At 32.6% G+C, this 72089-nt stretch overlaps 4 protein-coding genes across 4 annotated transcripts; 3 read left to right on the top strand and 1 right to left on the bottom strand.

The window, feature by feature from the left end:
* Positions 1 to 12645: 12645 nt before the first annotated feature.
* On the top strand, positions 12646 to 14364 carry LOC126842152 (nucleolar transcription factor 1-A-like). The gene has a single exon (XM_050579040.1). It carries the CDS (start codon positions 12646 to 12648, stop codon positions 14362 to 14364), a length of 1719 nt encoding a protein of 572 aa, XP_050434997.1.
* Positions 14365 to 31123: 16759 nt separating this feature from the next.
* On the top strand, positions 31124 to 34494 carry LOC126842151 (uncharacterized). Its single transcript, XM_050579039.1, has 5 exons — positions 31124 to 31202; positions 31560 to 31701; positions 31804 to 32027; positions 32571 to 34285; positions 34354 to 34494. Exons 1-5 carry the CDS (start codon positions 31124 to 31126, stop codon positions 34492 to 34494), a joined length of 2301 nt encoding a protein of 766 aa, XP_050434996.1.
* A 353-nt stretch (positions 34495 to 34847) lies between these two features.
* Positions 34848 to 35724, top strand: LOC126842150 (uncharacterized). The gene is made up of 4 exons (XM_050579037.1): positions 34848 to 34863; positions 34961 to 35289; positions 35392 to 35564; positions 35631 to 35724. The coding sequence occupies exons 1-4, from the start codon at positions 34848 to 34850 to the stop codon at positions 35722 to 35724; spliced, it is 612 nt and encodes a 203-aa protein (XP_050434994.1).
* Positions 35725 to 36326: 602 nt separating this feature from the next.
* Positions 36327 to 37530, bottom strand: LOC126842149 (uncharacterized). The gene is made up of 2 exons (XM_050579036.1): positions 36576 to 37530; positions 36327 to 36382 (listed from the first exon to the last, which is right to left on the bottom strand). The coding sequence occupies exons 1-2, from the start codon at positions 37528 to 37530 to the stop codon at positions 36327 to 36329; spliced, it is 1011 nt and encodes a 336-aa protein (XP_050434993.1).
* Between the last annotated feature and the right edge of the window lie 34559 nt (positions 37531 to 72089).

Raw genomic sequence — 72089 nt, 5'->3', positions numbered from 1 at the left:
GGCGAGTTATCATCAATTTTTAAAAAAATATACAAATAAATAATAATAAGTTGCCAAAATCAATTCAAATAGTAATTACATTTTTTATTGATTTAATTTAGTCACATTATTTAGTCTAAACACATTAAAACAAACATTACATTTTACACTTTTAATATATGAAGCAAAAGTTTAACGCTAAAAATAATAAAATATCATTATTTTATAATAATATGCAAATTAATTGAGACACACGTTTTCCGAAAAGTGAGTAAAAGAACCGATTACATTAAAGTCCATATCACAAAAATCTTTTTTTAAATCTTTATTAAATATAAAGAAACACAATTGACTCTCAAGTACTAAAACTGACTTCCATTCGTCGTAATTAAATGATTCGTCAAGTGTACAGTTCTCCCATATCAACATCTCGAACATATCCTTAAAATATTGTTTCCTAAATTTATAGGTAGAAAAGTTACTTTCGTCAAATTTAAAATTAATTGAATTGACATTTTTCAGTATAGTCAAAACATGATTTTCAAGTTCTCTGTTTTTTTCCACATTGGCTAAAGTATATGCAGACGAAGGCGATTGGAACATTTTGGCAATAAATTTTAAATCTTCGTCTTCCATTAAATTCAAAAACCTCACAATTTCATTTAAATACTTACGCATCGGTTCATTATACTTCTTTATCTTTCTAACAGCATACCATTGCAGCCACCATTTTTCGTAGAACTTGGCTTCATACGCAGTTGGCATTTTTCGGTTTGAAAATGGTAGGAATATAGCGATTTCAAGTACGTATTTCCACGAGTTATGTAAAATAACATATTTCATAACGTTCATGAAAATCCCGTGACATTTAGCAACGTCATTGGTCATTGCCTCGAAAGATTCGACGCTAAAATTTTTAGAACAAGTTTCCTTTATTAGACAGTATATACGGTCTTGTTCCGATTGTTCGGTGATTCCTGCAAAGTCATTCAATAAATGGCTTAAAACAAGGAAGTCATCAGTTGCGGGTCTCAAAAGCAAATGATCGATTTTGAAATAAGATTTACAATTGTCGATTCTCATACTTTTAGTTAACTTATGGATTCTCTTGTGAATAGTTGTCTTGAATTCGTCCACAGCGTTTTCGATTGACTTCCGCGTTATTGTAGGTTCAACGCGAATTTCTTCCAGAGATTTAAAATATTCAGAAGCAACTTGTCGGTCGTTATACCCGTTATTATTATCTTTAATATTGCAATTTAGGTCAGTGAATCGTGCAAGTCGGCTGGTAACTGTTCCGTGCTCTTGCAATAATCGGATTCGTGTCTTTTCTTCGTTTAATATACGATTTTTGTTTAATGAGTTCAAACTGCTCGAATACATGTACACGAGCCATAAAGGATCCACGGAATCCATCTTGCCGAAATTGTATAAAACGTTTAACATGTCGACCACTTTGTGTTCGAATAAAAACACGGATTCTGTGCAGTCCTGTTCTGTTAGTTCCTTTAACGCATCCTTACCTTCGGCGGTCAATAGAGGCCTGATTAAATTCATATAATGACTACAGTTGAACACAAAACTACACATGAGTTGTCTGTAAACATCATCAATCGCTGTGGCCACCATCCATTTCGGACTTCCCCGTAGTTTAGCAAAACTTTTTCTCAATTTTTCGTGAGAGTATCCCGTATCTATTTTGAGCAATTTTTCATAGTGAGCATCCGTTTGTTCTTTTGCATATTTTTGACGAACACACGAATCGCCGTATTGCCAAAAACCCGCCGTTAATACAATCAGCAACAGCAATAGCCGTGAAAGCGACATGACCTAGTTTGAAATTTAAACAGTATTACACGTACAGTATAAAAAAAACTCTTTAACTAGACGTCAAACAGTAGTACTAGTTTTTGCATTACTGAGTTGTGTATTTTAGGAAAAAATTGTATTTTATTTTCCTAGGGAAAACGAACGCACAACAACATATTTTTTTCGATGTTTATTGGTTGTTGCTGAGTCTTCTTACAATATACTGCTATTTAAAATATTTTAGCACTTCTTTATATAATATTTTACGGGTTGTGCAAAGAAACTTATGTACAAAGAAATGGTTTTCGACGGTTGTATCACTTTAATCTACAAAATATATTTTATCAAAAAAATTCATAACTGTTTTAAATTGCGGAACGAAAAGTCTCTGACGACCGTGGGTTGGTAACTTCGCCTCGTGTGTGGTGCGAGAGATACAGTTTATTTATCACCTTTCGCGATATTGAGTTTATTATAACATTATATTGCAGAAGACTAAATCGTGTATCTACTGAAATCGTCGTTTATCCTGTTTCGAAAAGTTAGAAAGTATTGAATTGAGGTGCTATATTTACAAAATATAAGCATCAAAGTGTTTAATAATAATTCCTGTAGACCTGCGACCTCTCCGTCCCCTATTTGCTTTGATTCCATTATGCCTATACTCTACTTCACTAGTCCTCTCGGATAAAATCACTCAAAGTTAAAAATAATAACTTTTAAATGAGTAGTATTGTTCAGAGTTAGTTAATAGTGCGGTCAAGTCGTCAGGACGGTTGTGTCGTTCGTGTGATTTCCTCGGCTCCCAATTGCGGTAGAGCCTCAAATCGAACTTGGACAGAATCGATACAATACCCTGAAGAGAAACAGATCACATACAAGTCTCGGGGCATAGTGCGGATAAGGTTACCCAGGTCATGTCAGGCATTCTGTAGTATAGTAGGCTTACCTATTCTCCAGCAGTATACTTTAGTATAATTATGTCAACTATATAAAATAAAATTGTATTAATCCAAAAGTATATATGTGTATGTAATATGACTCATTGTACGCACACGATAATACTTGCACCCGAAAAATATCATGTAATAAGCAAATTATACCAATAAAACAAAACACATATACTACGCTTAGTTGGCCAATCACAAAATCAAAAAATGACGTTTATAGCTCCCTCCACAAACACTGGACGAAAGCCTCCAATTCTTGCCCTTATTACTAATTGTAATAAGACAATAGTAGCCAGTTGCTATAATTTATTTGTTTTATTATAATTTAATTATCTTAAGATAGTCCGGTTATAGTTATCCTGGTTCACTATATTTCTTGGGAAGCGAATGCAGCCCAGGAATCCAACGTCATTGATTTGCCAATGAGTTGGGTGTTCTCGATAAGAATTGGATATTTTAAGTAATTAAATAATAATTATTAAGTGTTTAGTATACCTTTCTTATTAAGATCGGTAGCCTTGGAATTGTAAAGTCAAATATACTTAACTTCCAAACGAGCTTTGAGTAGTCCCTCGACTAGTGTTCAGACAGTCTAAGAGAGGCTAACCAAAGTTTAGGAGTATAAAATTCAAACATTAGTTTGATCTAAGTAAAAATTATCCTACGCTGAGTCAGCCGTAGATATATTACACTTAAATACACGTGTTGGAAAGTGAAAGAGCCAGAAAAGAAGCGGCGGAAAGGCGCAGGAAAGCTTGTCTTCCAAAAGCATCGACTAGCACAACGAACAGCAATATAAGAGGAGCCGTGCGGAGGAGTTGGTCCGGCAGGTCAACGTCAATGTTCCACTCAAGGAGGTGTGGAAACAAATGGACCAACTATCAGCAGACGACAGCTCAAGAAAAGGTTGTTTAAAGAAGGACAGAAGACACTTAAATTGAATAAGACACAGGCACACTACAATTATTAGACATCTTAATTTAAAATTTAAAAAAAAAATGCTAGCAATGTTAAATTTTATTTTTTTTTCGTCTCAAATTTAAGAATTATTTAGTAGTAGTTAATACTATTAGTTGATAGTTGTAGTAAATCAGACAGCGGTGCGGTTTAGCCGAGACATGATGCGCAGGGAGACCTGCCGTGAGGGACTAACGCACTAGAGATGGCGCTCGCGTAACAAGGCGGTCCGATCATCGTATGGGCGGGGCAGTTTTTTAAATTATTATAAATATTAAACTATCTGTATTAATCAGATATGATTATGGATTATTAGTGTGAAATTATTTGAAGAGGATAGGATATCGTGGAACACCTTCGACATTAACGCGTCTGGGATACGGGAGTACAATGACAGCAATAGCCCTGGTCTCGAGACCAACGATTGGATACAGTAATCATGTGGTAAATTAACTTAATATTTAATTGGTTTAACCTCTGCACAATTATTGTACTAGGAGGATTTTTTTTTTATCTGATGAATTGCGTTACACTGTTCGTATATGACAGGGCGCAGTAATCATAATTTTCAGAGTGTGTTAACAGTGATTCGCAAGAGCACATTTACTGAATAACTAGGTTAGGTGCATGTACTCGGCTAGACACGTTTGTCCTAGAACATTATTGTTGATAAAAATGTATCATTAGTAAATATTCAATAAAAATTAAAATAGTGTTAAGACAATATTGTAATCTTTTTATTGTAATCGTTCTATTAAAACAACAACGTGAATAGTAATATTAATATGACTTATTGATTGTATATGTTTAATGAAAAATAAAATATCTACATTTATACATCACAGAAACCTCTTATTATTTATTATATAACTAAGGTTAAAAACTAATCTCGAGCCTACCGGAAAACCAACAGAGATTGGTTTTAATAAATAAATTATTATAATATAATATGATTTTAAATATTGGGATATTTAAATTTAAATTGTATTTATGTTATATATTACTATACATATTAACCTATTTAATATTTTGTGATCGTTATTAATATGGCAAATTATTTTATTTCTTAAACTAAAACATTTATTATTATATATTATTTAATACATTATTAATTATATATTCTATGACCAGTTAATTTTTAAAACTAATTTTGTTTAATTAAGTAGTAATATGTTTAAATAAATTACATAAATTAAATAAAAACGGAATTTAAAAGTTATTTAAATAAATAAATTATAATAATATTATCATAAGATTGTAGGACTATTTTTGTTGTACTTTTTTTTTTCTAACAAATACCGAAAATGACTTTTTTATTTACAATTTTCCTTGATTTTTTCATTCAAATCTATGATTTTTCATCGACTCTATGTATATTGCGATAGATTATTAAAACAAATTGTGATATGAAACAACACAAGAGCTATTATCATAAACTTTTTTTTACCTGTTGAAGTCATAGAATAAAGTAAATTATACGACTTCTTCGATTTTAACAATGTGAAGCAATAACTTACAATTTTGTAATTAATATCTCTATTTTAAATATATTGTATTTACATTAGTATTATTAACGTGTAGGTGGTACATCCTAAGCATTCTATATGTTTTGAATCTAGATTAAAAATACTACAATAAAATAACCTGTAGTTGTTCGTTACATATTTGTGAAAATATAAAATTATAAACTCTCCATTCTGTATTGTGATTTTCAATTACTGTATAATTACATTTTTATACATGAAATTAATGTTATATGTTTTTGAATTTTTGTAACGGAATTTTCAGAACAAATATTACGGTACTGTGGTTTCAGTCGGTTTTCAAAATTATTCGCCATCAACGGTAACACGTTGTTGTTGTTATCGACAAGCCTAGGACTTCCTACTGTAGCTACACTAACGAGTAAGTAAAAAAAAAATCGTTGATAAAAAATTGAATTTAGATATACATGTGAATTACATTAGCTATGTGCAAAGTCCCTTACATAACAAGTTATAAACATTAGCCCAGTGGCGTATTTTAGAGTTCATCTCAGATGGAAGTGTACCCACTTCCATACTATATAATATATACATACCTCCGAAAATATATGTGTATATATTTCTGGTACTTACCACCGTAGTTGTCGAAGTATAGCATCGAGTGGCGAAGCTTCAGATCCACATTTACTCCCATTTCATAAGTCCTAGTCAATTGTATATTAACGTCGATTTGTTAGATTTTTTTGCGTGCTTACAACGGTTGTATGTTTTGCAACACAAACGACCCGATGTGTCCAACACTTGGTTTTTTTTAGGCGAAAACATAAATCAAGCAAATTAATAAGCCCGCATCGGACGGTATGTCTTTCAACATACCCGATCAAGTACTGACAGCTTTTTTCAAGTTTTTATTTTGTAATTATAATTTATTAAAAAAATTACTTAGCATAATACGTTAAATTTTTTCGTATTTTTACTTGTGCCAAAATTGAAATTTAACCACAAATAATTTTTTTTAAATCCAGATAATTCTCATTTCCCTAACTACTATCTAGTGAAACCACAGTCAAGACCAGGGTAGTACTTCTCCGCATCACGTGGTCCAGCCATTGAAATGTTTCTAAATTATGCTAATTTTAGTGATATATATTTTTCGGCGTATCTATTCGACGGATTTCAATTTTTATTTTGTTTATGAGAAGCTCACTGTTTTCTCTACCGGGAGCTAAAATAAATTTATATAATGTACCTTCTTTGTGTAATAATACAAATTAAAAGAGATGGATCCTTTTACGATGGACGTGCGATCTACACTAATCTTCGAACTCGAATTGCCATTCCTGAAAAATTACTTAATTTACTTAATAAGTAAATCAATCTTTCCCTTAAAGGAAAGACATTATAGACCATGAATATGTCCTATGGTCAGCTGATTCTCTTTGTTTTTAGATTAGATAAATACCTCTCCTCTTTCTACTCTTCACTCTCCTCTCTACTTATCCCCTCCCCTTACTTCTACTGTCTTATTATCTTATACTATCGTCATGATATCACGATTCTACGCAAACTTTGGATTGATCACCATCTAAAAAAATACACCTGAATGAACAACATTGGCATTGATTCAGGTGACTTTATTTATGTGTGGTTTTTTTCTTTATTCTTCGAAGATAATGCGGCATGCATAATTGAGAAAATCCAAATAAAAAATGTTTGCCCAGGAGCTGGTAGTTTTATATTTTTCCACAATATTACGTTAAATTAATCCTTATATAGTTATACAAATTGGTACAATGTAGATTTTTATGTAATGATAAAAATTAAAAGAGATAGGTTTTGATCACAAATGAAGTTGACAATAGGTGCTGACAACATAAGAAGACTATGGAGAATAAAAAATAAGGAAAAATGGATGGTGTGTAATGACATATTATTGTTATCCGACGGAGGAAGGTCACCTATTTGCAGGAATAGCTCTGAAGGAAAGGAAAGTAGTGACAGAAGAAGAGAAAAGATACCTGTTAATAGTGTCAGGTTAGGTCCTCTAATAATCCTTTTCACGCGAACAAAGGAGAAATTAAATCATATTCAATAGAAAGCGGCACATTGGTTGAGAGGGAATTAGAGATGCCTAGGAATCTATTTGCTTATTGTAGAAAATCAAACGCCATTGCAAGGGAACTGTGTAAAGTTTCGGAGTCAGAATTCAGGCAGTCATGCGGAAAAGCTTCAAGTGTATTCCAGACTCTGAATCCATTAACGTACATTAAGAACCCTACAACGGAGAAAAAGATATAAAGTGTATGCTTGGAATATTTCCAAACAGGAAAACGGTTTATTCTAGATGCCGGTGAATCATTCACAGAAGATGAAGAGAAAGAGCTAGAAGAGGCTTGTAAAATACTAAATAGATAATGGAAATAATTCAAAGAAAATTCAATGCTCGGTCGGCAAACAAAACAACAATGGTCTATTTTTGTGTAGTCGCCGTGAAGAGACCGTCGAAACTGCATTACTTTATTCCGGTCAAGGTGAAATGTGGTCCCAAAGCTTGTCCAAGCAAGTCTGAAAGGTATATTTATAACTGGGATGAGTTTGTCTGCGGAATGTTTGCCCAGGAGTTGGTAGTTTTATATTTTTATGTAATGATAAAAATTAAAACAGATAGAATGATATAAATTGAATGACAATTGTGTATTTTCTATTAACTTCAGAAAGTTTCATAGTTGTAATATCTGTAAAATATTTATATTTTGTAAAGTATATATTATATTGTGTGTTGTATATGTTATATTGCTAGCCAATATCACAACGGCAGATTATTGTTACTATTAGAATGTCAAAATTATGAATAAATTTAAATTTTGTTTATCATAATATTATTTAAATCATCTAAAAATGGACATTATTAAGAATTTGGTGTTGATTGAAAAAGAGTTGTATATTGGTGTTCAGGAAGTGTTTTGGCGCGAATTAAATATTACCGCAATAGTACCTACGTAATATTTTCACTACAAATATATCATAATGTTGTTAGATTGTTTGTCAAACAATAAAATTCATATTAACATTACTGTCCTTATAATAAGTATACGAGTTTTAGTGTTTCTCTAATATTATTATGTGGATTTGTTCAATCCAAGTATATACTACCTTAGATAAACTTTTATATAATGAAACTCCTGTTAATACCTAAATTTTAAATAAAATTTAAGTAATTTAATAACGGTATAAATACCGTTATAACGATATAATACGGCCATTTATATTAAATTCATTCAATCTAGGATCTTATGAAACTACAAACAAATATAAAGTAAAACAAAAATCTGACCTAACAATCGAAGGAACCAAGTTGTATCTGCACTTCGTTGAAGTTAACTGCCTAACAAATACATTCCGTTTTTAATTCGTTTTTTTTTTCAAGATTCCAATTCATCACTTTGGCCGTGTTCCTTAGCTAATAGCATGTAAAAAATAGCAGAGAAATAAAATTAAAAATTTTCTTAAAATATCAAACACAACCTTTATTATATTATGTAAGGAAGCAAGCTAAATACACAATCCGCTTTTATAACGAATATGTACTAAGGTAACGAACATGTATTGAGAAAAAACATAGCAACAAGAAATTATAATTACCAAAAAAAAACAATAATTGTTATTTACTGGTTTACTAGTTTATCGTATAACATTACATTATACTTAGTGGAGTGATTTCACAATTAGAGTGACACAGTTATTGGGTTTGACACGTTAAACGTAGGTTCTTACCTTATGGTGAAGTTGGTACTGACTACCATCGCACCTCTAATCAAACAAGAAGTTTGTTTGAAAAAATAGAGAATATCCTCGATGAAGAAGGGTATCTTTGGGCACTATATGGAAAGTTTATGGGGATGTTAAATGCAGGTTCTACTACACTTGGTTTGTTGGCTGCAGGGTACAATATAAACAATGAAATAGAACACATAAAAGTAGTAAGGAGCAGTGACGGCTCAATGACTAAATGTTCAGCTGTAAACAAGAAGACACTAGAGAAATGTATCAACGAGCAATACAACAATTATAAATTTATAGAAATAAACATTTCACCTGAGAAAACAAAATTTTTCAGGGAAGGGTTCGGGGAATACACTTCGTGGTATTTAGACTACGATTTCACTGCACAATTCAGAGTAGAGACGTCATTCATAAGGCCCCAAGGAAATAATTCACAAGATGATTTCCAGACTATGGCAGTGGATACAGCAATCAGTCAAGTACAGCAAAATATAGTGTTGGAGCACAAATGAAGTTAACAATAGGTGTTGACAACATAAGAAGACATATCATATTCAATAGAAAGTGGCACATTGGTTGAGAGAGAACTAGAGATGCCTAGAAATCTATTTACTTAAGGGGATTATTTTAGGATATAATATTTTAATTTATAAAATGTGAGGGGTGGTGTGAATTTTTTCAAAATATCAACAAAGTTATAGTAACTTTTGACTGCGTCATTTCAAATATGTAGCCTTGCTACATAAAACTGGTCCAGTGTCAATTCGTATATTTTGAGAACTCTATTATTCTTAACTCTGGTTGTATCAAAAGTGTTTAAATTGAGGTATTTAAAGCAACAAAGTAATAATTTTCGACATGTATTTAATACTTAACATAAAACATATTTTTCAGTAAAAGAAAAACGAAACCAAACTAATTTTCGCTAAGTACTTAAAATGTACATAATTTGAATCTATTAGTCATATAGTGTATGGTTTCCTCGATGGCTTCCATTTCTTTCACATAGTAATACAAATTTATTCGTCAGTAGCAAATTTTCTTCGTAGCTATTTTTTTTTTCGTCACAAACAAAACTAAATATTATTAATTTTAGGAATCAAACAAAATGTACTTATTGTAACAATGTAGTATTGAAATCCATAGAATATGCTGAAATCCGACCAACCAACAAATATCTCCTTGGAAACGAACTAATCAGCAATTTTACAGCATCTTTGGAACTCGAATATTATGGTCGTCCTTTCTTACAAATCACTTATCTTTCTAAGAGTGCTTAAGGGACACGGAAAGCGCTAAAAAAAAGTCCGAGCTCTCAATCTAAGCCACTCCCCCCCCTTCCTTCGATGCTGACCATTAAAAACTTACTTATGGTAGTAAATATGTATACTTTTTTTATGTTTATTATAAATTAAAGATTTTTACTCAAAATATTTGATAACGATATATTCTTTGTATTCTATTTTCTTTTTTTTCTATAATAAAACTAAATTAAATTAAACTATAAAATCAAGAAGTAAATTTTTTAATTTAGTCCTTGCAGTACATAGTCGGTCTTTACGATTACGGTTTTTGCTAATGACCATTGGTGCCAATAATAAACATAATATCAAAAGAATACAAACATTCTATTTAATTTATCATAATTTTACATATTTTTATCAAAAAAATTTATAGTTAATAGATATTATCGGTAACATGATGATTTAAGTTGGTGAACTATGATTAGCATTCTATCATCTAAGTTTTATGCTAACAGAGAGGATCTCTGATACCGTCAAATATACGACAAATTTATATTTATACAAATTTATCATATTGTTGTATGAGAAAAAAAAATTCCGTGATTTATATATACATATTTTAGGGGAGGGGCGAGAGGCTCGAGTTTTTTTCCTAGATATTCCTAAATAGGTGCATATTTTAATATATTCTTAAATAAAATGCGTGTGTCTAGACCCTAGACAGTAATCTGTAATTATTTTCAAAGTACCTGTGGTATTTTTAGATGTAGTCATGTAGATTCATCTCTCTGGACCAAGGCCAGCGGTTGGACGTCTGCTTGGCTATCTTCTTGCTTGTCTATTTTCTTATCCTTTTGTTCGTCTTTTTTCTCGTCCTTGCGAAGCGATACGCCGACTTTCCTTTTGTGATGAAGCCATTTCGAAGAGTGTAGCAGTGTCAGATTTTTGGCTTATCTGGTATTCGATGATGACGGCGGCGATTCTGGTCAACTGAAATTAGGTATGGAAAAACCGTTTATATAAAAATAGCTGGGAATTTTAGTCCTTTGGCCATTTATAAATATGATTACATAACAAGCTATGTCTATTGTGTAGATTAATATTGATTTACAAAACATAAAGTTGATGAAACACGACTGAATTATAATTAATGAATAAATAGACAGTTTGTTTAGGTCGTTTATTTGTGAAAAAAGTTGAAATCATTAGAGCCGGATACAATTTAAACAAATAATCGCTGGTAAAACAATTAAACAAAATTGGCAAGTATTTAAGAATTGTATACAACACATATATTTTCTGTTACATATTAACATATTTGCTTCGAGTAAGATAAACCTGGTATAGCAGCCCCTGCCTCGGTAAGTCACCTGTATAGGTATTCCGTTGTTAGTGTTAGTGTTATAGTGTACCTGTTTAATCGTACAAATCTAAGCAGAAAATGAAAAAAAATGATAAAAGATTTAGCCATATATTGAACTAACTGTAATGACTTGGTTTTGATGTGTCCGTGTGGCCTTTGTTTTACAATGATTTAGTCTTTATTTAAAACGTTTAATTTTTAACAATTCAAAAAAAACTAAAAATATATACTATAATAAGTTTAAACAGCAAATAATTAATTATAAGGTAGTACTATTTTTTTGATTAATTTTTCTAGTTAAAAATCATTGATTAATTGTAGTAGATTAACGATAACAATACTTGTAGACAACTATAGTTTTTACAACCAATACCAACTAAATTTTAATTAATAATTAACTTTTAGAATAACGTTAGGTATTCAAATATTCGAAAACCCTTTAATTTTACTTTCTGTTAATCTATTATTTAAAAAAAAATAACTTATTATTAATATTATAATTCATTAATTGTCTTCTGATTAACCAGTTTTTTTCGATTAAAACACCAATCACAGATTTTATTTTCAGAACATTTAATCAGATTTACAAATGAAACAATTGAACTGCTTTAATTATTTGCATACAATATAAATGCGACACTTGTATAGGATGTTTCATCAAGAACGCTGGATAGCCGGAAACAAAAATTATAATTATTTTCAAAATGTTTGAGCTAAGAGCCTGGACTCTTTGTCAGATGATTTTAGGCACGCTAGAATCATGTGTTAAAGATGGTTACCCTCTTTTGCACAACCATTTTAGAAGTTTTGCCGAAATTCTAGTCCTTTGAAATAGAACTGATACACACAGAATAAAATTAATAATTAATTTTTTACATTGTCAATCATAATATATAATAATATATGTTTCTTGGCAATAAATTTAGGTTGTTTAAAATTATCTCTATCCGTATTGAATTACTTTCAGTCCGCGTTTGAGTAATAAATAAACAAGCTTACAATTTATTGTATTATTCTTTTGTGTTACTATATATCTTGATTGGATCCTGATTTTCAGTTATGTTTTCCAGGCCAAAATGGCTAAAAGAAAATCTGTCGAAGCAGTTCAAAGGTCCGACAAAATGAAAAAACATGTCGTCAAACAAGAGGTTGTTTCAAACGATGAGTCAGATGAGCAGTCTGAACACGTCGTCAATGGTGTAATCGACGAAGAAGTAAAAGATGCAATACCGGCCAACATCCGTTGGCCCAACAATGATATTCAAAAGCTTTTAACTCAATTGGAAGCAGTGCTCCCGAAAAACGATACCCTTGTGTTCCGTAATCGTTTGCCGAAAATAGATTGGGACAAAGTAAAATTCGATAACTATAATAAACAAGAGTGTCAGGCCACATGGACGGCGATTCAAGACCAGTTGAGAACGCAAAAAACATTGGGCGATCTCGTGGAAGACGCAAAACACCTGTTGGCCACCAAAGGTATTGATACAAATCGTTCCAAGCAAAATCGTGTTCAAAAACCCAAGTCTGCTTACATGTTGTATTATACTGGAATTTTTCACAAGTACAAACAGAAATATCCCGACACGAAGCTGCCGCGACTTGCGCAAATTATAGCAGAAAAATATAAAAGCTTATCGCCCGACAAAAAGCAAGGCTTTGTGGATAGGGCAAATCTACTGAAGACTGAGTATAATGAACTCATGGCCAAGGCAAATGCGGGTTACGACAAACCCCAGTCGTTAGAACAGCAGCGAAAACCCAAGACTCCGTTTCAAATATTCTTGCAATCCGAGGCCGAAGGGTTCGAAGGAAATTTGGAAAAAACCGAAATCGTTAACCATTTTAAAGACGAATGGGAAAAGATGACCGAGAAGAAAAAATCAAAATGGATTAAATTGGCCAATGAACGTGAGCAAGTTTACTTAGATCACTTGAAAGAACATCACAAAGAAGACCCTGCATTTACTATGCCAAAAAAAAGCGCGTTAACCAAAGGAGAAAGGATTATTTTGGAATCTCAGTCTGGAAAACCGAAAAAGCCACCTGTAAACAGCTACAGTCTTTTCTCGACCGAAATGCTACAAGGCGATTCTCTTGCCGGAATTCCTCCGAAAGAAAAAATGGCGATTGTTGCGAAAAAATGGAAATCATTTTCAGAGGAAGAAAAACGAATCTATACTGATAAATTAAAAGTAATCACTGACCGTTATTGGACTGAATTCAATGCATATCTAAAAACGTTACCGGACGAAGAAAGGCGATTGGAAATGACCAAAACGAAAGCCAACCCGAAAACGACAGAGCCGAAAATCGTACCCCACATAGACGCCAGAGAGGGAATTTCAGAAGAACCGAAAAAAGCATCAAAAAACGAGGTTTCTACGTTACAGTCGAAAACTAAGACACTTGATGGTAAACCTTCCGAGGTTCCATTTAAGAAACCGTTTGATTTATTCAAAAGTCGATTCCGAAATAATCCAAAGTCTAAGTCTATCAAACGGCTTGAACCCCAAGCGTTGTTAGAATGGAATGCGTTATCCGATCATAAGAAAAAAGCCTACGAGGACGAGCTGAAGTCGCTCAAAAAAGTCTACGTGAAAAATATAAAAGTATTTTTGGGATCGCTCACTGCCGAGGACTTAAAAACACTTTATGTTAAACTAAGAAAACCCGAATTAGTCACAAAAGACGACGACGGTTCTGACAACGTGTCAAATGATTCTAGTTCATCTGAAGAAGAAGATGAAGACGATAGTGACACCGCAGAATATGATAATAGTGAATTATACTGATTGAAATTGATTGTATATATCATTATAATAACGTGTAGGTAATAATTTTAGTTTGATTAAACTCTACGTAACTAATTATATTTGTTTCATTTGCTGCTATCATTGCCCTATGCATTTTGCTCATACTTGATATCCGACTTTTTTAAAAACATTAACGAAGCAGTTATCTTTTAATTAAAAAATATAATAATATTTAAATATTTAATAATATTTTATCTACTTCAATTCATTTTTTTTTTCTTGTTAATTTTTGTATGCAGTGAAAACAATTTTTTGTATATCAAGTATAATATTTGCTTAACCTTGAATGGTTTTTTCTTTTATTATTATTACCTATGTATTTTGTAGAAATGTTGAATTAATTTTATTTTATTTTAGCGTTACTATTCAATAAAACAGCTGTATACAAAGGAATACAACCTAAAGGGTTTTACGTTGATACATTCCTACAGTGCGACAATCCCTGTGAGACAATCCAATCTAGTATTATAATTGAAATTTAAATAAGTACATAAAACAACACTTTGAATAACAAAAACTGATTCGAATGAACATTCTGTTTTACTTTTTATTAAACGTGTTAGTATGTTTTGAAAAACTATTTTTCTTTACAAACTCAAAAGACAATTTCTTATTGGTAAATTATCATTATACTAAAATATTGTTTTACTTTTAAGTTTAGTTTGAACACAAAAAACCTACTTGAGTATAACTTAAATAAAAAAACTCAAAGAATACTAAATTCGAACATAATTAGACAACATACTTAAATATATTATATCAGTAGGTTAGTAAGGGGTTAGAGGTAGTCAGAATTTTCAAAAAATCAATTTTTTTTTTGCATTTTCTTAAAGTATGATGTCTCGAAAATATTATCTAAAAATTTCAAGTTAATCCAAGTAATAGATGACTCGATTTAAGTAATTAGATAATTAATATTTCTATACATAAATCGAGTACATAAAACTTTTCTCGAAACTATGTTTTCAAAGTTGGTGACCACTGTAATTCAAAAACCATTTGGCAAATTTTAATGAAATTTGTACAGTTTATTGAAAGTAACTAATCATCTTCAAGAAGCAATCAACAACATCCACAAGTCCAAGGATAGCGATAGGTGCATTTAAGAGCAGCCCAGTTGTAAGCCTTCTCAAGAGTTGGGGGTAGTTTTTCCAAAAAACGAGAACGCGTGATAAGAAATAAATGTTACATAACCTATAAAATCTGTAATACTACAAATAGTACCAACATCGATTTTACCAAAAACCCGCCAAGAGAAATTTCGTATTTTAATATCAAAAACATTGCCTTTGGTTAGGTTCTTATCTTTATTGCAAATTTTAGTTAGCTATTTATCAATTATCTAGTTAAAATCGTATACACTGTACACGTAAAATTATATAATGTAAAATCCATAATAAATTACATTATATTAGAGTATATACATAACTTATAAGTATATGTTATAATTCAATATTGTTTGGTATAAAATAATAATAATTTTATGGAAATTTCCCGCAAATTGTTTGTATTACTATTTAAATAAAATATTATTTTTACTTTTTACCTAAATTAGTTGAGGATTTCAGAATTTGGTTGTCAAGTTTAAATTAGTTTTACCACATCTTACATATGTATTTTGTAGTTAAAGAATACGGGTAGGAGCTTATGAGCCTTGTCTTCAACCTTGTCTTTTAGAAGATATATTATTAACAAAATGTGGTACCTAAAGGATATATTAGAGCAAGGAAAACGGAACATATGACACTTGTAGTTTAAATACCTAACATAAATAACTAGAATAAAACACATATTTAATTTTCAAGTTTCCACACAAATCAATATATACATTATAAGTATAAAGTCCAAAGTGAACCTATTGCCGGATGAAGACATGTGAAGTGAAAAAAAATTGTTGTACGGCCCGGCTTTTGCATGTGATAATAGGTAGATAATAAGAATATGGCATAATATAAAATTACTGTAAACTAGATTAAACAATTCTGTTATGTTAAAAAAAATGATCAAACTAGAATCGTAATCGTATAAACGTCATACTTAATAAATATATAATGTAATTTAATGCAAACTTGCTTATATGTTGGTGAGACTATCAAATCAGACTGATTGTCTTACTGAACCCAAATTAAAATTTTCACATTTTATGTGAAATATTATCAGCTTTCTGAAGCTATATCTGAGAAGTATAAAAAAAAACCTGTTAAGTGGCTTAAAAATTATTGTAACAAATGTATAAACAATAAATATACATTATTCAAAACTATTATATAATTATCCATACAGAGTACCCTTGATCTTTTTACATGGCGATATCACTGAATATTACTTAAGGAAATTAGGTTAAATAGTGATTTAAATAAAATACTTTCTCATATTATTTATATTTTTATTTGGTCTAGCTTCAATGTTTTTTTTTTTTACTTAGAGTGTGTAATCTGCAATTCTTCATATCTTTTTTTTATATTTTAAATAAAATTGTATAAAATTTGGTTTAAGACTGAATGAATAAATGCGATTTTTTAATTATTACCGTTCAAATAAATAAAAAGGAATATTATGATTTGCTACTAAAATAATTATTTTCATTAATTTCAATAAGTATTTCACAATTTAAAGTTTGCATACATTTTTAATTGATATTACAATATTATATGAACTAAAAGCGTTCTCTGTTTTAAATGTTTGAGACCAAATAACAGTTTTCACAAAAAAATTATTCCAGATCACTCAAGACTAAAATTTAAATTAGGCCTTTATTGTATAATATTATAACATCAGACATAATTGTATATACTTACTTATTTGTCAAGTCGAAGTGGCCGGAAAGATAACTGTTTATATTTTATTAGTGTCCTACTGCACCTTAAAATATTATTTTAATTTCCTTCATATTATCTATTTGATATATGGATATATAATATATACCAAACAATAATTATTTTCTTTAATTAACTATCTTAATCATTGAACCAAATAATATTAAATTGTTTACATATTTATTATTTATATATATATATATATATATATATATATATATATATATATATATATATATATATATATATTACATTTTAACGTTATTAGTTATTACTAAAGTTTAAAATATTTATTTTAAATATTTTGAATAAAACATAAATATGTACTTTTAATATTTTAATAGTTATAATTTACAAACATTAATACTAAATCAAAGAGTTTATTGATACCTACTTCTAAATGACTATAAACTGTAGATATAAACAATAAACGTTTAGCTTCGATGTTTATAAATTTAAAATTTAAATAAAATAAATTAAAAACAGTAACTTGTGTAGTAAATGAAAAAATCGCGACGAAATTTGTGGAGTACGGATTTGAATGCACAAAACGAATAAGTCAAAAAAATAAAATAACGAAAATAGAGAATAAAATAGAAAACCATTTTTTAATGATCATCTGCAAAACACAGATAGTAAAAACGTCAAAAAAATATATATACTTACTAGAAAATTGAACGTGTTACTCAACACATTTTTAATTATTTCGTGGCTGCTTATAATTGCTAACATGGTTAGTTTTGGGATCGTGAAAACTACTTCTTACATATCTGACATTAAAATGGTCTCTCGAGTATAGTCTGTTTGTGTGCTCTTTTGTGCTTAATTAGATTTCCTGATTCTGAAAATGTCTTCTTACAAATTTTACATTTAAAAGGCCTTACACCCGTATGTTTCCTTATGCGTTTCCCAAGATATCCTAATTGTGAAAATGTCTTCTTGCATAAGTCACATTGAAAAGGCTTTTCGCCCATGTGCGTCATTCTGTTCTTATTTAGATCTTCAGGTCGTGAAATCGTCTTCAAGCTTAACTCACATTGAAAAGGCTTTTCGCCCGTGTGTGTCATAATGTATTTTTTGTTAGATCTGGATGGATTTTTTTTAGTTTGAATTTGATTGTATTTCATTGTACTACTGAGTGTAGTGTTAAAAGAATAGTTAGCACATATTATGTTAATAACTTAAGAGTAATAAATATTTAATGAAAACATTTCTATTTTTATACGTTTTTTACATTTCTATTTTTTTTTTATTGGTAGGAATTTTAGTCTGGGTTTTTTTTTAACACACGTCGTATGTAATGTATGCTACCGATTATTAATACAGTAGTTATTAATTAAAAAAAAATAACTATTACTAATATTTACGAATAAAATACACTTATGAAATATGTATTCAAAATTTAATCATTCTATAGACACCCGGTACTAAACTAAATCTATTTACAAAAGAAACACCAAATCAACACGAACGAAGAATATTAAAATCTAAGTAAGTATCTAGCCTAACCGAGTTTAAAGTAATTAAAAAAAAAAAAATCTTAAAAATATTCACTAGAACAAAAATTATTTCATTTTTCGAATCATAGTGAAACACCCTGTAATAATAACATAGAAGATATATTATACTTTAATCTATGATAATAATAATATTTATTTATAATAACAAGTTTATTTAGTAATAGTTGATTTCAGAACTCTTAATTAAAAATTTATATTAATTTTGTTTTTCTAACTTTTTTTACAGGTAGGTATAATAGAATAAAATACCAAAGATGGACTATGTTAATAATAATCTTTATTTTGATATGTATATTATTACATACTATTATAACTATATACATATCAAAAAGCAGCCGTCGAATTGGAAAATATTCCTATCTTATTTCGTAAGTGTTTAATAATTTTTTTTCAACTTACAGCTTTGACAACGATAAAACACCGATTAGGGAGACCGAAAACATCTCTGAACTATTAGTCCGAAGCTGTTAGAAGAATTAGACAACACTAGTGAACTTTTTTTACACACAATTTTACTTGAAAAGAAAATTATAAAAAAATATTTTTTATTATCATGCACTAATACTTACTTAAATTTTCGAATAGCAGTTATTCAAATTTATTTTTTACCCAACAATAAGAGTTTTAATTTCGAATTATTCATAAACAAATGAATTAACTTAACTACTAAACTCAATAATAAACGGAATTGCGTGCAATCGAGTGATGTAATCCAAAACTACTTTACCAGAAATTATTCTATTATGACATTTAAAATAATTAAATAATTAATAGCAATTTTTTCCTGACAAAATTTAATTAAATAATTGAATCGCCGTGATTAAGCGGATCCGTTTAGAAAGTAAGTGTTTGGTTCTGCTTACTTAACTATTAGAGTACTAATCTTATTATATTAAGTACAACCGGTTTGACATCAGAGCAATTTTGGTCAATTATTAAAATAACTCGATAAAATGTAATCATTGTAATCCTTAATTGTCACTTTATTTTAACAAATGCACTCTGACAAGGTATAAAAAGTAGTGATTAATTTTTAATCCAAGTGTTTTTGTACTATGAATGAATTTTCTCATTTTTAGCGTGTAGCCGATCAATGGTGGTGGTTCCACGATTCGGAATACAACCAACTAATAACAATAATTGTTGTGTTTCACACATTACACATCGTACACATGTAGGTAGATGACACAATACAATTATTTTTACACACATCATTACAGCAACATTTTTTTTTTTTTTTTTAAACAAATTACCAGAAATCGAATATTTTTTTCTGGTCTAGTTTACAAGTAATAGGTTCAAAATATATTAACAGCTATTGAACCAAGACTGTCCGTCAATCGGATCTTTACAACAAAACATTTAGCTGTACAACGCGATACTCGTTTACAATGGCGGTTATACGTGATAAATACACACAAGACACTGCGGCCATCTTCGTCACAACAGCTAACGCACACAATATTATCGCCGTTGACATGAAATGTTTCAATTATTACAAAGGCAATATAGCGATTACCAAACCTATAATAGTGTACGTAGGTACTCGATTGAATCACATAAACGGTAAATCGTCAAAGCGAAAAATCTCTTCGTCACCACACAAAACCGTGACAACGAAAAAAATAATAATTGTTAAAAATTCTAGAAGTTCGCCGAGGGACCACGCCATCGAAGACTGAAGACACGGCCACTGGCTTGACGGGACGCCGTGAAAATTCCAAGGACGTTGTAACAAAGAACGAAGTGCGCGCCATCTGGTTGTGCGTGTCAGTCAAGCCTAACGCTAACGGCATCAACGGTTGGATTGCGCGCGCTTTTTTAAACGGCTCAAAAAGCAACTGTGCCATCGACGAAAATATAATATAATATTAAGTTACTTTATTAATAAACGCTCTGTGTAATATTAATCTTCGTCGATAATATCGAAATCAACGAAATTTGAAAAATATAAATAAACAATTATCTACCTATTAATTTTATTTATAATCCCATCGAACCGACTAGCCTAAATTGTGAGCGGATTATTTATAATAATTCCTGTAGACCTGTGACCTCTCCGTCCCCTCGTTGCTTTGATTCCATTACGCCAATACTCTACTGCACTAGTCGTCTTGGATAAAATCGCTTTCAAATTAACGCTTTGACGCTTTAAATACAGCACACAAAGTTATAAATTAGTTATAACTTTCTAACTTTGTTGGTTTATACTGTGGTTGGTTTGGACTGTACTGGCTTGAAAACACTAACTACTGATTTGCATCGAAGCGTTTTTTTGAAAGTGAATTTATCAATATCAAATTTGAAAATTCCTGAAAACCTGTGACCTCCCCGTCCCCACTATGCCACGACCCAACTAAATTGGTGTTTTTTTTTGTTTGATAAAACATAGTGGCCCAACTAACACATAATCAATGTCCTGTTAAATTTAGTTGGAATGGTCGATGATTCATGTTTCAATCGTTTGTACTCCATAATTTAAATTATAATCGCTTAAGATCAATACAAATAATACTGACAAATTTTCAACTTGAAGGTCTTAAAATTACGGCTAAAAAACAAAAAAACTTGTACCCCTCCCCCCAATTACCAACAAGATGAAATTTGTGATTTATAGAGTTGCTACTAGAAGGAATTGGTCCATTATTAAAAAAGTTACAGTGTTTATAGACAAAAAAAGCCCTCATTAGAGTAAAACCAATACCTTCGCTGCTCTGAATCGAAGCTAAAATTAGTATAAATTGAACAATCAGTTTAATGGTAAATAACAACATTATGTTATATTTTTAACAACTTTTATTAATTGAATTTAGTCACATTATTTAGTAGCTCTACACACATTTGAAATTATCATTTAATTTTACAGTTTGAATTTAAGAAGCAAAAGGTTAACAGAAAAAATAATAAAACACAAATATTTTATAATATGCAAAATAATGATTTTAGACACTTAATAGACCCATATTTTCCGAAAAGCGATCAAATGAAGCGATAACGTCAAAGTCTATACGACGAAAATCTCTTTTTATATACTTACTAAACAACAATAAACTTAATTGACTCCCATATGTCCAAACTGTCTTCATATAGTCGACAGTTCCTAAATCGCCAAATCTCAATAATTTATCTGCTAACATTTTCATCCATTTAATTAAATATTGTTTGTTAAATTTATCCGGGGAAAAGTGACTTGGAGTCAAATGTAATCGAAACCAAAAATTTACATCTTCCAGTGTAGCCAATATATTTTCTTGGACTTTTTTGTTTTTTTCTACATCAACCAACGTGGCTGCGAATGATTGCGATTGGAACAGGTCGGCGATAAACTTCAATTCTCCGTCTGTCTTCAAATTAAAAAACTGTACAATTTTATTAAAATCGTCATGCATTAGCCTGTTGTACGGCTCTATTGCACTGATGGCATAATCTTGCCCCCGCCATTTATAGCGATTTGTAGCGACTTCGAGTACGTAAATATACGAGTTGTGTAACAGAATATATTTCATAACGTCCATAAAACGACCGTGACATCCAACAACGTAATAGGCTAGCCTCTCAAAAGATTGGACGTCAACTTCTCTGTAGCAGGAATTATTTACTAGGTCGTATATTTTGTGTTTATCACATTCATGATCGGTTCCTGCAAAGTTTTGCAGTATTTCTTTGAAAGCATTGGAGTTGTCGATTGCGGGTCGCAAAAACAAACTATCAATTTCCATATAAGATTTACAATCGTCGATACTCATACTTACAGTTATATTATTGATTCTCTCGCGAATCGTGAACATGAATTGACGCAAAAAGTTTTTGATATAACTTCGCGTTATTGCACGTTCAGCACGAATTACTTTTAGCGTTTGGAAATATCCAGAATCCACGTATCGGTCGTCGTAAACGTTATTGTTGTCTTTGCACTTGCAATTTACTTCGGTGAATTGTGCGAGTCGGGTGGAAACTGTTTCGTGCTCTTGCAACAAACGGGTTCTCGGGGTTCCAATAGGTGAGTTTAACCTGCTCAAAGAACACAAATACACGTACACGAGCCACAAAGGATCCACGGAATCGATCTTGCCGAAATTGTACATAACGTTTAACATATCGACCACTTGGCGTACGAATAAAATATCGGGGTCAAATCCGTCAGTGTTTGGATCTTTCAACGCATCCTTACCTTCGGCGACCACCAGAGGTTTGATCAAATTCATGTAATGACCACAATTGAACACATAACTGCACAGCAGTTTTCCGTAAACATCATCAATCGCTGTCTCCACTTTCCACGTTGAACTTGTCTTTTGTCCAGCATAATTATCCGTCATCTGTTTGTGAGAGTATCCCGTATCTATTTTAAGCAATTTTTCATAGTAATTATTCGTTCTTTCCTTTGCGTATTTTTGACGGACACACCGATCTCCCGCTGTTATCAACGGGATAACCAGCAAAGCCAATGGCCAAAAAAGCGACATGGTCTAGTTTTAACTTCAACAAATATTTAATATTACAAAACACTCCAACTGTGTATTACACGGCAATACTAATTTGTGCGTTTTAGGTAAAATTTGTATGTTGTTTTACTAGGTTGCACGAAAATATGGACGCACAAAAACATATTTTTTTTCCATTTATGTTTGTTGTTATTGGGTCTAAGTATAGTATACTGCTATTCGATGTTATTAAGCACTAGTTTAAACAAAATATTTATACGGTTTGTGCCAAGAAACACGTGTACGACAAGTTGTTTTTCGACGCTCGTGTCGCACTATTCGATACAGGGTGTCCCGCGTAGATTTAACGATCCCTTCTTAGTTATTAGATTGACAACACTCTAGACTATGGTGCACAAAATATATTATATCGAATACATTTACGATGGTCAATGTAAGAATAGGAACAATTAAAATGACATGAGATTTTAAGTTTCTCTTGACCGACCAACCGTCCCAAAATTAATTTCATATAACACAATTGTTTTCGAACTAATGTTTTGCATATTTTTAAACTGTTATTTATTTAAAGAGAATCACGCTTGATTGTTTAAATTAAATCATGCTTTTTTATTTTTTCGTTTACAACTCGTAGCCCTGAGTTTTGTATAAAATATTTCATTATTTTATTACTATGTCCAAATAAAGATATATTTAATTATAATTAAAAACCATGAACGATAATACTTTGTATTATGACTATATACTGCTTCTATTTCTTCTATTTTATTTATAATAATTCCTGTAGACCTGCGGCCCTCTCCATCCCCTCGTTGCTTTCATTTCATTATGCCTATACTATACTGCACTAGTCCTGACGGATAAAATTACTTTCAAAATTAACGCTTTGATGATTATTTTGTAAAATATACAACGCCTCAATTTAATACTTTCAAACTTTGCTGGTTTATACTGTGCTTGGTTTGGACTGTACTGGCTTGAAAATACTAACTACTGATTTGCATCGAAGCGTTTATTCGAAAGTGATTTTATCACTTTAAGATTTAAAAATTCCTGAAAACCTGTGACTTCCCCGTCCCCACTATGCCCCGACACAACAAAATTGGTGTTTTTTTTTTTGATAAAACATAGTGGCCCAAATAACACATAATTAATGTCCTGTTAAATTTAGTTGGAATGGTCGTGATTCATGTTTTCATCGTTTGTACTCCATAATTTAAATTATACCTGTACTTAAATTTAAATCCTTATTTATAAGTGAAACAGTAGTCCTTTTATCTGCTATTTAGTAATAATATTGATTTCTATCGGTAATACCGTCAGCGATAATATGTGAACAATCGATTTTTTATCTACTTGCTCGGAAACAAATGTCCCCTAGGATTCGTTTCAGGATAAGTTTCCAGTACAAGATTCTCTAAAAAAAAATTAATTAATTCAATGTGATGAATTTGTCACAGGCCACAGGTCTATAAGAGTTATTACAACTTAAAGGAATAAAATCTATTTTAAGTAAACGCTTCGATACAATTAAAAGTCAGCCGCAATATGTTATTACGATACAACATAATCAGAGACACACTATATAAGTTTTAGGTTTCTTCAAATAGTTGAACAATTCTTCATGGACAATCTATAAGAGGTCGATAAAATCTAGCTAGATCGCCCCAAACGCACAAATATTCTATGGTAACGTTCAGCGTGATGCGCGCACGCACGGATTTTCTTATTGAACTCCAGCCAAAAAAACATATGGTTTATGGTCCTTTTATTTTTTTTAAATAAAATAAAAACCACTCAGTTGCCCTTTCGAAGTTCTTAAACTTAAGAATTCTTAAAATTCATATCTATTTTTGACAACATTTTTCGGCAGATATTATAATGTGTTAGACATCATAGCATCAGACTAAATTTTTAATTATTAAAATTATGTATACTTTGTATTGTATTATTACAATTATTAAAATAATTAATAGTTGGTTGCTATAAATGACGACTAGTTCAAAAAGCGAATAACAATATGATATATTTTTTAACACCTTTTATTGATTTGATTAAGTCACATTATTCATACACACGTTTGAAATTGTCATTAAAATTTATAATATAATTATTTAAAGCAAAAGTTAAACAGAAAAAAAATAATAAAATATCACTATTTTGTGATTATAATTTGCAAATCAATCTTCAAACATGCTTTCGGAATAGTTTTTAAATGAACCGATAACTTCAAACTCCACACCGCTAAATTCGTGTTCTATATAATCAAATCTCCGTTGGTTGTTTAACACAATCTGTGTCATATAGTCCATAAAAAGGGTTTGACATTTAATAACGTTTTTGGTCAGTGTCTCAAAAGATTCGACGTTAAGACGCATGGAGCATGCATGGTTTATTAGGCTGTATATGCGGTCTTGTTCGCGTTTGTCGGTGCCTTTAATGTCTTTCAATAATTCCCTTAGAATAAGGGAGTCGTTATCAATTGCCGGTCTCAAAAGCAAATGATCGATTTTGAAATAAGATTTACAATCGTCGATTATCACATCCTTGGTTATTTTGTCGATTCTCTTACGAATCGTTGTCTTCAATTTGTCCACAAACTGTTTGATTAACTTTCGCGTTATGCCGGTACGTTTACCACGAATTTCTTTCAGAGATTTAGAATATTCAGAACGCTCATATTGGTCGTTATACACGTTATTACTATCTGTATTTTTGCAATTCATTTCAGTGCACTGTGCGAGTTGGGTAGAAACTTTTTCGTGCTCTCGCAACACACGGTTTAGTTTATCTGCGACGTTTAATTGACGGTTTTTGTCTAGGGAGTTCAAACTGGTCGTGTACGTGTACACGAGCCATAAGTGATCCATGCCATCGGTCATGCCGAAATTGTACAAAACGTTCATCATGTCGACCACTTGGTCTTCGAAAAAAAACACGGATTCTACCCGATAATCTGTCAGTTCCTTTACGGCATCCTTACCATTGGCGAACAACAGCAGTTTGATCAGATTAATGTAATGACTACAATTGAACAAATAACTACACAGCAGGTTTCCATAGACATCATCGATCGCTGTCTTCGGCGTCCACGTTCGACTTCTCTTTTGTGCAGCATAACTATCCGTTATCTGTTTATGAGAGTATCCCGTATCTATTTTCAGCAATTTTTCATAGTGATCATTCGTTTTATCCTTTGCGAATTTTTGACGTTTACACTGATCTCCCGCTGTTATCAACGGGTTAGCGATAACCAGCAATACCAATGGCCAAAAAAGCGACATGATCTAGTTTTAACTTCAACAAATATTTAATATTACAAAACACTCCAACTGTGTATCACACGGCAGTAATAAACTGAGCGTTTTGTTAGGTAAAACTTGTATTTTGTATTTCTAAGTTTCACGAAAATATGGACGCACAAAAACATATTTTTTTGGATTTTTGTTTGTTGTTATTGAGTTTAAGTACAGTATACTGCTATTCGATGTTTCTTAGCACTAGTTTAAACAAAATATTTTACGGTTTGTGCGAAGAAACCCATGTACAACAACATGTTTTTCGACGCTCATGTCGCACTATTCGATACAGGGTGTCCCGCCAAGATTTAACGATCCCTTCTTAGTTATTAGTTTGTCAACACTCTAGACTATGGTGCACAAAATATATCATATCGAATACGTTTACGATGGTCAATGTAAGAATAGGAACATTTAAAATGACATGAGATTTTAAGTTTTTCTGATAACAAAATAAGTGTACCAGTTTACAATTAAAATATTTCATTACGTCCAAATAAAGATATATTTTATCAATAATTAAAAACCATGAATGATAATACTTTGTATTATGACTAGATACTCCTCCTAATTCTATTCAATTTTATAATTTGTATTTATAATAATTCCTGTAGACCTGCGACCTCTCCGTCCCCTCGTAGCTTTGATCCCGTGATGCCTATACTATACTGCACTAGTCCTTTCGGATAAAATCACTATCAAAATGAACGCTTTGATGATTATTTGTAAAATATACAACGCCTCATTTGAATGCTTTCAAACTTTGCTGGTTTTTTACTGTGCTTGGTTTGGACTGTACTGGTCTGAAAATACTAACTACTGATTTGCATTGAAGCGTTTATTCAAAAGTGATATTATCACTTTCAGATTAAATAACTCCTGGAAACCTGTGACTTCCCCGTCTCCACTATGCCCAGACCCAACTAAACTGGTTTTTTTTTTTTTTGATAAAACATAGTGGCCCAAATACACATAATCAATGTCCTGTTAAATTAAGCTGTAATGGTCGGGATTCATGTTTTAATCGTTTGTACTCCATAATTTAAATTAAACCTGTATTTAAATTTAAATCAGTATTTGATGGGTTGTAAATGAAACAGTATCCTTTTTATCTGCTATAAAATATAATATTGATTTATATCGATAATTAGACATAAAAAACAATCGCTCCTTTTTTTTAAATATTATATGAACTAAGTTTTAGGTAAAACTTGTACTTTGTTTTTCTAGTTTCACGAAAATATGGACGCACAAAACATATTTTTTTCGATTTTTGTTTGTTGTTATTGAGTTTAAGTACAGTATACTGCTATTCGATGTTTTTTAGCACTAGTTTAAAAAAAATATTTTACGGTTTGTGCGAAGAAACCCATGTACAACAACATGTTTTTCGACGCTCATGACGCACTATCCGATACAGGGTGTCCCGCCAAGATTTAACGATCCCTTCTTAGTTATTAGTTTGTCAACACTCTAGACTATGGTGCACAAAATATATCATATGGAATACATTTACGATGGTCAATGTAAGAATAGGAACATTTAAAATGACATGAGATTTTAAGTTTCTCTTGACCGACCAACCGTCCCAAAATTAATTTCATATAGCATAATTTTTTTCGAACTAATGTTTTGCATATTTTTAAACTGTTATTCATCTAAAGAGAATCACGCTTGATTGTTTAAATTAAATTACGCTATTTTTAATATTTTCGTTTACAACTTGTAGCCCTGAGTTTTGTATAAAATATTTCATTATTTTATTACTATGTCCAAATAAAGATATATTTTAATTATAATTAAAAATCATGAATGATAATACTTTGTATTATGACTAGATACTGCTTCTATTACTACTCAATATTATTCCTTTTATTTATAGTAATTCCTGTTGACCTGCGACCTCTCCGTCCCCTCGTTGCTTTCATTTCATTATGCCTATACTATAGTGCACTTGTCCTGTCGGATAAAATCACTTTCAAAATTAACGCTTTGATGATTATTTTGTAAAATATACAACGCCTCAATTTAATACTTTCAAACTTTGCTGGTTTATACTGCGCTTGGTTTGGACTGTACTGGCTTAAAAAATACTAACTACTGATTTGCATCGAAGCGTTTATTCGAAAGTGATTTTATCACATTAAGATTTAAAAATTCCCGAAAACCTGTGACCTTCCCGTCCCCACTATGCCCTGACCCTACTGTACTGTTTTTTTTTTCACTAAATTACTTCTTTTATCGATGTAGAAGAATTTTAAGTTAATTAAAAATATTATTTTATATTTTAGTTTTACAGATTTTTTGTGAAACCATTTACTAAGTTAATTGTATCTTAAACTTGCATACTTTATTAAAAATTGTAATCCAATATTGTATTATTGTTTTTTTTTTATCGGAAACAGGCGACTGTTTTAATGTAAATAATAATAATCTTTATTTGCTAGTAGTAGAAATGTTACAAGGTAGATTAAATAGATAATGAAATTACTAGCTTTGCTCGACACTGAGGTAGAACCTCTTATCGTAGAGCAAGAATACTTATCAAGATGTTAAATAATTATGAAAAATAACAACAACAAAAATATAATTAAACTAGGGAATATGATTATAACAAACTGAAAAAAGAAGTAATCATAATAATAATAATAAAAGTAATAATCTGTTTTGGAGTATAGAGGGTATACAATAAGAATAACAATATTATAATAACTAATATATAGAATTTTTGTAATAAGACATTTTTACAAATTATCATAGAACCAACTTTTCAGTTTATATTTAAAATGTGGGAAATTATAGCACTTTCTTATTTCATCTGGGATAATCTCTAGAGACCTTAAACCAACTTGTGTGTATGTATTAGAGGCTTTTTGGGTGTTGATTAAAGGGATGTCAATGTGTTTTATCCTGAGTTTATAAGGGTTAGTTTTATATTTAAATGACTGAGATTTATATATATATGACATATTGCTTGTTTTTTGTAAAGATTTTCAATATTTAGTACTCGTAATTGTTTGAAAATTGCATTTGTAGGAAAAATTTCGGTTTATTTAGGATAATTTTTATTAAGTTCTTTTGTGCTACTGACAAATTATATTTTAAGGTAGAGTTACAGCCTCCCCATGCGATTATTCCGTATTGTGTTTAAGATTGGACCATTGCAAAGTATGTTATCCTAAGGTAGTTTTTGCTTAATATTATTTTAGCTGTTAGAAAAAAGTACGTTAGTTGTCTCAGTTTTATTATTAGATTTTCTATGTGAGTATTCCATTTTAGATTTTGATCAATAAATACTCCTACGTACTTAACAGATGAGTGTATAGATAATTTTGGACACGAGCATGACGCAGTGTTGCAATTATTTTTATGTATAGTCAAGTTCGTTTTATTCGGCGCGGTTCTTAAATCATTAGAGTAGATATATTTTGTCTGAGCTGGGGCCCCCGCGGATCCGGGGATCCGGTTACCCACCCATAGGTCTCCCCCCCCACCCCTGTCTATAGTAGTCCCCCCCACCCCTCCCATCCCCGTCTATAGTGTTCCACCCCCCGTAAGAACCGGTGCAACCCCCGTCCATAGTTGTACCCCGCGTCCTGTCCGCGCCCTGCTGTAGTTAAGCCCCCCCCCCCCCCAGTCCCCTTGACCCCGTCTTATCCCCCCTCTGCTTAGTAAGTCCGCCCCTCCAAGTGTTGTCCGCCGCCACCACCACCGCATCCAGATGTCCTCGACAGGTGTAGACACGTCTGTGATATTATATTTTACTATACAGTAAACAGGTGCAGCGAGCTTAAAAAGCAGATGTTTTTGTTTTTATACACATTCACCGAGAGGGTTGGGGGCGAGCATCGTGAGAAGCAAACTCTTCTCTTTTTTTTTTTTTTCTTATCCTAACACATGCAATTTAACCCATACTTACTACAGTAAACAGGTGCAAGCGTGTGTGTATACAGCCGCGATAACATATTTTTTTTTTAATAATTGATCATTTTTTTTTTTTATGACATTCTTGTTATAAAACAAGCATTTCTGTTTTTTTTTTTTTTAATGTTACTAACAGCATCAGCTTAGAAGTAGCCTACTACACGATCAGTCCTTTGTTCGCCTTCGATCTCTGAAAAAGTTTTTTTCACAGCTCCGTCATCTTTTTCATCTTCTTCAGTAATTATATAGTAGAAAACAACAGGTGCAGCGAGCTTAAAAAGCAGATGTTTTTGTTTTTATACACATTCACTGAGAGGGTTGGGGGTGGGCATCGTGAGAAGCAAACTCTTCTCTTTTTCTTTTTTTTCTTATCCTAACACATGCAATTTAACCCTTACTTACTACAGTAAACAGGTGCAAGCGTGTGTGTATACAGCCGCGTTAACATATTTTTTTTTTAATATCCAGTAAACAGGTGCTGCGAGCGTAATAAGTTCATATTTTTGTTTACCAAAGAGTCCTCTTATATTTTACCCCCACCGATCACATAAAATTAAACATTTTTATGACACTCTTGTTATAAAAACAGATACTACCAGCAGCGAAGAAGTAAACTGTTACACGTTCAGTCTTCTATCTGCCTTCAATCTTTAAACAAGTTTTTCTTCTGCTTCATCTATATATATATATTATATATACTTATTATATCGTGTAGTTTATAAAATAAAACAATTATGTTCTCGTGCGATCAATGTGAAAAAGTGTATACGTCGGTTAAAAATGTAGTGCGACACAAGAAAGCAGTACATTACGGTATAAGACATACGTGCCGGTTATGCTTAGCGTCGTTTATTAGAACAGATGATTTATCCAACCATGTACAGAAAATACACCGTAAGTACCGACAGTTTAATATTCTATGTATTTCTTTACTTTTTCATTTAAATTACTAAATGCTATATTAAATAAATATTGTTTTCGATATTTTTAAACTAGACCTAGTCAAGTATGGTATTGACTATAATGAGGCAATAGGATCTTTAGTCGGCGTAGGCGTTCATAACATTCCTCAGGCAATGAATGGTACATTTTTTAAATTTTAAAATTTTTTTTTTTTTTTTTAAACCGTGTATATTTAAATTTATATTTAAAGGTATATATTATTTTTAGTTAGTGCTGCAGGACCGTCTTCGTCGGCAAACAAAAGACCTATTACTACTATTAATGCCTCTACTAGTAGTAGCAATAACGATAATTCTAAAAAAAGCAAGCGTATGAAAATATCACGGTTAAGGAGCATATCAGAGGTTGGGTTTGTGGAGACGGGCTCATCCCTTAAAAGCAACATTCGGTGGTTTTATAGAAAAAACGTAGAACAAATGGTCGGATACCATATGTTTTTAAATTTGATTAGGGATGAGTTGGCCTCAACGCTCAGGAATTGTGTTCTGGAATCTCCTATTAAATTCAATCTGAAGTTGGAGGCGACCTATAATATTCCACACCAGGAGAATAGTGAAGAAAATAGGTCGTTTAAAACTGGAGCAAAGGAGATATTCCAGGACACAAATATTGAGGACGAAATTGACAATGCATTTCGAACATTACTCACCGAGGAAGAAGAGTACACGGGGCGGGGTAGTGGTTTTTCCCTGTTAAACATCGATGGACTCCTTCTAGGGGTATACAAATATACTCCGCTAGGGGGTTCATCATATATAACCCTGCCAGCAGATATTCGAAACAGGTGGGCAATAGTTAACCCACAAAATATCGATGAGAAATGTTTCCAATGGGCGATACTGGCAAAAAGGGTTACAGGGGTACACAGAGATCGTATAGAAGCCAATTATGCACGAGTAGATGGACTATACGACTTCTCTGGTATAACCTACCCTACTCCGCTTAAAGATATCAGATTATTTGAAAAAAATAATCCTTCTACCTCGGTGAATGTGTTCGGATTAAAGGAAAAAAAAGAAGCTGGAGGAGAAATAAAACACGTAGTATTCCCGTTGCGGGTAGTTGATGATGAGAAAGAGGACCACCACGACCTTCTGCTTATTACAAACAAAGCACAAGTCAGCCACTATACGCACATAACCAATTTCGCTCGTTTGGTTCAGTGCCAGCAGACCAAAAACACGTCTAAAATGATTTATTGCAAACGGTGCTTTACAGGTTTCAACTTTATACCCAAATTACACAAGCCGCACGGGCGAGAAGCACTCCTACAGCATAAGAAAATCTGTGGTGAGTACAAGCCTGTATTACCAATAATGCCAGAGGAGGGTACAAAGTTGAAATTCGAAGCATGGCAAAAAACCCAAAAAGTTCCGTTTGCAATTTATGCCGATTTTGAGAGCTTGCTGGTGAAGTCCGACAAAACTATAGGCGCCAACACAGAGGTACTTCATGAACATGTCGCAATGAGCTATGCGTTCATCGTTAAAGTATCAGATGAGGTACCTCAAGAACTGTTGGATATGTACAACATTCGGAGGTCAATAGTTTTGCACAGAGGCAGCAGGTTATCGGAACCCGACGAAGTGGCGAAACGATTTGTGGCTGACATAAGCGAGGAGGCAATGAAAATTAGCGAGCTTTTAAAAAATACTAATGTGCCTTTAATAATGAGTGAACAAGAGGTTGCTGCTCATACTGCGAACACAGCATGTGAGTTTTGCAAGACGCAGTATTCAGAGAACAACCTCAAAACAGCCGACCACGACCATCTGACAGGGAAATTTAGACGGACCCTATGCAATAAATGCAACTTAAAGCTCGTGACAACAAAGTATGTACCGTGTTTTATGCATAACATGAGCGGTTATGACGCTCATTATATCATCCGGCAATTAGGAAATGACAGCAAACGGATAACGGTGATACCAAACACGGAGGAGAAGTATATTTCGTTCTCAAAGTTCGTTACGAACACTTTCTCCGTCCGTTTTGTCGATACTTTCCGTTTTATGGCCGCAAGTTTAGCCTCCCTCTCGGATAATTTGCGCACATCAAACATAGGGTTGTTCCATGAGACGGCAAAAGAGTTTGCTGGCTTCGATATTAATTTGGTGACACGAAAAGGCGTTTATCCATACTCTTATACTTCTGATTGGGATAAGTTGGAAGAAAGGAAACTCCCGGACAAAAAAGAGTTCTTTAATGATCTCAGCGAATCCCACATCAGTCAAGAAGACTATGATCATGCATTAAAAGTATGGAAGCAGTTTCGTTGTCAAACACTGGGCGAGTATTCGGATGTATACTTAAAAATAGACACCCTAATGCTCTGCGATGTATTCGAAGCGTTTAGGAACCTTTGTATGCATACATACAACTTAGATGCCGCTCACTACTTTACAAGCCCAGGTCTGAGCTTCGATGCCATGCTACTCTGCACAGGTGTCTCGTTGGAATTACTCAGTGATTATGAGATGAACCTTATGTTTGAACGTGGTATCCGTGGTGGATTAACCCAGTCGACATTAAAATATGCGAAAGCTAATAACCCGAAAGCACCTAATTACGACCCGAAGCTCCCAGACACATGGATAATGTACCAAGATGTTAACAACTTGTATGGGTGGGCTTTATCTCAATTCATGCCATTTGGAGGCTTTAAATGGGTGACAGAAGATCCTAATGAGACTCTTCAAAGACTAGATGGTATGGATGAGCATTCCTCAACAGGACTAGTTTTTGAGGTTGACATCTCATACCCGGAGAGCCTCCACGATGCACATAACGAGCTTCCATTTTTGCCAGAAACTAAATGCCCGCCCAATTCAAGAGTGAAAAAGTTGTTAACAACTTTTGAAAAGAAAGAAAATTATGTAGTACATTATTTAAACTTGAAACAGGCGATTGCTAATGGGCTTCGGGTAGAAAAGGTAAAATAATACAATTGTATAATATAAACAAATACAAAACTAAATGTTAAAAAAATTATATTTTAAAGGTGCATAGGGTCTTAGAATTCCAGCAGTCTGCGTGGTTATCCGTGTATATAGAGCTTAATACAAAATTGCGACAGGGGGCGGCAAACGACTTCGAAAAAGATTTTTTCAAGCTTATGAATAACTCTGTGTTTGGTAAATAACATGAAAAAAAAAAAAAAAATTAATAAATAAATAATAATAATAATAAAGTTCATACATATTTTTTATGTTTTCTCTTTATTTTCAAGGTAAAATGATGGAGCGTATGCGGTTGAGGACGAATATAGAACTCGTAAATACTCCGAAACGTGCGAGCAAACTAATAAAAAAACACAATTTTAAATACTGCACGACATATAGTGAGAACTTATCTGCATTCACACTGGAAAACAAAATAATTGACTTTTGTAAGCCAATTTATGTTGGGTTCTGTGTGTTGGAGATAAGTAAAACCCTCATGTATGACTTTCATTATAATGTGATGAAACGACATTTTAAGGACCGTGTTGAAATTATGTATGGAGACACAGGTAATAAAAAAAAAACATAGAAAGAGAGAGAGAGAGAGAGATGAATGAAGTTTACCATTATGTATGTATGTAAATAATATTTAATTATTAATTTTAGATTCTCTTGTTTACTTGGTGAAAACTAAAGATTTCTACGCTGAGGTGACCGCACATCCTGAGATGTTAAAATGGTTTGATACTTCAAATCTACCCTCTGATCACCCTGCATACTCTGTAGCAAAAAAGAAAATCCCAGGGCTTTTTTCTGATGAGACGAACGGTCTTACGGTTTATGAATTTATCAGCCTTAGACCAAAGTCGTATGCTTTCGAGAAAGAGACTTTAGTAACATCAGTGTCCTCGGAAAAAATTAGAGCCAAGGGGATTAGAGGGCATGTAGTAAAAAATCATTTAACCGTCTCAGATTTCAAAAGCTGTCTGTTCGCCGTCGCTGAATCATCTGTCGCTGATGGCAAAGCTTTAGCGGTGACAAATGGAAAAGCGGTGACCGCAAACATTCACTTGAGGGCAATCGACTCAACCGTTAAGAAAATAAATTATACATCATATACTCCATATAGGGAGAACATTTCAATTCGATCATATAAGCACGAAATTAAAACGATTAAAAACATGAAGATTACGCTAAACTGGCATGATGATAAGCGAGTCATTCTACCAGACCGCATACATACATTGGCAATCGGTCATTACAAGTTAATGTGAGTTAAAATAATATTTTAGTTTTAACTACACAAATATTAACCCGATGTATTGTATTTTTCTAGTGAACTTCAACAACAGCAACAACTTCAACAAAATCATATGCAACCTGATAATGAGGAGGAGGAGGAGGAGGAGGAGGAGGACATAGCTAATTAAGAGGAATAAGCCATGAGAAAAAACAAAAAAAATAAATAATAATTTAATTAGTTTATTGTGTATATTTTCTAGTCAATTTTAAATAAAATAAAAAAATAAATGTACATAAATTGTAAATAGTAAAAATATAGAATATATAATTTCTTAATGTATGTTTGTTTGTAGAAAAAAAAAAAGGAAAATTTAATTAGTTTATTGTGTATATTTTCTAGTCAATTTTAAATAAAATAGAAAAATAAATGTACATAAATTGTAAATAGTAAAAATATAGAATATATAATTTCTTAATGTATGTTTGTTTGTAGAAAAAAAAAAAAAGGAAAATAAAATTAGTTAACTACTCATAAAAATGCTTACATGTAATGAAAGAAAATATAATATTAATCTCATACAATTTGTAAAAAAAAAAAAAAAAAAAAGTGATATATGTATATATATATATATATTTAAAATTTAAATAATTACATTATACAAATAAAATTAAAAGAGTAAACCATACACTGTGTATTTTAAAGCTAGTTAAATATATATATATATATGTGATTATAATTTTCGAACGTCGCCGCTGAATGGGTTATATTGTATAATACGGTCATGGATAATTAGACAATAAGCACTGGTCCCTGCTGCGATGTTTGCAGATGATTCAAATTCAATTCTTAAGTCAATTGTAGAAGATTGAATATCATCTTTTTGTCGTGTACAATCAATGCAAAAAACCGGACCATATTTTACAAACTCATCCCGGTTGAGCAATGGACGAGATCGTTTTTTCTCATAGTAATTTTTTTGAAAATTGACATAGTTTTGATAAAACTGTGTGACTAATCCTCTACTAAAGTCCTCATTACCATTCTCGTATGGGTATTCAGCTGAGTTTAAATGCACTTTGAGATTGGTGATGGAGCATGAATCGAATTTTTCAGTACGTTTCCCTGACAGTCCAGCATTATCAGCGGTGTGAAAAGCGAGTAATATATAACGTGGACGTTCTACACTGTTGGTGGTTTTAACCATCCAGGAATGCTTAGTCGTTTCAGGAAGTTGAGGATAAACACATAGATCCCAATTTCTGAATGCACAGTGTAACGATTTGTGAGATTCAACGATTTTTAATAGTTTTAATTTTTCCCGGTCATTGACTCGCACGACCGGTAATTTCCATGCAATTTTTGTTAGCTCAACAGTTGATTTCATGAGTTTCTTGGAACTCTCATCAGCCCACGTAACACCCGTTTCCAACGTACCGCGTAACACGTTCACGTCTTTCAGTGATCTGTTCAACACGAGCTGTTGACTTACGTTGATCATTATTTTCCTATAGTCCTCGGCAAACCCGAACAAATGAGATAGTGGTATACTTCCAGAGAACTTAAAATCATCCGCATGATATGTAATAGAAGGATCATCGTCATTTGGTGACCAGTAGGCATTTTGTAAATTATTTACATCGTTTAGGGAATACGAGCAGTACCCCTTTATTAGACTAGTCGTTCCAGGGTCTTTTACCTTTTGAACTTCAACTCCATTAACCTCATATGAAATTTCATCGAACAAGAACGCCAATCCGTTATGTGCAATACTCAGTTTCCCCGTTGCACCCGTGGCTCTGGTTATTTTCCCCTCGATGTAAAGGTAACTTTCACAGAACAACGTATACGCGTCTGTATTTTGCACAGCAATACGTATTTGATCTCCACGTGACATAGCGCTGCTGGAAAACGGTAAGTATGATCTGTAATGCATATCCTCTATGGGTGTTTCGTTAACGAATTTCTCCTTAACGTCCAAATAAGACCCGTCCATTTTTTCACAATACGTTTAGAGATTTTAAAAAGGAGAGATTTTTTGTTGATAGATTCTTGTTTTTCTTCTTCTTATTATTATTATTCTTTTTCTTCTTCAGTGAGCTTAACTTTTTATGTTTTTTCCTCGTTCGTTGTTGACGAAGACGATGTTTACCAGACGTTGGTGTATCAAGCCCCTTTGACTCACTGAGCGGTCTATAGCTGATGACCTTTCTTTTTATATTGCCGAATTTAAGACCCATAACGTTGTTTAATATGCAAACGAATCGATAGAGTTTCTCCTCTTAAATCGATAAGACGTCCGTTTTGATCCTTAAGAGTTATTCTCACGTGGTTAATATAAGTACTATTTAGCGGATAATAAACGGGGTGCTTTGGTACTTCGTTAATCTGGAATCCCGGGGGAACATTGGGGATAAATTCGTGTAACGTGTGTCCGGGTGATCCGTTGTCAAATGATCCTGATATCAAATTACAGTCGACTTTTATACAGTTGACTCGTGATATTTTAATCGGGTTTTCTGATTTATGTACAACGTCATGGTTGTATACTGCATTAGTAAACCCTAATAAACTGGCTACACTATCAGGCAATGTAAAATCAATATCCTGATCGCAAAACATCTCACATTTTAAGGTAGCATTATCACCTTTCAGCTCAAAAGTCTTAACACCTAATTTTGAGAGTGTAATTTTCAAATATGATTCCAAACTCGACAATTCGTAAGATCCCTTAGGTATAGTAATTGTATCAGTCTTGTCAACACCACCTATGACTTGCTTTACTCCTATTTTATTACACCCTTCATAAATATTTGGAATCGCATTGTTGGTCTGCAAGCTCAAAAGACAAATCTCACTATTTGCCCGTGTCTGTATTGGAGGAAAAAAACTACACTCCAACTCTGTAGAATTACCGCTCATTGAAATCGAAGACATCACTCGGTTCGAGAAGAAGATTGGTGACGTGAGAGAAACTCTAAACAAAGTTTACCACAGTTTGTCGTATTATATTTTTGATGGTTATCGTAATTGTACGTTATATCACATCCGTTCAAATATTTCTCAACTTCAATCGGAGGTCTCAAATTGCCATAACTGTCGTAATAGTAAACCCTCTTTTTGATTTTCTTGAAGCAAACCCAGTGGCTACCTACCGGATGATTATCGTCAGCTAGATTAATGACGAGCGACTCTAATCGTTTAGGTCGTGCAGGCAACTGATTCTTGCAATATACGCCTCTGAAGTGAGGTATTTTTAACGCGTTTGCATATTTAATGATTTCAAAGTCGTACATTGCATCACTGGGCAGCTTCATGTCTAGTTTTTTGAAGTCTTCTTTTTCTTTTTGATATTATACCCACTATCACTCAACCGTCGTTTGTACTTGCCGTTTTCTATTTTATACTTTCCTCCACTGAAAGGTTTTAGGAACATACCTTTTCCGATGGGTACAATTGCATTTTTATTTGATGTTAACTCGTGTGCTGTCTTTATCACATTCGATACTCCTCCTGTTAAAGCTCCAAAAGCGCTTAAAGCTGCTAAAATCGGTAATAATGGTAAAGCTCCTCCAGCTTTAGGTATTGGTATTAACCTTGGTACTTTACTCAACATCGTAGGTGATGTTTTCTTTTTGTTAACTTTTTTCTTCTTCTTAACATTTTTTTTCTTAGTTTTTCTTTTCTTCCTCTTGTTTGTCTTCTTAACTCCAATTTTTAGAGTTTTATGATTGGTTGATACATTTTTTGCCGCCACCAAAGCTGTTTTCGACAACGAATTTAGATCGCCTCCGACTTTTGATTTCGCTAAGGCAATTTTGGCTGCTCTTACAGCAGTTTTAAAGGCACAACCTGCACCAATTTTTCTCTTTACTTTCATAGCACCTGCGACCGTTAAGGCAGCGGCTTTCTCTCCAAAACCTGCGTCCTTTGATTTAAACGTGTCCCACGCTCGTTCCCCCAAAACTTTGTCTGCTGCGTGTCTAACTAATAAGTCGTTACTCTTGCTGTATGCTATATCATGCGTTTTACACGCTTCGTCTAGAGAATTAATACCCTTGTCGCCACGATTTAAACGTTTTTTTAGTCTGGTACCGGGTCCACAATATCTAACAGCAATGAACGATTAATATCATATAATTGTATTATTATTATTATTATTAAAGCAGCTTACCTATAACCGGGTAAATGTAGTTCAAACGGAAGGTTATTTATAACAGAATTTAACAGACCACTACCCCTGGTGAACTTCACTGTACGACTAGACGTCATCGTATGCGGTTTTATTTTGAGACAGTTCTATAATATAGCTATGAAATTTGTAGAGCAAGAACAGAAACTTCCTGTGCACAATGCAGATCAACCGGGGTCGTGTGAAACTAAGAGATTGCGACATAGTGTATTATTCCCGTCTACAATAAGATCTTTGGTAGTCGGATCATCTGGCTGTGGAAAAACGAATCTAATCTATGCTTTGCTCACGGATCTCAACGGGCTTAAGTTTGAAAACGTATACATCTACTCGAAGACGCTTGATCAACCAAAGTACATACTTTTGAAACGAATTTTAAACAATCTACCCGGGGTGCGCTTGTTTACTTTTTATGAAAATGAGCAAGTCGTAACTCCTGAAAAGGTTCTCAAAAATAGTATTCTGGTGTTTGATGATATAATTTGTGAAAATCAAAACATCGTTAGATCGTTTTTTTCTCGCGGGCGGCATAACAATATAGACTGTTTTTATCTCGGACAATCTTACTCAAGAATCCCGAAACTTTTGATCAGGGATAATTCAAATTTTATAATACTCTTTAAACAAGACGAGTTGAACTTAAAGCATGTGTACAATGATCATTGTTCAGGTGATATGAGCTTTGCGAGTTTCAAGGAGTTTTGCATGACTTGTTGGAATAGAGAAAAATTCGGTTTTGTGGTGATCAGCAAAGAAGATAATAGAGACGAAGGACGATATCGCTGTGGTTTCGATTGCTTTGTGATTATATAAAAGATATGGAGAGTCGATTTCACAGCATTCGTATTGAAACGCTTATCATGACACAATGGACGATGCAAAGCTTGTACTCCCCGAACTCATACGAGCTAGAGAAAATATTAAACAGAAATATAACGCTTTAAAACAGGGTTTGGCGGACAACAATGCTTTGATAACGTCTACACTTAAACCTATAATTTCACCGCTCGAGCGTTTATCTGCAGATCGATCAGTTTATGACAATGGCAAAAGTTATGTGGCGGATAATAAAGTCATTAGCGAGACGGACGAAGGCTCGCATACGTCATTGGTTGAGGATGGTGTTTCTACAAGAGTGGGAAAACTTGATAACTTCAACGTTAACAGTTGGTTGAAATCTAAGAATAGAGACAGAGTGTATGGTGTTAAGCAAGATTCCAAAGGTCAATTATCTCTTGGTGAATCCAACAATGTCGTGTTCGATGAAAAAACATCAACAATGTTTATCGATAACACACCTTTCCCACTAACTCAAGGACTACTTCAACTATTGTTTATCAAGGATCCTAAGAAATACAATAAAGAGGATTTAAAAAATTATAAACAAGTACTAGTCGCTACTTCTGCTCATTTAACTAAAAACAAAAAAAAAGTCAAAGTTGGTGGTAAGAAATACGCGAATATCATAAGTGGTTTATTTTCTACGAGTGGAGCGGGTCTTTCCAAGTCGCTTCAGAAAGGGTATAAAGAGACTTATATATTTTGGAATGATCCAAATGAATTAGTTGAGAGACTCAAGTTATTACTCTCGTCTCAAGCAGCCGGCAACACGGGTGTGTCCAACGAAATACTCTCAATTTGGGAGGAGCTTTTCGAGGCTGGTATTATTCAACGTATGCCAAAGTATGTCTAAGTCAGACATTGCTCAAGAATTGCATAGACCAGCTAGAAAAAACTTTGTTAGAAGACATGTTGTCGTTAAAGGAAAAAACGATCTTTGGGAATGTGATTTGCTTGAAGTTATTCCATTCTCCAAAGTCAACAAAGGATATAAATACATAATGGTAGTCATCGATTGTTTCACAAAGTTTGCTTGGGCCATACCGCTAAAAACTAAAACCGGTAATGCTGTTGCTGAGGCTATGGCAGGTATTTTTATCAATCGTCATCCAAGCTTTCTTCATACGGACAGAGGAAAAGAGTTTTATTGTACTCATTTCGCTAAACTCATGGAAAAGTATGATGTTAAACATTACTCAACTTTCAGCACAGTTAAATGTTCATTTGCGGAACGTTTTATACGTACAATTAAGACGAATATTTACCGTGAGTTTACAGCTAGAGGTAATCGCAAATGGTTTTTATTTTTGGATGAAATAATGAAAAAATACAATAACTCCATTCACTCGTCTATTTCTATGACACCTACGCAAGCTGATGAAAACCCCTCAGCAGTTAAAATTAAGCATAGAAAACGTTCTGTTAAATCCAAAATTAAATTCAAAGTTGGACAAAAAGTGAGAATTTCGGGTTTCAAGAGTATTTTTACCAAGGGTTACATTGAAAGTTGGACCTGTGAACTTTTTACTATTGTAAAAGTCAACAACACGACACCTGTGACTTACTTACTTGAAGACTGTACCGGCGCTCCGATTTTGGGGGGATTTTACCAAGAAGAATTACAATTAACAAGATATCCGGATAGTTATCTTATTGAAAAGGTGATAAAAAGAAACAAGACCCAAATGTATGTTAAATGGTATGGGTTCGATAACTCCCACAATTCATGGATATCTTCTAAAGACATTGAAGGATAATAAATCGTCAGTCAACGAGAGATTGTGTTCCGTGTTCGACGTACAACGCAATCGTGTGTGTATTTTATATATGGATGTGTTTGGAAATACAGTCGGTGGTAAACGCGAGCGAATTTTATCACAAATACAATCCGAAAACAAATTACTCTCAAGAAATGTATTAGCCATCAGTTTATTGATTGAAAAATTGGAAAACAAACTAGACAATAAATTATTACTCGGTGGAGAAAAGGTTGAACATTTTGAAAGCAGACTTAACAATTTGATTGAAGGATTGACTAGCAATGAAATTAAGGTATTGAAAATCCATAAAGATCAGCTGGCTTTGTTTAAACAAGAAATCAGTTTAAAATTAGTACTATTGTCCGACTATCTGGAGAACATTGTTGATATAGCCAATCGCGTTGAAGAAAAAGCTAACGTTTTGATTGGAAGAGGAAACGAAATTTATGATAATACTATACGCCTTGAACAAAAAATTAATGGTGTAATTAAAAATGTGAGTGTTATGAGTGAAGAAATAATTGAATCAATCAACAAAAGACAGTAGTCTTTATTGGATTTGTATAGCGTATATGCACACACACACACACACAAATATAATGGCTTCAGGTATAATTGATATACAATGTATTGTTGGAGCACAGAACAAGTACATAATAAAAGAATTGTCTGTGATTGATATTGAACAATGGGCTGAACAAACATGGATATTCAAATTTAACAATTTCACTGATAATTATCAAAACTCCAAGTCGAAAGCCGTTAACAGATGGTTAGAAAACCATTATCACAGAATTCCAATGGAGTACGGCGATGTTGATTATAAAGAAATCACCCGAATTTTAAACTCTTTAAAATATAAAATTATCTATGTAAAAGGACTACAAAAACAACAGTTGCTCTCTGAATTTATGCCTAACATCTGTATAAAAAATTTGGAGAGTTATGGCTGTCCAAGTTTATCTAAACTTTACAATACCAGCGCCTCATTGTCGTCGTTTACCTGTTGTATTTTTCATAAAAATAACAGCCCAGACCATTGTACGCTTGTTAGAGGAAACAAGTTACGACTATGGTATTTGGATTATTTAAAATGGAAATAAATTTAAACCGATTTTAAAATATGTTAAAGAAAGAAATATGTATATTTTTTCTTCTGTATAACAGTGTTTACATTAAGTAGTTATTTTATATAATAAAATACATATAAAATACAATATGTATATTTTTTCTTCTGTATAACAGTGTTTACATTAAGTAGTTATTTTATATAATAAAATACAGTTATATATTATGTTTAAAAACAGATTATGTTGTTGTAAACATATATAAATTATAATGTAAATAAACTTGATTATTAATAAATTACTAAACATTTTATTTTTTAAATTGTATTTTATTTATTTTTAAAACAAAAACTAAGTTAATTCTTGTGTACGATAAAAATTATCTATATACATTTGAGGTGAAGCAGATGAGTGAAATTGGTTGAACAACTGAGAATAGTTATCTGCATGACGTGTATCGTATATAGATGGGCCATCGTTACAATCAAATGCCTATGATTGTATAAAATAAATTTAGTTTATACAAATACAATAATAAGTTGATAAATTTTATAGTCACCTGTTTATTATCATTGTCATCAGTTTTCGGTGGCTGGTGAGAAATACTTTCTTTACAGTTATCGAATACATTCGTCATGCTGTTTGTAGATAATACTTGAGTATCAGGCTTAATATTAAACGCATACGCCTGAAGGAAACAATAGGGTTAAACTAATAATAATATTGCATTTAGCAAAGAAGAAAAGAAAAGAAAAATGAAATTAATAACAATTACCTTGTTGTCTATAATATTTTGTGACCTTCTTTTCAACCAACTTTCGCATATGTATTTTTGAGCAAACATTTTAAGCTCGCTGGAAAAGTTGAAGTCGTTTTTCGATATAATTTTGTACATTTCCGAAGTAGGCATCGTTTTTAAAAGCTTCATGATATTTTGAAATTCATTTGAATTGTGTGCGTCAACAGTAACGGACTCCATGTTATTATCATAATTACTTATGAAATAATCAACAAATTCTTCAACTTGATTAATCATGCGTGAGCGCTCAATTGTTTTCTTTCGCTGGATTGTTTCGGATATAACCCATTCAAGTTCCATCAACGATATTAAATTTAAACGGGTCAATAACAACTTACATTTAACATTTTTTTTAGATTTAATCAAAATCAAATTTGTATTCCGAATAACCCGTTTTGAAATAACAATGTTTTCATCTTCGAGCAAATTAATATGTTCATTTTTAATCGGAGCTTTTGTCATTAAAGATAAAATATTACCCATTAACGAATAAAAACGATTTAGAACGGTTACTGTTAAAGGAACAATGCAAGATGGAGAAATTAAATTCAGTTTTACGTCGAGTTTGTCATCACCGTCCAGTGCGATTATTAAAAATATTCGTTTTTCAAAGTCAATGTTGTACATTGTTACACCCAACAAATTATTTAATTCAGAACTGGTTACATTTTTTTTAATTTTAATTTTTTTACCGTTTTTATTATTACTTTTTACTTTAGCCATTTTTGAATTCACAATAAAAACACAAACAAAATTAGACTGTATGCCTTGTTAGCTTAACACTGACTGAACGAAAGACAAGATATGTTAAAGCTAAATTATTCCTCATTAATTCTAGTCTTTTTAAAATAAGTTTTCAGTTGTACCAACTTTAAATGCATCATAAATTTAATATTTTGAATGATTGTGTTTATTACAATATTTTATAGTTATTATTATTATATTTTTTTTCTCGTTGCACACTGAAACAGGTGTCTTACTCTGAGAATGAACGGTACTTTATAGTACACACACACACACACACACACAGTCAAAATATGTACTTATATACGTAGCTATAAGCTCTATACACTATTTAATAATAAGTATTGGATATATCGCAAGTGAAAAGATAAAAAATAGAATTTTTTGCTTCTCACGATGCTCACCCAACCCCTCGGTGAATGTGCATAAAACCATAAACAACCGCTTTTTACGCTCGCAGCACCTGTTTACACTGCACACTGCACCAGATTTTTTCTTAAGGGTGAATTCCTTAAGAAGATAATCATAATGAGTTCACCGTCGAACATTGAAAGCATATATCTGGCCATACACACAAACAAACTACACATTCGCATACTGCAACAGATTTTTTCTTATGGTGAGGGTATTTTTTGGTATATTATGTATTTAAGCTACCGTCAATCTTTTTGAAGGTTTCAGTAACATTTTATTTCTCGTACCGTTACAACCTTGTTTTTCGTCTTTTAACTGTTCCATCATTTAATAAAAAAAAAAAAAAATGCAGCCAAAAGAGTTTAAAAATAAAATTGCAAACATCAGTCTAACCGAGGATGATGAACCGACGGAGCCTCGCGAAATGTTCATTGCCCAATTCGGTATACCGACCCCTGTATTTACGCGTCAAGGGAGAGAATTTGACGCGTTTGCTTCATCGGGGGAGGAAGAAGAGGAGAGCGAAGAAGAAGAAACATCTAGCGAATCTTCTTCTGACGACGACGATGAAGAGGGTCTGTTCAATCTATCTGATAATGAAAGTAATTATCCTTACAAATATTATTTATACATTTTAAAATATTATTTATACATTTTAAAATATATATTATATATTTTTACCGCTGTGTTAAAAAAAAAAAAAAAAACATAACTCGTAAACAATATGACTATCTGCTGATTAATTATTTCTATTTTAATTAATTACAGTGGAAATTCAAAAGACCATGGATTTCACAGAAAACTTCATCCCTCTGCGGCCTGAGGAGCTTAACGAGTGTTCGTGGGGGAACGGAACATTCTGTGATCCATGGCCTATAGAAGGTAGCGAACAAATGGCGACGCTTCGATGGGAGTTGAGATTCGATGGCTCTCGCGATAGCAATGTAAAAATGGAACAGATTTATACACAGGCGTTTGACATTAACCATTACTCCGAAAAAGCAAGTGAGAGATCAAATACATTTTATAGAAATTTGCAGTATGATTCTATCAAGACTATTTTGGGGGGGACTGATAGACATGGGCTTATAGGAGGGGTACTTCGAGCAAACTATTTTTGTTATACCTACTTCGAAGTAATGTGTTGCTTCCGAAATTTGTGGGGGAGAAATTTAATCATTTCAAATTATAAGTGGGGTTGGGTTCGTGGTCGGGATGGGAATAGGGCAGTGAGAAAAAAAATGTATTTCTGTAACACCGATGACTCTGAATGCCATCTTCCGACTCTGGAAGATGGTTTTGAAACAGTGTCATGTAGGAGAGAGATGTATCGATCATTGGATTTAATTTTCGAATTGAGCCAGTTAAAGCACTGTGAATGTTGTGAAACACGTCTGGAAATTTGGGCTAATTTCTCAGACGTGTTGTGGATAGATGAATGGGTTCCAAATTATATCGAACATTCTCAAAGAATAAAATATTTTTTTTCTCACTTAAAATCAAATTTCGGATAAATTCGGTTGTAAATAATTTTTTTCTCACTTAAAATCAAATTTCTGTTAAATTCGGTTATAAATATTTTTTATTTTAAATTCGGATAAAATTAATTTTTTTTCTTTTTCCTTTTTCCTTTAATTCAGCTATAAGTTAGTGTCAAACGTCTGGTGTAAATATGTATCTGTTATTGTTAATATTGTTATTATTATTATTTTTTTTTTTTTTATTATTATTATTATTATTATTACTATTATTATTACTATTATTACTATTTTGTTCGATTTGTATTATAAGATGATTTCAACTGAAGTCAACTGTCAAACGTTTGGTGTAAATATGTATCTGTTATTGTTAATATTGTTATTATTATTATTATTATTATTTATTTATTTTTTTTTATTATTATTATTATTATTACTATTATTACTATTTTGTTCGATTTTTATTATAAGCCGAAAATAAAAGTAATATATTTAAATTAATCTTGAATGATTTAAAATTGTCATGATATATAATGTAGTAACCAGGTATAATAATAAAATAATACAAATATTCTAGTATTGTTGTAACAAAAGTATATTCTTAAAGAAACGTACATTTTTAATATACAACTGAGAAAGAAAATAAAGGTAATACTGCCATATTATTACATTTAAGTATTTAAGTATTTAAGTATTGTTAATACAAGTGTTTTTCTCAAAAAAAAAAAAATAAATAAATAAATAAATAAAATAAAATAAATAAATAAATAAAAGAGCACTACTAATATTATACAATATACATATCAGGTAAAATGTAATAAATTCAATTAAAAAAAAAAATAAATAAATAAATAAAAGACTTAAGAGGACGCCACACCAAAAGTGGAACGCGTGCAACGACCGATAGAACGCGCTGTTAGGTGTTTTAGCGAGGCGCAGGCACGCGTTTTTAGCCCCGCCTATCACGTTACTGTTGACGTAACCAGTCTGACAATTTCTCGTACGGGACCGTGTTTTATTATAGAATGAACGTCGTTGGTAGACGATTCGTATACTTTGAAATTGCATACGCTGTATACAGCCGACATATTTATAGTATCTGCGCGCACCCACGAATTAGTTATTGATTAAAAACTACTGTTTGCCTAATTATATACATATATTTATAAAATATAAACTCTATGTTCTATCATAGCTTGAATTATGTTTTTATCATTTTTACTTTACAAACTGTAAATAAAACAATTCAAATAATTTTGTTACTGATATTTTTAATACCGACAAAATCATGAACTAAAACCCAATTACATATATTTCCACAAGAAAAGTAATATGATATTTTTAATATTTCAATTATTATTAAATTATATTGGTAATTATTATAAAAATTATTATAGAATTATAATTAAAATTTTTGTAATTATATTACAAGTAAGAATAAAATAATAAATTGTTAAAAAATTCACTGTAAAACACAAAACACAATAGGACAAATAGAATAGCGGCTTTTATGTGCAACAAAAATATAGTATTTTCTTAGTATAGGCATATTTCTTAATTCTTCAATATTTACAAAATAATACGTTCAGTTAAAATTAGATTATCAGTATTCAGTTCTATTGTTATCCCACGAATTACGGTGGTAATTGGCTGCCGTCGGCACTTGGCATACGACTTTTAAAGCATAAGAACGACATGTGATAATTTCCAAAATTATGCACTATTATACGAATATATTATTATGTATAAATAATTTTAAAAAACCAATACAGTGGGGTAGGGGCATAGTGGGGATGGAGCATATTGCGGCGGAGAGGTCACAGGTCTATATGATTCATTAGAACTGAAATTGATAAAATTATTTTTTAATTAACGTTTTGATCTATAATGGTAGAAATACAAATATTTAAAAAAGCATTGTACCCTATTGGCATTAACTTGCTTAAAAAAGTATTTTTGTTGTTAGGGTTAATACGAATAGGGTTTATCGTCTGTCTATAAGAATTTAATGACATAGTTACCCGTATATCGGAGTTGGCAATAGAATGAAAATATTTTTAAATACCCGTTGACTGGTGATTAACTCACACATAAAGGAAGGGTTTATAATATTTTTTTATTTGTCGACGTTTAGCGGTAGTACTATACCTAAAGAATATTCCATTTACATTTGGAACATAATAGAATATTTTTTAAAAAAGTTGTGGTGTGCCGTAATTTTTCTCATTTTTGACCAGGAGAGGGGAGGGCACACATGTATTTCAATGTCCCGGTTTTTTGGCGATGCATTTAAATAATTTTATTGTTTTTATTTTAACTGTTATTTATTTTTCACACAGTATCCTAATACTCCCTCTCCCCTAGAGTCACAGCGTCACCCTTTGGTCTGGGGTGGGGAGGAGGGCGCATATTGTATTACAATGTTTCGTTTTTTCGGCGAGGCATTTGAACATTTTTAAAAAAATTTTCACAGAGTGTGCAATCAACTCCTCCACCCTCCCTTTCCCCAAATATTTTTTTAAATCACAATTCTTATAAATCATAATTTAACACACTTTCTACCTTTTTCGAACAAGCAAAGCCTGGTTATTCAGTTAGTTTTCTAAAAAATAATGAACACAAAAAAGCAAATATTAAATGACGGTATCGCTGAGCAACTATTATTTGTCCGTGTTATTGAAAATCAATTGTTAAAAAATGGATTATTTGTTTATTCTTCAGGTAATAATTCTCCGATAACTCTCAACCCTGCCGTTTTTCGGCTGTCGGTCGACGGACGGACGGCGGCTGACCGTTACCCCCGCACTCCGCACGGTCCATTATAAATAATACTTGAACGTCCCGTTAGAAGCAGCACATGACGACGTACAAATTTACAAATCTAGCGTAAAAACTTGTCTACGCAGAACAGGTTTTACTGGGTCCACGATAGTTTTAGAGCAAAAACACCAAGTATAAAATCGAAAGATAATGACATTTTAGAGGGATAAGCATATCCTTTTTTTGATATAATTAGTACATAGTTCAATATTTAATGTTAAAAAAAGTGTAAATTTTACTTTTTTAAAACATTAATAACTTTTTTGTTTGGACATTTTTTAAAAAACGGATATGCTATTCTTTCAAAAATGTCATTATCTTTCTATTTTATACTTGGTGTTTTTGCTCTAAGACCATCGTGGGCCGAGTAAAACCCATTCTGCGTAGACAGGTTTTAGCGCTAAAAAATTGGGTGTGTGGCGTCCTCTTAAAATATATTTTCACAAAAATTAAATTCAATTCATTTTAATAAGACATTTTAGTTTAATATATATATATATGTATATAAATATATATAAATCTTATATTATTATCAAAACTAAATAAAATTAATTTAAAATTAAGCAATTTTAGTTTTATTTTTTTTTTTATTCAAACTTTAAAACATAAGAATTATTATTTTTACCTTTGTATACAAGATTAATTTTGTTGGTCTCTATATTTTCGTTGTAATTTTGGATCTCTTCAGATGACATTTGAATTGATTTTGGTAAATATGTCACCAAACGAGAGGCTCCTCCGTCGTCCATTAACCATGCTACACATGACTCTCCGAAACGACTATCAACTTTTTTCCCCATTTTCATGATTGGGTATAGAAAATCTTTTTTTAAATCACCAATTTGGATATATTTAGTCGATGCCTGGGCGTTTAGGTTATTTTTCAAGGAATCCATTCTAAAATATAAATGAAATACAAAAAAATTTTTTTAAAAAATTAAAAAAAAAAAACATCAGTTAACGATGCTATTTTTCTTATTACGAATAAATAAAAATAAAAAAAAATGAAATGGGGGAAACATTACGTATATTAATTAAATGTATGGTAAAGTAACTAGTATAAAAAAAAAATTCTAAAAAATATTATACACTTACTTTGATTGGTAGTGATGAAATGTTTTCTACTATATAATTACTGAAGAAGATGAAAAAGATGACGGAGCTGTGAAAAAAACTTGTTCAGAGATCGAAGGCGAACAAAGGACTGATCGTGTAGCAGGCTACTTCTAAGCTGATGCTGTTATAACTTATTACGCTCGCAGCACCTGTTTACTGGATATTAAAAAAAATATGTTATCGCGGCTGTATACACACACGAAAAAAAAGAAGAGTTTGCTTCTCACGATGCTCGCCCCCAACCCTCTCGGTGAATGTGTATAAAAACAAAAACATCTGCTTTTTAAGCTCGCTGCACCTGTTTACTGTATAGTAAAATATAATATCACAGACGTGTCTACACCTGTCGAGGACATCTGGATGCGGTGGTGGTGGTGGTGGTGGTGGTGGCGGCGGACAACACTTGGAGGGGCGGACTTACTAAGCAGAGGGGGGATAAGACGGGGTCAAGGGGACTGGGGGGGGGGCTTAACTACAGCAGGGCGCGGACAGGACGCGGGGTACAACTATGGACGGGGGTTGCACCGGTTCTTACGGGGGGAGGAACACTATAGACGGGGATGGGAGGGGTGGGGGGGACTACTATAGACAGGGGTGGGGGGGGGGAGACCTATGGGTGGGTAACCGGATCCCCGGATCCGCGGGGGCCCCAGCTCAGACAAAATATATCTACTCATTAGTAAACGCAACACATTTGGATTTGTCAAAATTTATCTTTAGATTGTTATTTGAAAACCAATTATCGAGTAGTGAAATATCAGATTCACTTTTTTGCCAAGTTAATTCCCAATTCGAACTAGATACTATAATTGCAGTGTCATCCGCGTACGAGAGGATTTTTCCGTTTAACGGAAATCTACCTAGTGCAGGTACGTACATAATATATAAAATTGGGGACAGTACTGTGCCGTGGGGGACTCCTCTACGTTTGTTTTCTACTTCACTTAGGGTATTATCTATTCCAACTTGCTGGGTCCTATCTTCTAGATACGATTTAAAAATTGCAAAAGCTGACCCAGTGATGCCAAAAGAGTTTAAGCTATCTAGTAGTGTTGTATGTGATATGCTATCGAAGGCTTTGCTGAGATCTGGAAATATACCAATAGTTTTATTATGGTTATCTAAATTGTCATATATCTCTTTGGTTAGGTTTGCTAGAGCATCTTCTGTACCTAAACCTTTTCTAAAACCATACTGTGAATTGGGTAACAAATTGTTTTCTTCTAAATAACTTATTAGCCTGGTTTTGATAGCTTTTTCAAATATTTTAGAAAATACATTCAATAAACTGATTGGCCTAAAATAATTTATGTCAGATTTTGAACCTTTATCTTTATATATAGGCGAAACTAATGCATTTTTGAAGGAGTCTGGGATAACCCCTTCTTTTAGTATTTAATTAAAATTTTTTTCTAATATGGTAGCTAAAAATAATTTTAGTTTTTTGATAACATTAATTGAAATACCATCTGGACCCGGAGCAGAATCATTATTCATATTAGATATTATTTTGCGTATTTCAAATTCAGTAAACCTTCTCAAGTATATATGTAAATAAATGGTTAGTTGCTATTGGTATCACAAACTTTGAATATTATATGAATCTTCATATTCTACAAAAACTATATGAACAGGGTCATCCAACTAACGTAAAACAATCATTTTCTCGGAAAATATTAAATATTTTAGAATTTTTTTTTCCTATACTTGTAGGTACATATTTTCCTACATTTTTCAATATTTAGAATATTTTTATCTTCAACCCATACATGTAAAACAAGTATCGCATTTAGTTTTTTTTAATGCCAACGTATGTTTTTAATCCTATATTTGTGTAGAAAAAATGTTTAGCGATGGAATTATTAACTATCTGTTCGATAACTTTATAAAGATTTTAATTTAAAATCCGTATTTAATGGGTTATAAACAAAACAGTAGCGCTTTTATCTGCTATTAAATAAAAATATTGATTTCAATCGGTAATACCGTCACTTATAAGAAGACATAAATAACATTAGCTCCATTTTATTTTTTATATTATATAAACTAAGTTTTAGGTAAAACTTGTACTTTGTTTTTCAAGTTTCACGAAAATATGGACGCACAAAACATATTTTTTTCGATTTTTGTTTGTTGTTATTGAGTTTTAGTACAGTATACTGCTATTCGATGTTTTCTAACACTAGTTCAAACAAAATATTTTTCGGTTTGTGTGAAGAAACCCATTTACAACAACATGTTTTTCGACGCTCGTGTCGCACTATTCGATACAGGGTGTCTCGCCAAGATTTAACGATCCCTTCTTAGTTATTAGATTGACAACACTCTAGACTATGGTGCACAAAATATACCATATCGAATACGTTTACGATGGTCAATGTAAGAATAGGAACAATTAAAATGACATGAGATTTTAAGTTTTTCTGATAACAAAATAAGTGTACCAGTTTACAATTAAAATATTTCATTATTTTATTACTATGTCCAAATAAAGATATATTTTATTAATAATTAAAAATAATGAATGATAATACTTTGTATTATGACTAGATACTTCATCTATTTTATTCAAATTCATCCCTTTTATTTATAATAATTCCTGTAGACCTGCGACCTCTCCGTCCCCTCGTTACTTTCATTCCATTATGCCTATACTATACTTCACTAGTCCTTTCGGATAAAATCACTTTCAAAATTAGCGCTTTGATGATTATTTGTAAAATATACAACGCCTCAATTAATTACTTTCAAACTTTACCCGTTTTTACTATGCCCCCGCCCTACTGTACTGTTTTTTTTTGTTTTACTACATTACTACTTTTGTCGATGTAGAAGAATTTTAAGATAATTAAAAATATTTTTCTATATTTTAATAATAAGATTTTTTAAATGTAAAACCATTTATCAAGTTAATTTTATCTTAAAACTGTATTCTTTATTAAAAATTGCAACCCAATATTGTATTATTGTTTTTTTTTTATCAGAAACAGGCGATTTTGTTCCAAAGCGACTGTTTTAATGTAAATAAATGGTTAGTTGCTATTGGTATCACAAACTTTGAACATTATATGAATCTTCGTATTTTACAAAAACTATTTGTACAGGATGATCCAAAACCTGTGACCTCCCCGTCCCCACTATGCCCCGACTCAACTAAATTGGTGTTTTTTTTTGTTTGATAAAACATAGTGTCCCAAATAACACATAATCAATGTCCTGTTAAATTTAGTTAGAATGGTCGTGATTCATGTTTTAATCGTTTATACTCCATAATTTTAATTAAACCTGTACTTTACGCGAACGTATGTTTTTAATCTTATATTTCTGTAGAAAAAATGTTTAGCGATGAAATTTTTAACTATCTGTTCGATAACTTTAAAACATTTTTTATTTTAAATCCTTATTTGATGGGTTATAAGTGAAACAGTAGCCCTTTTATCTGCTATTAAATAAAAATATTGATTTCTATCGGTAATATCGTCACCGATAATAAGACATAAATAACAATCGCTCCATTTTTTTTTTATATTATATGAACTAAGTTTTAGGTAAAACTTGTACTTTGTTTTTCTAGTTTCGCGAAAATATGGACGCACTAAACATATTTTTTTCGATTTTTGTTTGTTGTTATTGAGTTTTAGTACAATATACTGCTATTCGATGTATTTTAGCACTAGTTTAAGCAATATATTTTACGGTTTGTGCGAAGAAACCCATGCACGACAACATGTTTTTCGACGCTCGTGTCGCACTATTCGATACAGGGTGTCCCGACAGGATTTAACGATCCCTTCTTAGTTATTAGTTTGTCAACACTCTAGACTATGGTGCACAAAATATATCATATCGAATACATTTACGATGGTCATTGTAAGAATGGGAACAATTCAACTGAAATGAGATCTTAAGTTTCTCTTGACCGACCAACCGTCCCAAAATTAATTTCACATAACACAATTTTTTTCGAACTAATGTTTTGCATATTTTTAAACTGTTATTCATTTAAAGAGAATCACGCTTGATTGTTTAAATTAAATCATGCTTTTTTATTTTTTCGTTTACAACTCGTAGCCCTGAGTTTTGTACAAAATATTTCATTATTTTATTACTATATCCAAATAAAGATATATTTTAATTATAATTAAAAACCATGAACGATAATACTTTGTATTATGACTAGATACTGCTTCTATTTATATTCAATATTATTCCTTTTATTTATAATAATTCCTGTTGACCTGCAACCTCTCCGTCCCCTCGTTGCTTTTATTCCATTATGCCTATACTATAGTGCACTTGTCCTGTCGGATAAAATCACTTTCAAAATTAACGCTTTGATAATTATTTTGTAAAATATACAACGCCTCGATTTAATACTTTCAAACTTTGCTGGTTTATGCTGCGCTTGGTTTGGACTGTACTAGCTTGAAAATACTAACTACTGATTTGCATCGAAGCGTTTATTCGAAAGTGATTTTATCACTTTAAGATTTAAAAATTCCTGAAAACCTGTGACTTCCCCGTCCCCACTATGCCACGACCCAACTAAATTGGTGTTTTTTTTTGTTTGATAAAACATAGTGGCCCAAATAACACATAACCAATGTCCTGTTAAAATGTAGTTGGAATGGTCGTGATTCATGTTTTAATCGTTTGTACTCCATAATTTAAATTATACCTGTACTTAAATTTAAATCCTTATTTATAAGTGAAACAGTAGTCCTTTTATCTGCTATTTAATAATAATATTGATTTCTATCGGTAATACCGTCAGCGATAATATGTGAACAATCGATTTTTTATCTACTTGCTCGGAAACAAATGTCCCCTAGGATAAGTTTCAGGATAAGTTTCTAGTACAAGATTCTATAAAAAAATATTAATTAATTAATTCAATGTGATGAATTTGTCACAGGCCACAGGTCCATAAGAGTTATTACAACTTAAAGGAATAAAATCTATTTTAAGTAAACGCTTCGATACAATTAAAAGTCAGCCGCAATATGTTATTACGATACAACACAATCAGAGACACACTATATAAGTTTTAGGTTTCTTCAAATAGTTGAACAATTCTTCTAGGACAATCTATAAGAGGTCGATAAAATCTAGCTAGATCGCGCCAATTGCACAAATAATCTATGGTAACGTTCAGCGTGATGCGCGCACGCACGGATTTTCTTATTGACCCCCAGCCAAAAAACATATGGTTTATGAAAAAAAAGGTTCATGGTCCTTTTATTTTTTTTTTAAATAAAATAAAAACCACTCAGTTGCCCTTTCGATGTTCTCAAACTTAAGAATTCTTAAAATTCAAATCTATTTTTCACAACGTTTTAAATATTACTTTGTTATTTTTAATAACGTGCTTGAGTCGTACTGTGAGTTGCGTCCACAGTACGACCGCGTCAATAACTGGCTACCCGAAGGAAAATCACCCCTTCTCCCGTTCCAGCTCCGGTACAGGTACATTACTTATACGCTTGCTTCCGGGGAAACCGCCTGCTTGAATAATAATTATTGTTAATTTAATTTTTTTTTTCTCTTTCTCCCCTTAAAGTAAAACAATTTAACTCAAACTGAGAGTGGTCCAGTTAAGTTAGCTTGAGCAGCGACAGGCAAACAGAAAAAAAAAGGGTTTTCCGAATCGGTGACCAAAATAGCTGAGGCACACACACACAACCGTAGGCGATTTACTACGGTAAAGCGACTAACCGCTATCACCGGAGCCGCCGTCAGCTGACACCGTCGAACGCTAATCGTAATCTGTAAACACATTTATGTTGTTGCGCTACATCTCTGTGTTTACAGTAGGCGAATAGCGAAAACAAACGCGCTGAGTAATAATATGACTTTTTAGTTTGCTGTGAAGTTCCTTTTGTTTTTTCCGTTCTCGTTCTCGACTTGCATATTCTTCTTCTAAATTTTTTTTTTTTTTTGTGTGTGTTAAAGCGCTGCGAAAATACCGTAGTGAAATAATAACCTGCCTCAGTACGCAGTCACGTTAATAGATCAAAATCTGTTTTCCTAAACAAAACAATTTTTTTTTTTTTATCACCTTTTCTTCCTCTCGACTACTGAGACAAATTATTATTTTTTTTTTTCATTATTTTCTGTTTTTTCGAACACCGTTGACGATAGTTAACTACCGTCGCGCGTATCGCCGACGACACTAAACAACGGGTTTCGGAAAAACTTAAATCTGGTGTTTAACATTGTTTTTGTTTTTTTTACCACACTGATTCTTCCTGCTGTCTTGAAATATTATTGGTGGTATTATTTCTTTTTATTTCCTCCTCGTCCCAAAGTATTTTTCTTTTTTTTATTCGCCCCCTTAAAATATTGTATTGATGTTACTCTATCTATTGCTTTTTCTTCTTATAACCGTCGAATATAAGTTGATTGTAGTTGCGCGTATCACCGACGCCAACGGTCAATAAATTGATAAAATAATTTTTCAAAAAAAAAGAGAACCCTCTCATATAATTTCTTTCACCTAGTCGTTTTCCTTCTATTTATCAATTCAAAATGGACAGCAAACTACTAATGAATATGAGTAAAACCGAACTCATGCACGAATGTGCCTATCGTGGTGTATCATACAACGGAACGCGAAACGATTTATCGGTTATGTTGGAGGGACACATAAGAGATGCGGGTAGTGATCCGAACTCAACTCTCCTGCCACCGCGTCCGCCCATTGATGATTTCACTCTTGACGAATCATCAGTGACGGACTGTTACAGAATCCACTGTTACACTCGTTACCGCCGTGTGTCGTTACCCGACCACTTAGACCATCTCTCGAAAGTTCTCGAACGGCTCGAACGTCATGGACTAACGTGTCATCCTAAGAAATGCAAATTAGGAACTCCCGAAATTTCATTTTTGGGGCACTTGGTTAGTTCGGAGGGAATTCAAAAACAACCGGAGAAATTATCAGCGATCAGAGACTTTCCGATACCACGGAAAGTTAAAGATCTACGTAGGTTCTTAGGCGTATGTAATTGGTATAGTCAATTTGTCGACAACTACTCCGACACGATTGAACCTCTAACCCACCTATTAGGACATGGGGTAAAATGGCGATGGGAAAGGATAGAACAAGACGCCTTTAATCAAATAAAGAATGCTTTGTACCATTCCCCAAAGTTATCTTCTCCCGACTACGAACGCCCGTTCTGTCTGCAAACTGATGCAAGCGACATAGGCGTTGGTGCTATTCTCTTCCAAAGGGGTGACAGCCCGGAGGAAAGAAGAGTCATCGCCTACGCGAGTAAAAAGTTGAGCGATACTCAGAAACGATACGCTGCGGTCGAACGCGAATGCTTAGCGACAATTTGGGCAACCGATAAATTCAGAATTTATCTCGAGTCGGGCCCATTCGAGCTTTACACCGATAACTCCGCGTTGACATGGCTTCACAGAGCCAAAGACAAAAATGCTAAATTAACCCGGTGGGCAATCCAGCTAGGTAATTTAGACTTCCACACGACACATGCCCCAGGGGCCCAGAACCAGGCGCCTGACATGCTGTCGAGACATCCTACTCCGGGCCTCCCCGTAGACGAGGAGGCGCTCGATGAAAATCTTATAGGTGTCCCGACCCTGACACGCTCCAGACATGTAGGCGATACCCCTGATAACATTTTCACCGTTACCGATTCACCGACAGACTCTGTCGACACACCCTTCTCTTTGTCTTTATTGAAAACTTGGCAGACAAGGGATCAGGCCGTGAAATCTATCATAGATTCCGTGAACAATGACTCCCCTGCAAACAATACCAGACAAGCGACCCCCAACTCGAAGGATTTCTTCTTAGTTGACGACCTTCTAAGAAAGCGAATCGGTACGAAAAATGGAAATGAACTACAACCAATCGTGATCCCCACTTCTAATGCGCCACAGGTAATTTGGAAGTATCACGATCACTTCCTTTCTAACCATCCTGGGCGGAAAGAGACTTATAGGGCGGTTCGAGAACGGTTTTACTGGTGAGATCTAAAGAATCACGTTAAGCTCTATGTCAAGTCTTGTCACATTTGCGCGTGCACTAAGCCTCTTAACGCCAAAGCGGAAGACCCTCTTTCGACTAGAAAACCGCGAAAAGCCTGGGAGGTCATCAGTATCGATCTCATGGGCCCTTATCCGAGAACCGGACGGGGCAAAACATGCATACTGGTGGCCACCGATTGCTTTAGTAGATGAGTCGAAGCTTACCCCTTAAGGTCCGCCACTACTAAAGTTATCACACAAACACTCGAGCGTGAATTCTTTGCGCGCTACGGCTATCCCCATGTGTGCCTCAGTGACAATGGCCCCCAATTCACATCGAATGAAATGCTCAAAGCACTCGAGCGATGGGGGGCGGTGGGTTGGACGACCCCAGTTTATCACCAAAGAGCCAACCCCACTGAGCGTCGCAACCAGGAACTGAAAAAAGGACTCCATACACTTTTAGTGAACGATAGTCATCGTTCTTGGGATACGAAACTATCGTCGGTACTATTCGCGATTCGAAACAGAACGAATGAAATGACAGATTACTCACCGTCGGTTTTAGTCCTTGGTAAAGAAGGAAAAAGACCGAACTTATTTATTTAACCCCGACCCTTGAGTTGCGTCCACAGTACGACCGCGTCAGTATTATTACAATTATTAAAATAATTAATAATTGTTTGCTATAAATAATATATAATTTTTAACACCTTTTATTGATTTGATTAAGTCACATTGTTTATACACACGTTTGAAATTGTCGTTGAATTTTACAATATAATTAATTAAAGCAAAAGTTAAACAGAAAAAATAATAAAGTATCACCCAATTTTGTGTTTATAATTTGCAAATCAATCGAGACACATTTCTTTGTTATAGTGATTAAATGAACCGATAACTTCAAAGTCCATACCGCTAAAATCGTTTTCTATCAAATTTAATCTCCATCGGTTAATTAACACAACATATTGCATAATGTCCATAAAAAAGTCATGACATTTAACAACGTTTTTGGTCAGTGTCTTAAAAGATTCGACGTTAAGACTCCTGGAGCATGTATCGTTTATTAGGCTGTATATACGGTCTTCTTTGCGTTTGTCGGTGCCTACAATGACTTTCAATAATTCCCTTAGAACACGGGAGTGGTCATCAATTGCCGGTCTCAAAAGCAAATGATCGATTTTGAAATAAGATTTGCAATCGTCGATTTTCACACTCTTGGTTATTTTGTCGATTCTCTCGCGAACCGTGGTCTTGAATTTGTCCACAAAGTGTTTGATTAACTTTCGCGTTATTCCGGTAGGTTCAGCACGAATTTCTTTCAGAGATTTAGAATATTCAGAACGCTCATATTGGTCGTTATACACGTTATTATTATCTGTATTGTTGCAATTCAAGTCAGTGAACTGTGCGAGTCGGGTGGAAACTGTTTCGTGCTCTTGCAACAGACGGATTCGTTTATCTGCGTCGTTTAATTGACGATTTTTGTCTAGTGAGTTCAAACTGGTCGTGTACGTGTACACGAGCCATAAAAGATCCATGGCGTCGATCATACCGAAATTGTACAAAACGTTCAGCATGTCGACCACTTTGTCTTCGAAAAAAAACACGGATTCTACCCGATAATCTGTCAGTTCCTGTACGGCATCCTTACCTTTGGCGAACAACAGCAGTTTGATCAGATTCATGTAATGACTACAATTGTACATATAACTACACAGCAAGTTTCCATAGATATCATCGATCGCTGTCTTCACCGTCCACGTTTGACTTGTCTTTTGTGCAGCATAATTATCCGTCAACTGTTTGTGAGAGTATCCCGTATCTATTTTCAGCAATTTTTCATAGTGATCATTCGTTTTTTCCTTTGCGTATTTTTGACGGACACACCGACCTCCCGCTGTTATCAACGGGTTAGCGATAATCAGCAAAGCCAATGGCCAAAAAAGCGACATGATCTAGTTTTAACTTCAACAAATATTTAATATTACAAAACACTCCAACTGTTTATCACACGGCAGTACTAAATTGTGCCTTTTAGGTAAACTTATATTTTGTTTCTCTAGTTTCATGGACGCACAAAAACATATTGTTTTTCGATATTTGTTTGACCTCATTGAGGTTTAGTACAGTTCACTGCTATTCAGTGTGTTTTAGCAATAGTTTAAATAAAATATTTTACGGGTTGTGCGAAGAAACACATGTATAGCAATATGATTATCGACGCTCGTGTCGCACCTATCGATACAGGGTGTCCCGTCATGATTTCATAGTTTCTTCTTGGATTTAGATTGAGATAGAATTTATATTGACAGACCCGAAGGTGTTTGGGGTCATTTTTTACATTGGAAAATAATAGAAATATTATTTTCATAGCATAAAATACATTGACGTTATTTATGTTGGTAAAACAATATAGATTATCAATTTTTTGGGCTGCTCATAACTCGTGGAAGTGGTGTGTCGGTTACTTGGTGTACGACGGCCGATATGTGCAAATTTTTTTTATATTTACGATTACATTATATTTAAATTACAAGAACACCGACAACTTCTGATGTTTTATTTTATATTGGCGACTGACCGTTAACCGTCTGGTGGCAAGAGCTATTGAAAGGTTGGGGCGAGGGGATGTTATTGTCATTTTAGATTACTTTTGCACAGCTAAGTATAAACAAAAATAAAATATATACATTGTATTAGTAGTCTTATAATAAAAAAAAAATTCAACGATAAAACATTTTGTTGTATACGACATGCTCAGAAAATATAACCAATTTATTGTCTATTCTACTGACGACTATATATTTAATTCACCCATTCAGTATAGAACAATAATGTACCTAGTGAAAACCAAAGTCCGGTGTGTAATGGAATAAATAATTTTTGGGTTATTCGCTTTTTGAGTTGTGGACGAAATATGTTAATAATTGTATTACACAATCCTTCTCTAGAACATTAAACTAAATTTTACATTTTATTGGACATTTTTTAGCTAAAATAAATTAAAAAAATAAAGTAAAGTACATTTAAGTTTCATGTTTTTCATTTTTTTCATGTTGGACATTTTTTTTTTTTTTTATTAAGGTAGATATTATTTCAAAGACATATTTATGTGATATTTAAATCGAATATCATATTTTGCGTTATTTAAATATTTAGTTAACAATAATAACAATATATAATATGTTTTTTTTTTTTTTTTAATAGAAAATTATAAATTAATATTATCGGATAAAAGGAGAAAAGAAAAAAGTTATGGACGATAATTGTGAGTGGGAAAAATATTATGTATGTACACGCCTTGACCTTAAAGGGAACGGAACGAGCTATTTATTAAGGACAGGCAATATGTGATAGAAATGTATTTAGTAGCCACTTTAAACATGCCAACTAAATTCAAGGTGTACAAATAATTTTTTTTTCTAGTTTTATAACTTTTTCAATAAAATAGTAGATATTTTTGTTGATAAAACTGAAAGAAAATATGATACTCTATAGATTTGTTTTATTTATTGAAACTAAAATTTAGTGAAATGTAATGAAATGTAAAAGGTATATTGAAAAATATTAATTGTCGCGTTTATGTTGTGGTGTATTTAAGATATTTTAATTTACCAACCAGAATTTAATACATTTCACCTCTATTATACAGATTTTTTTTTTTATAAATATTATGTCATTTTGCATATTCAGAAACACAAGTTTGCTGAAAATGATTAGAGATAGGGTCCGATATTAACACTTATAGCCTTTAACTGGACAATTAGATTATATTTTGTATAATTTTTTTTGTTCAAAACAACATTGTTTCTGCTTACCGTAAGTATCATAATTGAAATATTTTTCGGTCATTTTCATTATTGGTTTTAATTGCATGAAATTATTTCTTCATTATCGTTTAATTTGATGAATTTTCTAAGTTTAGATAAGTGACTGAGTTAAATTAGTCGTTAAAAGTTTGTTTGAGGAGGGTTCAAACAAAAAATAATGAAGTGCATCAACGCCCAAGTTATCATGAAAACTGTTAGTTATCACAAAAAATAAATATTAAATTGTATTATTAGTGCGCAATAATGTTTCATTTATTAAAAATTGAAATAATTGTTTTAATTGACAAAAACAATTTTGTAAATAAATTATTTCAAATGATAATTATTATTTGATGCAATAAATGCAAATATTTTCAAATAAAAAAAAATGATCAGTTCTATTGCAGTCTTAAACGTCAATATAATTCTGGTAATCCTACGATACGTCGTGGCCTTGTATTTGAGATTTTTTAACTAATTGTAGGTATAATATAATAACGGTTATAATAATTATTTTATACAAGGCTGTATTCTCAAGAATTCTCTCAGTGCTGTGTATAAATAGTATGTATACACTGTGTTTTAATCTTTAAATTAAGATTTGGCGAAAAATTGCTTATATACTCCTCAATAAACGGATGGAGGTTGCTATTATAAATAAGTTTAATATAATGCGAGGAGACACAAAAATTAACACTTCTTTTGTAATAGCTATAATAAATAAATAAACCACAGACATTGAACCTGAAATACACTGGTAGAATAATACAATAGGGTTTTAAACGCATAGAAGTTTCGCTCGTGCATAACTAGGTTTTGACTTTTTTAAATAATGTTTTTTCTTTTCCGGCTGTAATATAATATTAGCTGGATTAAAAATAATTATTGACTTTAAGAATTTTCTAGTTCGGCACAAGCGACTTAATATGTTATACACAGATAAGCGCCGCTGTTTATAGTGCTCAAAACAATATTATAATACTAACCGTTTTCTGCTGTTTGGACGTTTTATTAGTTCGAATTAGGCGAAATTTATATTTGAAAAAAAAAACAATATGCAATTAATTATAGATTTTTGTTTTTAGAATAAATTAATCTGTTACATCATCGAAATCAATACCTTCGAATGAATGTTTTACAAATCTCTTAAATGAAAAAAAAACTTAATTTACTCTCTAATATATTAATGTAAATATCATACAGCCAAAAGTTCCCCTTCTTGAATTTAGATTGAGAACACTCTAGCCTACAATATTATACGCACAATTTATTTTATCAAAATAATTTATGATGATCAGAACAGGAACGATTGAACTTGGCTTAACTAGATTAGATTTTATTTTTTTCTGATAATGAATTAAATATACCTGCTAGTTAACTTGCCAGTTGTCATCAAAAATAAAAAGGATTTATTTCTACGACATTTTATTTAATCAAAGCTATGTTTTTCTTTCATATCTTAAAATACTAATCTCTAAGATTAAAAAAAGGTTTTATGGCTATTTTATTTTTTAAAAATTAAATAAATCCACTCAGCTGCCGTTTAACTAGCAATTCTTAAAAGTTAACTCTATTTTTGACAACGTCGGTTAAAAATGATTTTTAAAATTTGATTTTACTAATGTAAGATCAGGTTAGGTTAAGTTAGGAAATAATTGGAGGTTTGGTTCAAATATGTTAAATTAAAACATAATAAATAAAAATCGCGTTGTTTGTCTTTCATATCTTTAAATACTAATAACTCTAAAAGTTTTATGGTTCTTTAATTTTTTTTTTAAATAAAATAAAACACTTCTAAAATATGTAGGTACACTACAGAGTGGTATGCAGTAAATAGAAAACTCTTGGCCATGTACAGGACGAATGAGAGAAACCGTCTAAATAGAATAAAAAATATGAGAATATGACACTGCAGCTATTAAAATATTATACTAACAAAGTACCCCATATCGAAAAATTGGTTGTGCATATGTTTATGTGTACAATCGATAAGATATTGTTTAAAATACTTATTCCAAATTTAGGTACACTGCAGTGAGGTATACAATATAGAAACAACTCAACAACCCCGATAAACAAAATATATGAAAATCAGGTCATATATTAAATTAAAATTTTTTAAGCTCACAATAGTCTTGAAAATCTACACTGAAAAATTATTTGACTACCTATCGTCAGACTACATTTTTAATTATTAAAACTATGTATTTTTTCTATTGTATTATTGCAATAAATTTATTATTATTATTAACAATAAATGTCAGCTCTTAAATCCTAAAATTGCGCCTAAAAAATATACAATTTCCAACCCTTCCCCAATGGGGGGTGGTGGGTTTTCGAAATTTGGCGTTGGGGGCATGTGTGGATAGAGGCATGCTTAAATAATGCTCTATAAAAATTTCAATAAACTATAAGGTATTGTTTAAAGTATTCCAAATGTACATAGCTGAGCAGAATAGAGTAAAAAAACCACTCAACAACTTAAAAAAAAACAAATATAAAAAAGAACCCGAAAATAAAATGGTAAATTAGTTAGGTAATCTTCTACAAAAATAAATTATGAAATTCAATTTTTAAACTTTTTAACTCGTTAGTAATTTTATTATTTTAGATAAGCTGTATTGTAGATTACCTGTGCAGTACACAGAAAATAAGAATAGACAATACTGTTTTTTTTTTAGAGTTTACACTATGCCCGTGTAGGAATTTACTTGTTTTGTTTACCATTCTTCTGTTATATAACAACAATGGATATATACTATCTTAGAAATGTTTAAATCGTATTTATAAACACATTAGGTTCAAATATGAAAACCAATACTCATGCCTGCAGTTTAACAGTCACAAACCTTTTGATAAATAACCAACGAAAATGCAACAATGTGCTGTTTAGTGTAATTATTATTGTATACCTAACCTTACAACAAATAAAGGCATACAAAACGAATAATTACAACCTAATATTAACATATATTACAATGTTTATGATATTATGAACTGTAAAGAAGCAAGTTTTATCCCTAGAAATATAACATAAGACAAAACAAACTCCTCGTAAATAACTACATGTTTTCAAATTAAAATATTTAATAATTTATATATATTAAAAACTAGAGCTGAGACCTCGAATCCATTTTTGCTATTATTCGAATAATTCGAATAATCGAATAATACTTTTCGTATGAAAATAATTCGAATAATAATCGAATAATTCGAGTAGTAATCTTCGAATTTTCGAATATTTTGTCAAATTTATGTTTTTTTGTAATCATACATCTATATAGATTGTTAAAATCTTATTTGTTGTAATAAGTAATAAGATTTATTTTGTCAAAAGAATAATTCGTTATAATTATATTTATTTTGTTAAAAAATTATTAAAAATAGATCAACAACACCTTAGTTGTCTCTTAATTATTATTTTTTTTTAATCTAATTAATCCTGCAAAGATAATGATAAAATATTCGAATATTCGATCTGATTTTTCGAATATTCGAATTTTTTTTATTCGAATAGTCCCACCACTATTAAAAACCTACCAAAACTTTACAGTCATAGGTAACTAATACAAATACCCAATGGTGTATGTTGGTTGTAGCATAGGTGTAATGTATTAGTTAACTGCTTCACTAGAATTCCAATAGACATCACCAGATTCCTGTATAAAAATAGTTTTAGATTTTTTTTTTTTTTTTAACTTGTAGGTATATTATATGCGGTACAGCTACAAATGTAAAAAGTGTTTGAACTCTACCCGGCCTCCCCTGATCTATAATACAGGCTGATCATTTTATCGTTAACCACTCAATATCTCATAGGATTTAATAATGAAATTTAATTTGTTTTTTTTTCATAATGTTTTTTTACAATGTAATCTCAATTTTTCATTTTGTTTTTAGCTCCCTCCCAAGTCTAGGTGCAAATAAAAAAGTAAATAATAATCGTTGTAAAAAAAATAATACCGTCTCAGTTGATGTATAATATTATATAAATGTGAAATTATATAATATAATATAAATATTTGTTCGTAAATAAAATATAAGTGCATAACTTCGAAACTCCTTAACCGATCATTTCAGTGACACAGCGCCAAACTAGCAGCGAAAAAACAGAACAAAAAAACTGTCAAAAACGAATATAGAAACTATGTTATTTCTGTCTGTTAAAATATGATTAAATTAATACGCCTAAAATACACAATACAGTCTTGCGAAAACCACAGCTGCTATGTGATTTTCAGTTTGTCATGTTTGTCAAGTCACAACAAGTGTAATATAAGCGCCTAGTACATTTTTTTTTACGAGTTAATCAAAACGAGGCCATGTTGCTGATGTTGTACTGTGAGAAAATTCAATAACAACAAACAGACATCGAAAAAAATATGTTTCTGAGCGTTCGTTCTTATTCGTGTACAGCTACCTAAAACGCATACACAACTTAGTACTGCATAAACCACAGCCGCCGCTGTTTGACTTACGCGGTTAGAGAGTTTTGTATTGTTACGTTTTTAAACTAGGTCATGTCGCCAATTTGGCCGGCATTGGTGTTGCTGATTATCACTAACCCGTTGATAACAGCGGGAGATTGGCAATCCGACGAATCGTGTGTCCGACAAAAGTATGCCGAAGACAAAACGGAAGATCACTTTCGAAATTTGCTCAAAATAAACACGGGATACTGCCACACAGAGTTGACGGATAGCTGTGCTGAACAAAAGACAAGTCCAACGTGGACGGCCGGGACGGCGATTGATGATGTTTACAGCGAACTGCTGTGTAGTTATGTGTACAATTGCGGTCATTACATGAATTTGATCAGACCCCTGTTGACCGAAGCCGGTAAGGATGCGTTAACGAAACTGATCACTGCTGATGAGCCGGACTCTGTGTTTTTATTCGAAGACAAAGTGGTCGACATGCTGAACGTTTTGTACAATTTCGGCATGATCCATTCCGCGGATCACTTATGGCTGGTGTACATGTACTCGAGAAGTTTGAACCGGCTAGACAAAACCGGCGTGGTAAACGTGGAAGACAAACGTGTCTGTTTGTTGCAAGATCACGAAACCGTTTCCGGGCGACTCGCACAATTCACACGGGTAAAATGCCATAGTAAAGATACCGATAACGTGTACGACGACCAAAACGACAATTCCGATTTTAAAAAATCTCTGGACGCGATCCGCGCTTATCCGAAGGTATCGCACGAGGCAATCGAACACTCTGTGCGCGAGTTCAAGACCACGTTGGACAGAAGATCCGCGGAAATAAGCCAATGCACGAGCATCGACGACGATTGTAAACGGTATTTCGCTTTTGATTCGTTGTGTTTGCGAGCCTCCACTAGTTGGATGCTGGGCGTAAGACGACTGTTGGAAGATTTTGCCGAAATCACCGACGACTCGGACCGATATCGCGCGTACCGTCTGATAATCGATACTTGCTCCAAGAACTTCCACGTGGAATCGTACCGGACACTGACCGATGACGTGAGGAAATGTCACGACAATTTCCGGAACCTCGTAAAATATATTTTGCTACACACCGCGCGGAAATACGTAGTGGAAATAGCTATGTACTTACCGTCTTCGAAGCCAAAATCTAAACCGCAGATTAACAAAGTCAAGAAATATAAGAAATGGTTGACCGCGGGTTTTGCCATCAATGCAATAAACAAGTACAACGTGCAGATGTACAGGCATTTCAGCGGAGTCGTCCGGTTCTTGTGTATGGACGGCGAAGATGTAGAATTGAAATTTCTCCATCAGCTTTTCCAATCGCCGTCGTACGCACGCCGGATGGCCCATGCAGAAGAAAACAAACTGGTCGAAAAGGAAATTTTGAAAATACTGAAAAATGTCAATGCAAATTATTTCCAATTTGGCGAAAGTTACTTTTCTACCGTTCAGTTTCCCAAAGGATATTTCACTAAAAGACTTAAACTCTTGCAAAGCATACGTCGACCGGGTCGCGTCGATTCGCTGTGTTCGAATCGTGTATCCGAGAGTCAATTGAGTTTTTCGGCACTGGGTTCGTATTTACAAGAGACATTTAGCCGTATAGACTTTGAAGTGATCAGTTCGTTCGATCGCTTCTCGGAAATAACAACAGCCTCCGATTGTCAGCCACAATTTCCATAATGTATTTTAATGTTAAGTATTATTAACATTATGTGTTATTATTTCTGTTAAGTATTATACAATTATTATTATATAGATTGAGTTACAAAATCGTTTTATGTTTTCCAATTGCCATGTATATCGCCTTAAGTTTTATTTTAATATACAGTTTATTGCGCCGGTACATCGTTGTAGTATAGGTATATCATAGTCTAGATAGGCTTAAAGTTGGAACTTAAATCACAAATAATACAATTTAAACACAAAGCTAATATTGCAAGGTTAACCGTAATTAAGAAAAATAAATACAATTCTTATCGTAAAGAGATAATATAAAAGAAAAACATTACAGAATCTTTTCACAAATACGGTTTACATCCAAAGTCTAGGTCATAATATTGTTAAAGTTGTCGCCATGAAAAAAGTTCTGGAAAAGGTATCATGAGTGGCGATCATCACGCATTAGTGGAATTTATTTTAAGAGTTTCAAATCCTGCGTTGGCCAACATCAAAACGAGGCATGTTCCTGATACTGTACTTTACTACACTCTAGAGTCTAGTATTATCGGTAAATACCATATCTCGATGTCAGACAATTGAAATTAATATAAAATATGAAAGGCATAAATTTGTGTTATTTATGTCGATATATTGTTTAAATAAATACCATTTTTTATTAGAATAGCACTTATGTGATTTTTTTTTGTTCTTATGCACGAGGAAGTTCGTATTCACGAACTTTGTTTTTGCTATACTCTAAAATTTTACTGTGTCCTTTATATATTATGTTCAAACTCAATGTTAATAAAATGGGAATATTACCAAAGTGTTGAACCACTGAACAAATTCAAATTTGTTTACGGTACGAAAGCAATTTTTAACGTGGATATGTTATCGGGCTGGATACAACACAATTTCATGTCGCCATTTTCACGTTACACTTTCACTTCTAGCTGGAGAGAAGAGATTGGAGATAAGGGATTAGAGACAAAATAAAAGTAATAACTGATAAATTATGAGAGATGAGACGTGATAAATGATAAGAGATAATATATCCATGATAAAATGTTTATCCGCGGAGCTGAGAAAACAACTAGGTTTTTGTTTTATATTATCGTGTAAATTTTATAATAATATTTTCACGGTTATGGGGAACAAAGACAGGCACCGCACGATTCGAGCAAATTATTATAAACGATACATTATATCAAATTAATACACGAATTTATCGAGTGGTAATATTATTACCACTACAACGAAAAAACGTTTTTAAAACACTGCCAGGGACACTTGGTTAAATATTTGTTTAGCATAGAATATATGCTTTGGCGATGAGCAATTCGCCGAAGAGCGTTACGAAATTCAAAAATTAGCTCAGCGTTAGGTTTTAGATACGTTTATAGTAATGTAATTTATGTACAAAAATAAAAGAGTTGTCTAAATAGTGCAACCAGCGCTCGGGGGAAAAATCAATTACAGCAGTAATCATTGGAACCGAGTGGGAATGGAGTATATTAAAACCATGAGGATTTTGCAACACTATGGGCTACTAGGAAATTAAAGAGTAGGATCCTGTTGGATAATACGAGAGAAGAACAGAATCGAGGGAAAAGTGTGGAAAATCGTCGACGGCTTGTAAACGGCACAAGGGAACAGACTTACGAGCAGGGACGTATTTACCCTACGGCTAACCAGGGATGTAGCCCTGGGCGGCAAATTTTGAAGGGCGGCCAAAATTTTGAGTAATAATTTGGTAATTAAAAAAAAAAATTATGTACAATATAATGGACTAGTTTTATTTTTTCTATCAAATAGTAATTGATTTCTAATGGAAAGCGTTATTTATTAAGGGGCAAAGGATAGGCAATATTTGACAAAAACTGATCTATGGCTACCAATTCAAGAAACTTCAATCGGTAGAAATTGATATTGAATCGGTAGTTAGTTTGTACACCACAGCCTTACACCGTTATGTTAAAAAATGACATCCATGTTTGATGTATATCGAAATTTTGCTGTAGAAAAGTCATGCTGAACTTATTCGACTAATAAACAAGAAAAAAGAAAAGGTAGTCACGACATGACGATAGTCGTGGAGAAGTTGTAAAAGGTTGATAGGCGTCAATCGTTAAAAGTGAATACCTGCTTTGTTATTTTAGATGAAATCGATGCTGAATTATTGGAAAAGATTTGATTTGAGTTTGTGATTTCGAGATATCAATTCCAGAAATTTTGAAACCGGTCGAAATCGATTTTTCGTGAAAAATAACATCAAGTTCTATTCTATAGACGTAAATATGAGTGATGAAAATTTCAAAAAAATAAAGGTCTTGTTAGAGACCAAAAGGAGTTTAAACAAATGTCGAGGTCGGTCCGTTGACTCGGAATGCCCCACATAATATTATAAAGGGTTTTGTATTTTTCATAAATGTCACGCCTATATTTTTTTTATAATTTATGGTGCACGTAGACTTTTATTGCACACACTTTATGGGGGCAAAGCGTGGATCGCCCACCCAGATCCCCTTAGGCTACTTTTTACTGATAAAAAATAAAACCACTACTGGGCGGAGGGGGGGGGGGCAAAAATGATTAGCCTCGGGCCACAAAAATACATCTCTGGTTAAGAGAGTTAAGCAAAGGCGACAATAAACATCGGCCGGAATCGTTCATGTATAAATGGCTGTTAAACAATAGGCTAGAATACCAATATCATTGGCCCCGTACCGCGTTAAGTATAAACCAATTTGAAAATCTATTGTTCTATTCTATTAGGTGCACTGTTTGGCTATAATATAATATTTTAATCCGTGCCCCGGCCGGAAACCATTGGTTATCCGAGTCTGTTCGTTGGCAATGTGTCGTTGTCTCCTGGCACAGAGGTGTGTTCTGGTCAAGTTAATCAAGTTAAATAACAGTTGCGCGTCCACAGTCCACACCAGTCAGTTGGAAAGTTAAGTAAAATAAATATAGTTAAAAGTAAAAGTTAAATAAATAGTTAAACGGATCTGACAATTGCTGCTGCTGGTGCTAGTGCTGCCTCATCGTCATAGCTCGTCTTTTTTTTTTTGTTTTTAATTAGTACTCAATTTGTAAGACCATTTTGAACATTTGTACTTATCACCTTCCACGAGAAAAAAAAGTAATATACTGATTTTCCCATTTCCCCTGCCCCCTCTGAATATTGAAAAAAGCGTTTTTCATTTTTTTTTCTTTTTTAAATAATTAGTACGCGATTTGTATGATTTTCTATGACCATTTTGAGTATTTATACTTATCACCTTTCACGAGAAAAAAAATAATAAACTAATTTTTCTACGTGAAAAATATAATAAAATGTAATCATCTCAATTTAAAAAAAAAACATTATCAAATATTTTTTCAACGTTATGA

This window comes from Adelges cooleyi, unplaced genomic scaffold, assembly GCF_023614345.1.
Source record: "Adelges cooleyi isolate 19-005CV unplaced genomic scaffold, UGA_ACOO_1.1 ACOO_flye_CR_arks_rails_tigmint_CR_PRNA_447, whole genome shotgun sequence".
NCBI classification, from domain to species: domain Eukaryota; kingdom Metazoa; phylum Arthropoda; class Insecta; order Hemiptera; family Adelgidae; genus Adelges; species Adelges cooleyi.
This window is presented reverse-complemented; position numbering and strand designations above follow the sequence as displayed.

Bases quoted from the DNA above. Each gene is read 5' to 3' on its own strand.
- LOC126842152 (XM_050579040.1), top strand. From the start codon at position 12,646: ATGGCTAAAAGAAAATCTGTCGAAGCAGTTCAAAGGTCCGACAAAATG.
- LOC126842151 (XM_050579039.1), top strand. From the start codon at position 31,124: ATGTTCTCGTGCGATCAATGTGAAAAAGTGTATACGTCGGTTAAAAAT. The intron at 31,702-31,803 runs GTTTGTGGAGAC...AAATTTGATTAG, and splicing joins AGGAGCATATCAGAGGTTGG to GGATGAGTTGGCCTCAACGC. The intron at 32,028-32,570 runs GTAGTGGTTTTT...GGTGCTTTACAG, and splicing joins AGAAGAGTACACGGGGCGGG to GTTTCAACTTTATACCCAAA.
- LOC126842150 (XM_050579037.1), top strand. The intron at 35,290-35,391 runs GTCGCTGAATCA...TCAACCGTTAAG, and splicing joins TCAAAAGCTGTCTGTTCGCC to AAAATAAATTATACATCATA. The intron at 35,565-35,630 runs GTGAGTTAAAAT...GTATTTTTCTAG, and splicing joins ATCGGTCATTACAAGTTAAT to TGAACTTCAACAACAGCAAC.
- LOC126842149 (XM_050579036.1), bottom strand. From the start codon at position 37,530: ATGGACGGGTCTTATTTGGACGTTAAGGAGAAATTCGTTAACGAAACA. The intron at 36,383-36,575 runs GTAATGAGGACT...AATTGACTTAAG, and splicing joins TGAATACCCATACGAGAATG to AATTGAATTTGAATCATCTG.